This window comes from Argentina anserina, unplaced genomic scaffold (genome assembly GCF_933775445.1).
Source record: "Argentina anserina unplaced genomic scaffold, drPotAnse1.1, whole genome shotgun sequence".
In the NCBI taxonomy this organism is placed as follows: Eukaryota; Viridiplantae; Streptophyta; class Magnoliopsida; order Rosales; family Rosaceae; genus Argentina; species Argentina anserina.
In genome coordinates, this window is record NW_026089493.1 from 291014 (window position 1) to 363102 (window position 72089).

The 72089-nt window shown below is 34.7% G+C and overlaps 1 non-coding gene across 1 annotated transcript; it reads left to right on the forward strand.

Annotated features, from left to right (window-relative positions):
• The first annotated feature begins 20959 nt into the window (after positions 1 to 20959).
• On the forward strand, positions 20960 to 21066 carry LOC126804769 (small nucleolar RNA R71). The gene has a single exon (XR_007673630.1). It is a non-coding gene; the product is annotated as a small nucleolar RNA R71 (small nucleolar RNA).
• The last annotated feature ends 51023 nt before the right edge of the window (positions 21067 to 72089 follow it).

Sequence of the window (72089 nt, forward strand, 5' to 3'; positions counted from 1 at the left end):
ATCGTTTGCGTATCTTTACTATTCCAATTGTGTATCTTTACATCGTTTGCGTATCATTACAATTCCAATTGAGTATCTTTTCATTTCTCGTTTGAGTATCTTTCTGTAAGGCTTTCTGATGCGAGTTTCTATTGTATTTGAGAGTTTTGCAAGTGTGGGAGTGTGTTTCTTTCAAACTGAGTATCTTTACATCGTTTGCGTATGTTTACTATTCCAATTGTGTTTCTTTACATCGTTTGCGTATCTTTACTATTCCAATTGTGTATCTTTTCATTTCTCGTTTGAGTATCTTTCTGTAAGGCTTCTGATGAGAGTTTCTATTGTATTTGAGAGTTGTGCAAGTGTGGGAGCGTGTTTCTTTCAAACTAAGTAACTTTACATCGTTTGCGTATCTTTACTATTCCAATTGTGTATCTTTACATCGTTTGCGTATCATTACAATTCCAATTGAATATCTTTTTATTTCTCGTTTGAGTATCTTTCTGTAAGGCTTTCTGATGCGAGTTTCTATTGAATTTGAGAGTTTTGCAAGTGTGGGAGCGTGTTTCTTTCAAACTGAGTATCTTTACATCGTTTGCGTATCTTTACTATTCCAATTGTGTATCTTTACATCGTTTGCGTATCATTACAATTCCAATTGAGTATCTTTTCATTTCTCGTTTGAGTATCTTTCTGTAAGGCTTTCTGATGCGAGTTTCTATTGAATTTCAGAGTTTTGCAAGTGTGGGAGTGTGTTTCGTTCAAACTGAGTATCTTTACATCGTTTGCGTATGTTTACTATTCCAATTGTGTATCTTTACATCGTTTGCGTATCTTTACTATTCCAAATGTGTATCTTTTCATTTCTCGTTTGAGTATCTTTCTGTAAGGCTTCTGATGCGAGTTTCTATTGTATTTGAGAGTTTTGCAAGTGTGGGAGTGTGTTTCTTTCAAACTAAGTATCTTTACATCGTTTGCGTATCTTTACTATTCCAATTGTGTATCTTTACATCGTTTGCGTATCTTTACTATTCCAAATGTGTATCTTTACATCGTTTGCGTATCTTTACTATTCCAATTGTGTATCTTTACATCGTTTGCGTATCTTTACTATTCCAATTGTGTATCTTTACATCGTTTGCGTATGTTTACTATTCCAATTGTGTATCTTTACATCGTTTGCGTATCTTTACTATTCCAATTGTGTATCTTTTCATTTCTCGTTTGAGTATCTTTCTGTAAGGCTTCTGATGCGAGTTTCTATTGTATTTGAGAGTTTTGCAAGTGTGGGAGTGTGTTTCTTTCAAACTGAGTATCTTTACATCGTTTGCGTATCTTTACTATTCCAATTGTGTATCTTTACATCGTTTGCGTATCATTACAATTCCAATTGAGTATCTTTTCATTTCTCGTTTGAGTATCTTTCTGTAAGGCTTTCTGATGCGAGTTTCTATTGAATTTGAGAGTTTTGCAAGTGTGGGAATGTGTTTCTTTCAAACTGAGTATCTTTACATCGTTTGCGTATGTTTACTATTCCAATTGTGTATCTTTACATCGTTTGCGTATCTTTACTATTCCAATTGTGTATCTTTTCATTTCTCGTTTGAGTATCTTTCTGTAAGGCTTCTGATGCGAGTTTCTATTGTAATTGAGAGTTTTGCAAGTGTGGGAGTGTGTTTCTTTCAATCTGAGTATCTTTACATCGTTTGCGTATCTTTACTATTCCAATTGTGTATCTTTTCATTTCTCGTTTGAGTATCTTTCTGTAAGGCTTCTGATGCGAGTTTTTATTGTATTTGAGAGTTTTGCAAGTGTGGGAGTGTGTTTCTTTCAAACTGAGTATCTTTACATCGTTTGGGTATCTTTACTATTCCAATTGTGTATCTTTTCATTTCTCGTTTGAGTATCTTTCTGTAAGGCTTCTGATGCGAGTTTCTATTGTATTTGAGAGTTTTTCAAGTGTGGGAGTGTGTTTCTTTCAAACTGAGTATCTTTACATCGTTTGCGTATCTTTACTATTCCAATTGTGTATCTTTACATCGTTTGCGTATCATTACAATTCCAATTGAGTATCTTTTCATTTCTCGTTTGAGTATCTTTCTGTAAGGCCTTCTGATGCGAGTTTCTATTGAATTTGAGAGTTTTGCAAGTGTGGGAGCGTGTTTCTTTCAAACTGAGTATCTTTACATCGTTTGCGTATGTTTACTATTCCAATTGTGTTTCTTTACATCGTTTGCGTATCTTTACTATTCCAATTGTGTATCTTTTCATTTCTCGTTTGAGTATCTTTCTGTAAGGCTTCTGATGAGAGTTTCTATTGTATTTGAGAGTTTTGCAAGTGTGGGAGCGTGTTTCTTTCAAACTAAGTAACTTTACATCGTTTGCGTATCTTTACTATTCCAATTGTGTATCTTTACATCGTTTGCGTATCATTACAATTCCAATTGAATATCTTTTCATTTCTCGTTTGAGTATCTTTCTGTAAGGCTTTCTGATGCGAGTTTCTATTGAATTTGAGAGTTTTGCAAGTGTGGGAGCGTGTTTCTTTCAAACTGAGTATCTTTACATCGTTTGCGTATGTTTACTATTCCAATTGTGTATCTTTACATCGTTTGCGTATCTTTACTATTCCAATTGTGTATCTTTTCATTTCTCGTTTGAGTATCTTTCTGTAAGGCTTCTGATGCGAGTTTCTATTGTATTTGAAAGTTTTGCAAGTGTGGAAGTGTGTTTCTTTCAAACTGAGTATCTTTACATCCTTTGCGTATCTTTACTATTCCAATTGTGTATCTTTACATCGTTTGCGTATCATTACAATTCCAATTGAGTATCTTTTCATTTCTCGTTTGAGTATCTTTCTGTAAGGCTTTCTGATGCGAGTTTCTATTGAATTTGAGAGTTTTGCAAGTGTGGGAGCGTGTTTCTTTCAAACTGAGTATCTTTACATCGTTTGCGTATGTTTACTATTCCAATTGTGTATCTTTACATCGTTTGCGTATCTTTACTATTCCAATTGTGTATCTTTTCATTTCTCGTTTGAGTATCTTTCTGTAAGGCTTCTGATGCGAGTTTCTATTGTAATTGAGAGTTTTGCAAATGTGGGAGTGTGTTTCTTTCAATCTGAGTATCTTTACATCGTTTGCGTATCTTTACTATTCCAATTGTGTATCTTTTCATTTCTCGTTTGACTATCTTTCTGTAAGGCTTCTGATGCGAGTTTCTATTGTATTTGAGAGTTTTGCAAGTGTGGGAGTGTGTTTCTTTCAAACTGAGTATCTTTACATCGTTTGCGTATCTTTACTATTCCAATTGTGTATCTTTACATCGTTTGCGTATCATTACAATTCCAATTGAGTATCTTTTCATTTCTCGTTTGAGTATCTTTCTGTAAGGCTTTCTGATGCGAGTTTCTATTGAATTTGAGAGTTTTGCAAGTGTGGGAGTGTGTTTCTTTCAAACTGAGTATCTTTACATCGTTTGCGTATCTTTACTATTCCAATTGTGTATCTTTACATCGTTTGCGTATCATTACAATTCCAATTGAGTATCTTTTCATTTCTCGTTTGAGTATCTTTCTGTAAGGCTTTCTGATGCGAGTTTCTATTGAATTTGAGAGTTTTGCAAGTGTGGGAGCGTGTTTCTTTCAAACTGAGTATCTTTACATCGTTTGCGTATGTTTACTATTCCAATTGTGTTTCTTTACATCGTTTGCGTATCTTTACTATTCCAATTGTGTATCTTTTCATTTCTCGTTTGAGTATCTTTCTGTAAGGCTTCTGATGAGAGTTTCTATTGTATTTGAGAGTTTTGCAAGTGTGGGAGCGTGTTTCTTTCAAACTAAGTAACTTTACATCGTTTGCGTATCTTTACTATTCCAATTGTGTATCTTTACATCGTTTGCGTATCATTACAATTCCAATTGAATATCTTTTCATTTCTCGTTTGAGTATTTTTCTGTAAGGCTTTCTGATGCGAGTTTCTATTGAATTTGAGAGTTTTGCAAGTGTGGGAGCGTGTTTGTTTCAAACTGAGTATCTTTACATCGTTTGCGTATCTTTACTATTCCAATTGTGTATCTTTACATCGTTTGCGTATCATTACAATTCCAATTGAGTATCTTTTCATTTCTCGTTTGAGTATCTTTCTGTAAGGCTTTCTGATGCGAGTTTCTATTGAATTTCAGAGTTTTGCAAGTGTGGGAGTGTGTTTCGTTCAAACTGAGTATCTTTACATCGTTTGCGTATGTTTACTATTCCAATTGTGTATCTTTACATCGTTTGCGTATCTTTACTATTCCAAATGTGTATCTTTTCATTTCTCGTTTGAGTATCTTTCTGTAAGGCTTCTGATGCGAGTTTCTATTGTATTTGAGAGTTTTGCAAGTGTGGGAGTGTGTTTCTTTCAAACTAATTATCTTTACATCGTTTGCGTATCTTTACTATTCCAATTGTGTATCTTTACATCGTTTGCGTATCTTTACTATTCCAAATGTGTATCTTTACATCGTTTGCGTATATTTACTATTCCAATTGTGTATCTTTACATCGTTTGCGTATCTTTACTATTCCAATTGTGTATCTTTACATCGTTTGCGTATGTTTACTATTCTAATTGTGTATCTTTACATCGTTTGCGTATCTTTACTATTCCAATTGTGTATATTTTCATTTCTCGTTTGAGTATCTTGCTGTAAGGCTTCTGATGCGAGTTTCTATTGTATTTGAGAGTTTTGCAAGTGTGGGAGTGTGTTTCTTTCAAACTGAGTATCTTTACATCGTTTGCGTATCTTTACTATTCCAATTGTGTATCTTTACATCGTTTGCGTATCATTACAATTCCAATTGAGTATCTTTTCATTTCTCGTTTGAGTATCTTTCTGTAAGGCTTTCTGATGCGAGTTTCTAATGAATTTGAGAGTTTTGCAAGTGTGGGAGTGTGTTTCTTTCAAACTGAGTATCTTTACATCGTTTGCGTATGTTTACTATTCCAATTGTGTATCTTTACATCGTTTGCGTATCTTTACTATTCCAATTGTGTATCTTTTCATTTCTCGTTTGAGTATCTTTCTGTAAGGCTTCTGATGCGAGTTTCTATTGTAATTGAGAGTTTTGCAAGTGTGGGAGTGTGTTTCTTTCAATCTGAGTATCTTTACATCGTTTGCGTATCTTTACTATTCCAATTGTGTATCTTTTCATTTCTCGTTTGAGTATCTTTCTGTAAGGCTTCTGATGCGAGTTTCTATTGTATTTGAGAGTTTTGCAAGTGTGGGAGTGTGTTTCTTTCAAACTGAGTATCTTTACATCGTTTGGGTATCTTTACTATTCCAATTGTGTATCTTTTCATTTCTCGTTTGAGTATCTTTCTGTAAGGCTTCTGATGCGAGTTTCTATTGTATTTGAGAGTTTTTCAAGTGTGGGAGTGTGTTTCTTTCAAACTGAGTATCTTTACATCGTTTGCGTATCTTTACTATTCCAATTGTGTATCTTTACATCGTTTGCGTATCATTACAATTCCAATTGAGTATCTTTTCATTTCTCGTTTGAGTATCTTTCTGTAAGGCTTTCTGATGCGAGTTTCTATTGAATTTGAGAGTTTTGCAAGTGTGGGAGCGTGTTTCTTTCAAACTGAGTATCTTTACATTGTTTGCGTATGTTTACTATTCCAATTGTGTTTCTTTACATCGTTTGCGTATCTTTACTATTCCAATTGTGTATCTTTTCATTTCTCTTTTGAGTATCTTTCTGTAAGGCTTCTGATGCGAGTTTCTATTGTATTTGAGTGTTTTGCAAGTGTGGGAGCGTGTTTCTTTCAAACTAAGTAACTTTACATCGTTTGCGTATCTTTACTATTCCAATTGTGTATCTTTACATCGTTTGCGTATCATTACAATTCCAATTGAATATCTTTTCATTTCTCGTTTGAGTATCTTTCTGTAAGGCTTTCTGATGCGAGTTTCTATTGAATTTGAGAATTTTGCAAGTGTGGGAGCGTGTTTCTTTCAAACTGAGTATCTTTACATCGTTTGCGTATCTTTATTATTCCAATTGTGTATCTTTACATCGTTTGCGTATCATTACAATTCCAATTGAGTATCTTTTCATTTCTCGTTTGAGTATCTTTCTGTAAGGCTTCTGATGCCAGTTTCTATTGTATTTCAGAGTTTTGCAAGTGTGGGAGCGTGTTTCTTTCAAACTGAGTATCTTTACATAGTTTGCGTATGTTTACTATTCCAATTGTGTTTCTTTACATCGTTTGCGTATCTTTACTATTCCAATTGTGTATCTTTTCATTTCTCGTTTGAGTATCTTTCTGTAAGGCTTCTGATGCGAGTTTCTATTGTATTTGAGAGTTTTGCAAGTGTGGGAGCGTGTTTCTTTCAAACTAAGTAACTTTACATCGTTTGCGTATCTTTACTATTCCAATTGTGTATCTTTACATCGTTTGCGTATCATTACAATTCCAATTGAATATCTTTTCATTTCTCGTTTGAGTATCTTTCTGTAAGGCTTTCTGATGCGAGTTTCTATTGAATTTGAGAGTTTTGCAAGTGTGGGAGCGTGTTTCTTTCAAACTGAGTATCTTTACATCGTTTGCGTATCTTTATTATTCCAATTGTGTATCTTTACATCGTTTGCGTATCATTACAATTCCAATTGAGTATCTTTTCATTTCTCGTTTGAGTATCTTTCTGTAAGGCTTTCTGATGCGAGTTTCTATTGAATTTCAGAGTTTTGCAAGTGTGGGAGTGTGTTTCGTTCAAACTGAGTATCTTTACATCGTTTGCGTATGTTTACTATTCCAATTGTGTATCTTTACATCGTTTGCGTATCTTTACTATTCGAAATGTGTATCTTTTCATTTCTCGTTTGAGTATCTTTCTGTAAGGCTTCTGATGCGAGTTTCTATTGTATTTGAGAGTTTTGCAAGTGTGGGAGTGTGTTTCTTTCAAACTAAGTATCTTTACATCGTTTGCGTATCTTTACTATTGCAAATGTGTATCTTTACATCGTTTGCGTATCTTTACTATTCCAATTGTGTATCTTTACATCGTTTGCGTATCTTTACTATTCCAATTGTGTATCTTTACATCGTTTGCGTATGTTTACTATTCCAATTGTGTATCTTTACATCGTTTGCGTATCTTTACTATTCCAATTGTGTATCTTTTCATTTCTCGTTTGAGTATCTTTCTGTAAGGCTTCTGATGCGAGTTTCTATTGTAATTGAGAGTTTTGCAAGTGTGGGAGTGTGTTTCTTTCAATCTGAGTATCTTTACATCGTTTGCGTATCTTTACTATTCCAATTGTGTATCTTTTCATTTCTCGTTTGAGTATCTTTCTGTAAGGCTTCTGATGCGAGTTTCTATTGTATTTGAGAGTTTTGCAAGTGTGGGAGTGTGTTTCTTTCAAACTGAGTATCTTTACATCGTTTGGATATCTTTACTATTCCAATTGTGTATCTTTTCATTTCTCGTTTGAGTATCTTTCTGTAAGGCTTTCTGATGCGAGTTTCTATTGAATTTGAGAGTTTTGCAAGTGTGGGAGCGTGTTTCTTTCAAACTGAGTATCTTTACATCGTTTGCGTATGTTTACTATTCCAATTGTGTATTTTTACATCGTTTGCCATTCTTTACTATTCCAATTGTGTATCTTTTCATTTCTCGTTTCAGTATCTTACTGTAAGGCTTCTGATGCGAGTTTCTATTGTATTTGAGAGTTTTGCAAGTGTGGGAGTGTGTTTCTTTCAATCTGAGTATCTTTACATCGTTTGCGTATCTTTACTATTCCAATTGTGTATCTTTTCATTTCTCGTTTGAGTATCTTTCTGTAAGGCTTCTGATGCGAGTTTCTATTGTATTTAAGAGTTTTGCAAGTGTGGGAGCGTGTTTCTTTCAAACTAAGTAACTTTACATCGTTTGCGTATCTTTACTATTCCAATTGTGTATCTTTACATCGTTTGCGTATCATTACAATTCCAATTGAATATCTTTTCATTTCTCGTTTGAGTATCTTTCTGTAAGGCTTTCTGATGCGAGTTTCTATTGAATTTGAGAGTTTTGCAAGTGTGGGAGCGTGTTTCTTTCAAACTGAGTATCTTTACATCGTTTGCGTATGTTTACTATTCCAATTGTGTATCTTTACATCGTTTGCGTATCTTTACTATTCCAATTGTGTATCTCTTCATTTCTCGTTTGAGTATCTTTCTGTAAGGCTTCTGATGCGAGTTTCTATTGTATTTGAAAGTTTTGCAAGTGTGGAAGTGTGTTTCTTTCAATCTGAGTATCTTTACATCCTTTGCGTATCTTTACTATTCCAATTGTGTATCTTTTCATTTCTCGTTTGAGTATCTTTCTGTAAGGCTTCTGATGCGAGTTTCTATTGTATTTGAGAGTTTTGCAAGTGTGGGAGTGTGTTTCTTTCAAACTGAGTATCTTTACATCGTTTGGGTATCTTTACTATTCCAATTGTGTATCTTTTCATTTCTCGTTTGAGTATCTTTCTGTAAGGCTTCTGATGCGAGTTTCTATTGTATTTGAGAGTTTTTCAAGTGTGGGAGTGTGTTTCTTTCAAACTGAGTATCTTTACATCGTTTGCGTATCTTTACTATTCCAATTGTGTATCTTTACATCGTTTGCGTATCATTACAATTCCAATTGAGTATCTTTTCATTTCTCGTTTGAGTATCTTTCTGTAAGGCTTTCTGATGCGAGTTTCTATTGAATTTGAGAGTTTTGCAAGTGTGGGAGCGTGTTTCTTTCAAACTGAGTATCTTTACATTGTTTGCGTATGTTTACTATTCCAATTGTGTTTCTTTACATCGTTTGCGTATCTTTACTATTCCAATTGTGTATCTTTTCATTTCTCTTTTGAGTATCTTTCTGTAAGGCTTCTGATGCGAGTTTCTATTGTATTTGAGTGTTTTGCAAGTGTGGGAGCGTGTTTCTTTCAAACTAAGTAACTTTACATCGTTTGCGTATCTTTACTATTCCAATTGTGTATCTTTACATCGTTTGCGTATCATTACAATTCCAATTGAATATCTTTTCATTTCTCGTTTGAGTATCTTTCTGTAAGGCTTTCTGATGCGAGTTTCTATTGAATTTGAGAATTTTGCAAGTGTGGGAGCGTGTTTCTTTCAAACTGAGTATCTTTACATCGTTTGCGTATCTTTACTATTCCAATTGTGTATCTTTACATCGTTTGCGTATCATTACAATTCCAATTGAGTATCTTTTCATTTCTCGTTTGAGTATCTTTCTGTAAGGCTTTCTGATGCGAGTTTCTATTGAATTTCAGAGTTTTGCAAGTGTGGGAGTGTGTTTCGTTCAAACTGAGTATCTTTACATCGTTTGCGTATGTTTACTATTCCAATTGTGTATCTTTACATCGTTTGCGTATCTTTACTATTCCAAATGTGTATCTTTTCATTTCTCGTTTGAGTATCTTTCTGTAAGGCTTCTGATGCGAGTTTCTATTGAATTTGAGAGTTTTGCAAGTGTGGGAGCGTGTTTCTTTCAAACTGAGTATCTTTACATCGTTTGCGTATGTTTACTATTCCAATTGTGTATTTTTACATCGTTTGCCTATCTTTACTATTCCAATTGTGTATCTTTTCATTTCTCGTTTCAGTATCTTACTGTAAGGCTTCTGATGCGAGTTTCTATTGTATTTGAGAGTTTTGCAAGTGTGGGAGTGTGTTTCTTTCAATCTGAGTATCTTTACATCGTTTGCGTATCTTTACTATTCCAATTGTGTATCTTTTCATTTCTCGTTTGAGTATCTTTCTGTAAGGCTTCTGATGCGAGTTTCTATTGTATTTAAGAGTTTTGCAAGTGTGGGAGCGTGTTTCTTTCAAACTAAGTAACTTTACATCGTTTGCGTATCTTTACTATTCCAATTGTGTATCTTTACATCGTTTGCGTATCATTACAATTCCAATTGAATATCTTTTCATTTCTCGTTTGAGTATCTTTCTGTAAGGCTTTCTGATGCGAGTTTCTATTGAATTTGAGAGTTTTGCAAGTGTGGGAGCGTGTTTCTTTCAAACTGAGTATCTTTACATCGTTTGCGTATGTTTACTATTCCAATTGTGTATCTTTACATCGTTTGCGTATCTTTACTATTCCAATTGTGTATCTTTTCATTTCTCGTTTGAGTATCTTTCTGTAAGGCTTCTGATGCGAGTTTCTATTGTATTTGAGAGTTTTGCAAGTGTGGGAGTGTGTTTCTTTCAAACTGAGTATCTTTACATCGTTTGGGTATCTTTACTATTCCAATTGTGTATCTTTTCATTTCTCGTTTGAGTATCTTTCTGTAAGGCTTCTGATGCGAGTTTCTATTGTATTTGAGAGTTTTTCAAGTGTGGGAGTGTGTTTCTTTCAAACTGAGTATCTTTACATCGTTTGCGTATCTTTACTATTCCAATTGTGTATCTTTACATCGTTTGCGTATCATTACAATTCCAATTGAGTATCTTTTCATTTCTCGTTTGAGTATCTTTCTGTAAGGCTTTATGATGCGAGTTTCTATTGAATTTGAGAGTTTTGCAAGTGTGGGAGTGTGTTTCTTTCAAACTGAGTATCTTTACATCGTTTGCGTATCTTTACTATTCCAATTGTGTATCTTTACATCGTTTGCGTATCTTTACTATTCCAATTGTGTATCTTTTCATTTCTCGTTTGAGTATCTTTCTATAAGGCTTTCTGATGCGAGTTTCTACTGACTTTGAGAGTTTTGCAAGTGTGGGAGTGTGTTTCGTTCAAACTCAGTATCTTTACATCGTTTGCATATCTTTACTATTCCAATTGTGTATCTTTACATCGTTTGCGTATCATTACAATTCCAATTGAGTATCTTTTCATTTCTCGTTTGAGTATCTTTCTATAAGGCTTTCTGATGCGAGTTTCTATTGACTTTGAGAGTTTTGCAAGTGTGGGAGTGTGTTTCGTTCAAACTCAGTATCTTTACATCGTTTGCATATGTTTACTATTCCAATTGTGTATCTTTACTATTCCAATTCTGTATCTTTTCAGTTCTCGTTTGAGTATCTTTCTGTAAGGCTTCTGATGCGAGTTTCTATTGTATTTGAAATTTTTTCAAGAATGGGAGTGTGTTTCTTTCAAACTGAGTATCTTTACATCGTTTGCGTATCTTTACTATTCCAATTGTGTATCTTTTCATTTCTCGTTTGAGTATCTTTCTGTAAGGCTTTCTGATGCGAGTTTCTATTGAATTTGAGAGTTTTGCTAGTGTGGGAGTGTGTTTCCTTCAAACTGAGTATCTTTACATCGTTTGCGTCTCTTTACTATTCCAATTGTGTATCTTTACATCGTTTACGTATCTTTACTATTCCAATTGTGTATCTTTTCATTTCTCGTTTGAGTATCTTTCTGTAAGGCTTTCTGATGCGAGTTTCTATTGAATTTGAGTGTTTTGCAAGTGTGGGAGTGTGTTTCTTAAAAACTGAGTATCTTTACATCGTTTGCGTATCTTTACTTTTCCAATTGTGTATCTTTACATCGTTTGCGTATCTTTACTATTCCAATTGTGTATCTTTACATCGTTTGCGTATCTTTACTATTCCAATTGTGTATCTTTACCTCGTTTGCGTATCTTTACTATTCCAATTGAGTATCTTTTCATTTCTCGTTTGAGTATCTTTCTGTAAGGCTTTCTGATGCGAGTTTCTATTGAATTTGAGAGTTTTGCAAGTGTGGGAGTGTGTTTCTTTCAAACTGAGTATCTTTACATCGTTTGCGTATGTTTACTATTCCAATTGTGTATCTTTACATCGTTTGCGTATCTTTACTATTCCAATTGTGTATCTTTTCTTTTCTCGTTTGAGTATCTTTCTGTAAGGCTTCTGATGCGAGTTTCTATTGTATTTGAGAGTTTTGCAAGTGTGGGAGTGTTTCTTTCAAACTGAGTATCTTTACATCGTTTGCGTATGTTTACTATTCCAATTGTGTATCTTTACATCGTTTGCGTATCTTTACTATTCCAATTGTGTATCTTTTCATTTCTCGGTTGAGTATCTTTCTGTAAGGCTTTCTGATGCGAGTTTCTATTGAATTTGTGAGTTTTGCAAGTGTGGGAGTGTGTTTCCTTCAAACTGAGTATCTTTACATCGTTTGCGTTTCTTTACTATTCCAATTGTGTATCTTTACATCGTTTGCGTATCTTTACTATTCCAATTGTGTATCTTTTCATTTCTCGTTTGAGTATCTTTCTGTAAGGCTTTCTGATGCGAGTTTCTATTGAATTTGAGTGTTTTGCAAGTGTGGGAGTGTGTTTCTTTCAAACTGAGTATCTTTACATCGTTTGCGTATCTTTACTTTTCCAATTGTGTATCATTACATCGTTTGCGTATCTTTACAATTCCAATTGAGTATCTTTTCATTTCTCGTTTGAGTATCTTTCTGTAAGGATTTCTGATGCCAGTTTCTATTGAATTTGAGTGTTTTGCAAGTGTGGGAGTGTGTTTCTTTCAAACTGAGTATCTTTACATCATTTGCGTATGTTTACTATTCCAATTGTGTATGTTTACATCGTTTGCGTATCTTTACTATTCCAATTGTGTATCTTTTCATTTCTCGTTTGAGTATCTTTCTGTAAGCTTCTGATGCGAGTTTCTATTGTATTTGAGAGTTTTGCAAGTGTGGGAGTGTGTTTCTTTCAAACTGAGTATCTTTACATCGTTTGCGTATGTTTACTATTCCAATTGTGTATCTTTACATCGTTTGCCTATTGATGATTGCTCGATTACTCGACATCAATATTTAACCCTGAACACATCATAGTAGTATAAAGCAAGAGGGTATCGTTCACAAACCGGGGATCCAGCCAGGGCTTAGGATCACTTCAATTAACACGAATTCATAAAGGTTTTAAAGTTTGATATAGATTTTGGATTGAGTCATAAAAACAGTAAATAAAACCTAAGCTAATATATACATGTGATCAACCAACCAACACATAAACAATCACCAAAACAATTCACATAGAGGGAATCGAACCAAGTTCTACAACTTCTTAGTATCATGCCGAGACATACATTGAACAACCAAGAATGGATCATGCAATTAGGTTTCTAAGCAGTAACCTAAACACATAGACACTTAACACATTCAATCACAACCAAGCAGCCATAATCGAAATTCTAACATGTTCATCTTAATCATGTAATCCCAAAGCCATGCACATTGAATTCATCAAGTATGTCACTTACTTAACCAACAACCATGCAATTCGAAAATCACATAAACAAGAATAACCATGCTCTTAGCATAAGTCTTTAATCCAACAACCTAAATATCATGCTACAAGCATAGTCATAACACCTAGGAATCGAAAATTGTTCAAGCACACATTCGGCAGAAAACCAAAACAGAAAATCATAAAACCAAAACATAATTTTCGAATCATCTATATAAATTGAATCAAGTAGCTATTTCATAGACAAAATTGATACAAGACTACTCTAACCAAATCGCAACTTCATCCATGATTCGAAATAAAACCTAAGCCCGAAATAGACAAGAGTGAGTCATGGTTACACTTTATAAATCAAGCAATCCACAAGTGTAGCCGAGTCTTCTATGGATGAAACCTCCTTCACAAGCGTGTTTGAAGGCTATTGATAGGTGAGGAATGATGGAATCGGTTTTAGGATTTCTTGGAATGGTGAAGGATGAATTCGGCAGAGCTATGGCTGTGTTTTTGTGTAGGGTTGATGATGTTGCTGAATGGAGAGGCCGGCCTCTATATATAGAGGTGTAGGAAGCCTTCTTGCGTGCCAAAAGGAAATAGAATCCAATTGGGAAACTGAAATCCTCTTTGTTATGGATTTGCTTTATGTACTCCATATCCAACTTGATGTAGGAAACCAAGTTCAATAGGGAGATCTCTTTAAGGGCTGCACGGCAATCTCTTAGTCCAACTAGGAGTAGCTAGGCCGGCCTCCTCTTCTCCTTCTTCAACTCGAATATGATTTCCTTGTTCAACTAGGAATGCAACTCGGCAACTCTCCTTTCTTTCCAAATATGATTTGTCGTTCCTGAAAAGAAATCGTCGATCAAGGAATAGGAAAGAATGAAAATAGGAAAGTAGAGTCCTAGTCGAGTAAGGAATCCTAGTTCAATCAGGAGTTCTAACACTTAGCACAATTTCATCATCAAATCATCTAAAATCGAAATAGCTTTACTTCAAACATACATATGACAAATATGAACCTAAAACAACTAAATAAGAAGTAACAAAGCATAAGAATAGGGCATATATACATTAAGAACGTCACACTTTGTGTTCCTATCAACAACCCCACACTTAGACTTTGCTAGTCCCTTAGCAAACACTAAAAACGAAAATCAAAACATAATACGAAATCAAAACAACATAACTAACGACACAACACTAATGCCTTCAACATTTTGTCTCAGAGATCTTCAAACTCATAGTATTAAGAATAGCACTCAATCGAAATAGATAGGATGAATTTAATGGTTAATAAACATGAAATTTCGTTTAACAAGTAAGACATGGCAGAAACAAAGGTGAAATTAAGCTCAACATGTTCAAAACAAGTTCAAATTCAACTCACATAGGATACGCACTCCAAATCTTTTCTCTCAAGAACATGGCATATGCTTAAAAGCTTTTCACACACAAGAGTTATGAACATAGTGAAAATCGAGAACCTCATGAAAGATACCAATCATATGCACAAATGAACCCAAACCATATGCTTACTTATGAAACAAACTCCACAAATCAAGGACTACTCATTTTAAGAATCATGCGGATCTTTAGAAAAGGGATAGGTTAGGCTCGGCATGGATATATTTTCAAGGTAAAGGAATCACAAAGGTCATCCTCAAGACTTAGCAGAGCAAAACATCCACCTTATGTCGCCATACTCCATAAAACAAGGGCCAAATATCATCATGTTGGACCCATTCTTCACTTTATACATTGTGAAAATGAACAAAGGCTAAAGTATAACATTATTGAGCCTTCAACAAATACATCAAAACTCCAAATTCACATGAACAAGTATGTATGCCGAGATCCTTGTATCATTCTGTCATCATTTTTTTTTCTTTTCTTGCCGTATACATGTCTTTTTCTTTCTTTCTTTCTCACGGCATCTTTCAATTTTTCTTTTCTTTTCATTCTCTTTTCACGGCATAACATACATACAATAGCGTAACCCCACACTTGAATCAAATCATCACTCCATATTACATCCAAGAATCGGCTTTGCCAAGCCTCAAAGACAAGGTAGAGATATAACTATACTAAGCAAGGATATAACATGTTGGTAATGAAAGAAAAGGCTTAACGTAGGCTCAAAGGGGTTAATACTAAGGTGTCCCAAGCTGGGCTCAAATAAGGATATACGGCTTTTTGGCTTAAGTGGTGGAAATCCTAAAAAGATCCAACAATCATTTTCAAAATCAGAGTATGTTATGACATAAAGCTTCGAAAGTTTCACAAAGTAAGTTCTAGCATTCTCTAGTTCATTGCAATTCTATGGCATACGAATTGATCAAAATAGATGTAATGAGGTTATAAAGCCAAGAAAACGATAGAATAAACTCTCCAAAGAAAGGCACATATATGGCTCGAATCTCACATAGGTTACATGAATTCAAACAAGTAAAGAACATGCTCATTCTGTACCTAAGTTTCAAAATCCTCATCTACTACATGTTCGTACAAAATCTACACATCGATTAACCATCAAATAATAATGAAATTCATTCCAATATCATGATCATCTATCAACCATAATTTCAAAGATCAACTCATCCTAGACAGTTAAAGGCATACCTAGGACTCAAAACAAAAACAAAACAAGTCAAAATCGAAAAACAGAACCAAAATGACACTAAAATTTCGAAAATCAAAACACAAAATTTAAACACATAAGCATCAAACACTAGAATACAACGAATGATGTATACCCCACCCCACACTTAAAATTTACATTGCCCTCAATGTACAATATGATAAGCAACGAAAATTAGAAAGAGTTAAGGGATAAGAAAATGCAAACACTCGTTGATGGCTCCTTCATTGGCTTAAGTTTAGAGTCTATAGCCTAGACTATCTCAAATCATTACTTGCTTGCCGTAGGATCAAGGAGAGACGTCTCCTCCACATTGTGTTCCACGAAATTGTCATAGTACGGCTTCAAGCGATGTCCATTGACCGTGAATTCCTTTCCATGCACCATGCTTTTGATCTGAATAGCACCAGAAGGAAAAACATTAGTAACAACAAACGGTCCAAGCCACCTAGAACGGAGCTTGCCCGGAAACAATCTAAGTCGAGAATTAAATAAAAGAACTTTCTGCCCAACGACAAAGTGTTTCTTCCTAATCATGCGGTCATGGAATGTTTTAGTCTTCTCCTTGTAAACCATCGCCGAATCATAGGCCTCATTCCGGATCTCTTCAAGCTCATGCAATTGCAACTTCCTATGTAATCCGGCCTCATCAATGTCCATGTTGAAATTCTTCACAGCCCACCATGCACGATGTTCAAGCTCCACGGGAAGATGGCACGCCTTGCCATAGACTAGTCGAAATGGTGACATGCCTAGGGGAGTCTTGTATGCCGTCCTATAGGCCCAAAGAGCATCATCCAATCGGTGAGACCAATCCTTGCGTGATGGTCCAACAGACTTCTCTAAAATTCTCTTGATCTCACGATTAGATAGCTCTACTTGTCCACTTGTTTGAGGGTGATAAGGCGTAGCAACCTTATGCTTGATTCCATACTTCTTCAACAACGCCTCAATGGTCCGGTTGCAAAAGTGAGATCCTCCATCACTAATGATAACTCTCGGCATACCAAACCTAGAGAAAATGTTAGAACGAAGGAAATCTGCAACAACTCGAGAATCATTAGTCCGGGTGGCCTTTGCTTCCACCCATTTCGAAACATAGTCCACACACACGAGTATGTATAAGTAACCATTTGAGCTAGGAAAAGGTCCCATGAAATCAATACCCCAACAATCAAAAATTTCGACATATATAATCGGTGTCATAGGCATTTGATCTCTAGATCCTAAGTTTCCCATGCGTTGGCACCTATCACAAGTCATGCAAAAATGATATGCATCTTTGAAAATCGTAGGCCAAAAGAAACCACATTCTAACACCTTAAGAGCAGTCCTACGTGAACCAAAATGTCCTCCACAAGATTCAGAATGGCAAAAAGTAAGTATAGAATGATGTTCATGTTCGGGAACACACCTCCTAATGATTTGATCAACACAATGTTTCCACAAGTATGGTTCATCCCAAACGTAATACTTAGCTAATGCCTTGAGTCTATTCTTTTGTGCATGCGATAAAGTATCCGGAAATTGCTTAGAAACAAGATAATTCACAATATCTGCATACCATGGCTCACTTACCTCAACTCGAAAGAGTTGCTCGTCCGGAAAGCTCTCTTGGATGGCCAAGGGCTCGGCATCTCTCACCAAACGACTCAAATGATCCGCCACAACATTGTCACTTCCCTTCTTGTCCTTGATCTCGAGATCAAACTCTTGGAGTAGAAGAATCCATCGAATCAATCTCGGTTTGGCATCCTTCTTTGTCATTAAATACTTCAAAGCTGCATGGTCAGTGTACACAATAACTTTAGATTGAAGTAAGTAAGAACGAAACTTATCTAGAGCAAAGATCACGGCAAGAAGTTCTTTTTCAGTTGTGGTGTAGTTTTGTTGCGCATCATTGAGTGTTCTTGAGGCATAGTAGATGGCGTAGGGCTGCTTGTCCTTCCTCTGCCCTAGCACGGCTCCAACTGCATAGTCGGAGGCGTCACACATCAACTCGAATGGCAAGGACCAATCCGGCGGTGCCATGATCGGTGCTGAAGTTAGGAGCTTCTTCAAAGTCTCGAATGCATGCTTGCAATCATCATCAAAGTTGAATGGGACGTCCTTTTGAAGTAATGAACTCAGTGGTCTCGCAATCTTGGAAAAATCCTTGATAAACCTACGATAGAAACCTGCATGTCCAAGAAACGATCGAACATCCCTCACACTTGTGGGGAGGGGTAAGTGACGCACAAGATCTATTTTAGACTTATCAACCTCAATTCCTCTAGATGAAACAATATGACCTAAGACAATGCCTTGCGTGACCATAAAGTGACATTTTTCCCAATTCAAAACCAAGTTAGTTTCTTCACAACGTTTAAGCACTAGTTCAACATTTTCAAGGCAAGTTTCGAAATCTTCACCATAGACAGAAAAATCATCCATGAAAACTTCAATTTTAGAACCAATATACTCAGAGAAAATGTGATACATACAACGTTGAAACGTACCTGGGGCGTTGCATAAACCAAAAGGCATGCGACGATAGGCAAACGTACCAAAAGGGCATGTGAACGTGGTCTTCTCTTGATCTTCTTCCGCAACACTTATCTGGTTGTATCCACTATATCCATCAAGGAAACAATAGAAGGAGTGACCAGCTAACCTTTCAAGCATTTGATCAATGAATGGCAATGGCATGTGATCCTTCCTTGTTGTCGCATTGAGCTTCCTATAGTCAATACATACTCTATGACCGGTCACTGTCCTTTGAGGTACCAACTCGTTGTCCTTGTTCTTCACCACCGTGATGCCTGACTTCTTTGGCACAACTTGGATGGGAGAGATCCACCTACTATCCGAGATGGGGTAGATCACGCCACAATCGTGCAACTTAGTGATTTCATCCTTTACAACTTGCATCATTGGTGGATGAAGGCGTCTCTGACCTTCCTTGGTTGGCTTGGCACCATCTTCTAGCAATATTCGATGCACACACATGGTAGGGCTGATCCCTTTGATGTCGGCTAAGGTCCATCCTATTGCCGTTTTGTGTCTTCTCAACACTTCAATCAATCTCTCTTCTTGCTCCTCGTTTAGTGCAGATGAAATGATCACGGGCAATGTATCCTCTTCTCCTAGAAACGCATACTTCAAGTGGTCCGGAAGAACCTTAAGATCAAGCTTCGGAGCTTGAACCACAGAAGGAAGATTCTTGTTAGTAGTTAAGAGAATTGGACTAGGAGAGACAAAGCTTACCTCACGTGCAACCTCAAGAGAGGTCACGGTTTCATGAATCAAGGATGGCACGGCCTTGTTTGTTTCTAACACCGAAATGTTTGAGCTATCACTTGTAAATCCGGCCCCTTGGGCAATAGTGAGTGCCAACTCGTCATTTGTCAAGGTATCAAGATAGTTATCTGCAAGGGAATCAAGTATGTCAACTGAAAAACAATCACTTAACTCCGAAAGAGGATACCTCATAGCTTCAAAGATGTTGAAGCTAATCACTTCACCATCGAACTCAAAGGTGAGTGATCCACTAAACACATCTATTTTGGTTCGTGCGGTCTTCATGAAGGGGCGGCCTAACAAGATAGGAACCTCCTTGTCATCTGCCTCCGTTGGCTCCATGTCAATGACATAGAAGTCGGCAGGGAAGATCAAGCTCGAAACCTGCACAAGAACATCTTCAACATAGCCCAAAGGGACTTTGTTGGAACAATCAGCCAATCGAATCACAACATTATCACGTTTCAAATCACCTAGACCTAGGTTCTCATAGATATAGTGCGGCATTACATTAATAGATGCACCTAAGTCTAACATTATCTTTTCAAACGTCATGTTTCCGATTGTACAAGGGATAGAAAAACTCCCTGGATCCTTAAGCTTTGGTGGTAGCTTCCTTTGGAGCACGGCAGAAACCGTCTCACTCATTGTAACAACCTCCTTCTCTCGAGTCATCCTCTTATTGGTGCACAATTCTTTCAAAAACTTAGCATACTTAGGATTTTGTTGTATGCATTCAATAAGAGGCATGTTTACTTCCACCTTCTTGAAAATGTCGAGCATGGCTTGATCAGAGTCATCCTTCTTTTGCTTTGCGAATCTACTAGGGAAGGGAACACGAGGAAGATCATTAGTTGAAACCAAACCACTAGAGTTAGGATCCTTACCTTTGTCATGCACGGCATGATCATCTTTTGGCACGGCATCATTGGCTTTAGAGGAGGCAGGGTCCTTCTCTAAGTCCTTAGCATTGAAACTCTCGGCCTCTAGTCCTTTAGAAGGCACGGCCTTCTTGTGTTGCTCCCTTGGAGCATCCAAGGTCCTCCCACTTCGTGTCACCATGGCCTTCACATTCGGATTAGGCTCAGTTTGGCTCGGCAACTTCCCTCCTTCATGGATCTTGCCCATGAAATCGATCACTTGTCCCATCTGCTTCTTAAGCTCGGTTATATCCTTAGAATGAGCTTGTTGACCTGTAACTAAAGCTTGAGTAGCAGAGTTTAGATTTTGTTGCCCTTGAGCAAGAGACTTCAAAAGTTCATCATAGTTAGGTGAAGATGCATTATTCGAACCATGAACATTAGAGTTAAAGGGAGCAGAACCTTGAGGTACCTGAGGCCTCACAAACAAACCTGAAGGACGAGGTCCATGACCTTGAGCATTGGATGGTTGAGCATTGTTGCTCCAACGAAAATTTGGATGATCTCTAAGTCCAGGGTTGTATGTGTTTGAATATGGATCGTACCTAGGCCTTTGTTGCCCCATGAAGTTCAACTCTTCTTCAGTCATTGCACCATTTGGACAATTGTCAGTAGTGTGATCCTTGAAAGAACAAATGCCGCATGCTTGAGGGGTGATGCTCGAACCATTGAATGCCTTGACTAGCACGTCAAGCTTTCTTTCTAAAGTAGCCATCTGATTCCTTGCATCAACATCATACACCCCACGGCTCTTGCTTCCTCTCTTCTCCTTGGAACTAAATTGGCGATTGTTGTCAGCCAAGTCATCAATCAAGGTGTAAGCTTCTTGACCGGTTTTGTTCATGAATGTGCAGCCACATGCCGAGTCCACCATGCTCTTATTGGTGGTGTCGAGTCCTTCATAGAAGAATTGTACCAAGTCATCCAACGAAATACCATGGTGAGGGCACTTCCTTTGTAGTTCCTGAAATTCCTCCCAAGCCTCATAGAGTGAATCACCATCTTTTTGAGTGAAGTTCTGAATCTCCCTCCTAAGTCTTTTCGTGAGTTGAGCAGGGAAGAATTGCTTCAAGAACCTCCTAGTCATTTCATCCCATGTAGTGATGATTCCTGCAGGCAAAGAATATAACCAACGTTTAGCATCATCCTTAAGGGTAAATGGGAACAAAAGCAACCTCAAGCCTTCTTGAGAAAGGTGATGAATCGATTGGAGCTTGCAAATGTCCAAGAACTCCCTAAGGTGAACATTAGGGTCTTCCATTGAAGAGCCAGAGTACTTAGGCAGCTGCCCAAGCAATTGAACAGGAATGGAGAAGTTAGCTTCATCAGGTGGAGTGAAAGCAATGCATGAGGGTGATTCCGGGGTGGTAGGAATGAATGCATTCTTGAGTGCCATTGGAGCACCAACAGGAATTATGTCACGGCCCGCAATTGTGTCTAAGTCTTCCTCTTCTTCTGATCTAGGTGAAGAGTTTAAGATTGAATTGCTTGGAGATGCTTCGAAATTTAAAGGTCTACTTATGAAAGAGTTGTTCAAATCTCTAAGTGCTTGAATTCGATCTTTGAGCTCTTGTGTCTTCTTAGAAAATTCGGACATGCATAGTACCTGTTTGTATGAAAGGTAACGAGTTAGCATAGAAGAATACATGATGGATACATAAAATTCGTGCCTTCCCTTAGTCATACACACGCACACTTAAGGGGGAAGGGCACGGCAACTATGTTGTTTACAAAGAGTTAGTTCTTTACGTTTTCACAAGTTCATACATTCACAAGTTCTTTTAGCTATTTCAATGCTTGAATGATCGATTGATTCTAAGTTGTAAATCAAGGTGGACGTGCGGCCTAAGTATGGATGTCTAGACATAAAATCAAGTCTTTGTTTCAGAAGGCCTTTAGCTCAATCAGAGATAGTGAACATGGTAGGACTCATTTGTTGAACTACGGAGAGCGAACTCCCTATCGACTCCATCACCGAGATGTATGTCAGTCAGTAGTTCTCTGAGATCCAATTTTGGTCCCATGCACCAGAGTAATAAAAGAGCGTGCCCCTTACTCAGCTGGACTTAACCTCATGTGTTAGACAAATCTCCAAGTGTTAATAAAAGCCGCCCTCGACCTCATGCAAACTCGAGAGCTAGCATGAAGGGTTAAGGCTAATATTAACAAAAGGGACTTTACCTATTCCGTTCGATTTACAACCTACAACAATCATTCACTCAAGCACCAAAACAACAACCTAAGTTACATTACTATATGTTACACGAAATAAGAATAAGAATAAGAATATACAAATGTACAATATTCACAATGAATTCGTAGTAAAAGTTAGGGATCCATCTCTAATGGATCCCCGGCAACGGCGCCATTTGATGATTGCTCGATTACTCGACATCAATATTTAACCCTGAACACATCATAGTAGTATAAAGCAAGAGGGTATCGTTCACAAACCGGGGATCCAGCCAGGGCTTAGGATCACTTCAATTAACACGAATTCATAAAGGTTTTAAAGTTTGATATAGATTTTGGATTGAGTCATAAAAACAGTAAATAAAACCTAAGCTAATATATACATGTGATCAACCAACCAACACATAAACAATCACCAAAACAATTCACATAGAGGGAATCGAACCAAGTTCTACAACTTCTTAGTATCATGCCGAGACATACATTGAACAACCAAGAATGGATCATGCAATTAGGTTTCTAAGCAGTAACCTAAACACATAGACACTTAACACATTCAATCACAACCAAGCAGCCATAATCGAAATTCTAACATGTTCATCTTAATCATGTAATCCCAAAGCCATGCACATTGAATTCATCAAGTATGTCACTTACTTAACCAACAACCATGCAATTCGAAAATCACATAAACAAGAATAACCATGCTCTTAGCATAAGTCTTTAATCCAACAACCTAAATATCATGCTACAAGCATAGTCATAACACCTAGGAATCGAAAATTGTTCAAGCACACATTCGGCAGAAAACCAAAACAGAAAATCATAAAACCAAAACATAATTTTCGAATCATCTATATAAATTGAATCAAGTAGCTATTTCATAGACAAAATTGATACAAGACTACTCTAACCAAATCGCAACTTCATCCATGATTCGAAATAAAACCTAAGCCCGAAATAGACAAGAGTGAGTCATGGTTACACTTTATAAATCAAGCAATCCACAAGTGTAGCCGAGTCTTCTATGGATGAAACCTCCTTCACAAGCGTGTTTGAAGGCTATTGATAGGTGAGGAATGATGGAATCGGTTTTAGGATTTCTTGGAATGGTGAAGGATGAATTCGGCAGAGCTATGGCTGTGTTTTTGTGTAGGGTTGATGATGTTGCTGAATGGAGAGGCCGGCCTCTATATATAGAGGTGTAGGAAGCCTTCTTGCGTGCCAAAAGGAAATAGAATCCAATTGGGAAACTGAAATCCTCTTTGTTATGGATTTGCTTTATGTACTCCATATCCAACTTGATGTAGGAAACCAAGTTCAATAGGGAGATCTCTTTAAGGGCTGCACGGCAATCTCTTAGTCCAACTAGGAGTAGCTAGGCCGGCCTCCTCTTCTCCTTCTTCAACTCGAATATGATTTCCTTGTTCAACTAGGAATGCAACTCGGCAACTCTCCTTTCTTTCCAAATATGATTTGTCGTTCCTGAAAAGAAATCGTCGATCAAGGAATAGGAAAGAATGAAAATAGGAAAGTAGAGTCCTAGTCGAGTAAGGAATCCTAGTTCAATCAGGAGTTCTAACACTTAGCACAATTTCATCATCAAATCATCTAAAATCGAAATAGCTTTACTTCAAACATACATATGACAAATATGAACCTAAAACAACTAAATAAGAAGTAACAAAGCATAAGAATAGGGCATATATACATTAAGAACGTCACACTTTGTGTTCCTATCACCTATCTTTACTATTCCAATTGTGTATCTTTTCATTTCTCGTTTGAGTATCTTTCTGTAAGGCTTCTGATGCGAGTTTCTATTGTATTTGAAAGTTTTGCAAGTGTGGGGGTGTGTTTCTTTCAAACTGAGTATCTTTACATCGTTTGCGTATCTTTACTATTCCAATTGTGTATCTTTACATCGTTTCCGTATCTTTACTATTCTAATTGTGCATCTTTACATCGTTTGCGTATCTTTACTATTCAAATTGTGTATCTTTACATCGTTTGCGTATCTTTACTATTCCAATTGTGTATCTTTACATCATTTGCGTATCTTTACTATTCCAATTGTGTATCTTTTCATTTCTCGTTTGAGTGTCTTTCTGTAAGGCTTCTGATGCGAGTTTCTATTGTATTTGAGAGTTTTGCAAGTGTGTGAGTGTGTTTCTTTCAAACTGAGTATCTTTACATCGTTTGCGTATCTTTACTATTCCAATTGTGTATCTTTACATCGTTTGCGTATCTTTACAATTCCAATTGAGTATCTTTTCATTTCTCGTTTGAGTATCTTTCTGTAAGGCTTTCTGATGCGAGTTTCTATTGAATTTGAGAGTTTTGCAAGTGTGGGAGTGTGTTTCTTTCAAACTCAGTATCTTTACATCGTTTGCGTATCTTTACTATTCCAATTGTGTATCTTTTCATTTCTCGTTTGAGTGTCTTTCTGTAAGGCTTCTGATGCGAGTTTCTATTGTATTTGAGAGTTTTGCAAGAGTGTGAGTGTGTTTCTTTCAAACTGAGTATCTTTACATCGTTTGCGTATCTTTACTATTCCAATTGTGTATCTTTTCATTTCTCGTTTGAGTATCTTTCTGTAAGGCTTTCTGATGCGAGTTTCTATTGAATTTGAGAGTTTTGCTAGTGTGGGAGTGTGTTTCCTTCAAACTGAGTATCTTTACATCGTTTGCGTCTCTTTACTATTCCAATTGTGTATCTTTACATCGTTTACGTATCTTTACTATTCCAATTGTGTATCTTTTCATTTCTCGTTTGAGTATCTTTCTGTAAGGCTTTCTGATGCGAGTTTCTATTGAATTTGAGTGTTTTGCAAGTGTGGGAGTGTGTTTCTTTCAAACTGAGTATCTTTACATCGTTTGCGTATCTTTACTTTTCCAATTGTGTATCTTTACATCGTTTGCGTATCTTTACTATTCCAATTGTGTATCTTTACATCGTTTGCGTATCTTTACTATTCCAATTGTGTATCTTTACCTCGTTTGCGTATCTTTACTATTCCAATTGAGTATCTTTTCATTTCTCGTTTGAGTATCTTTCTGTAAGGCTTTCTGATGCGAGTTTCTATTGAATTTGAGAGTTTTGCAAGTGTGGGAGTGTGTTTCTTTCAAACTGAGTATCTTTACATCGTTTGCGTATGTTTACTATTCCAATTGTGTATCTTTACATCGTTTGCGTATCTTTACTATTCCAATTGTGTATCTTTTCTTTTCTCGTTTGAGTATCTTTCTGTAAGGCTTCTGATGCGAGTTTCTATTGTATTTGAGAGTTTTGCAAGTGTGGGAGTGTTTCTTTCAAACTGAGTATCTTTACATCGTTTGCGTATGTTTACTATTCCAATTGTGTATCTTTACATCGTTTGCGTATCTTTACTATTCCAATTGTGTATCTTTTCATTTCTCGGTTGAGTATCTTTCTGTAAGGCTTTCTGATGCGAGTTTCTATTGAATTTGTGAGTTTTGCAAGTGTGGGAGTGTGTTTCCTTCAAACTGAGTATCTTTACATCGTTTGCGTTTCTTTACTATTCCAATTGTGTATCTTTACATCGTTTGCGTATCTTTACTATTCCAATTGTGTATCTTTTCATTTCTCGTTTGAGTATCTTTCTATAAGGCTTTCTGATGCGAGTTTCTATTGAATTTGAGTGTTTTGCAAGTGTGGGAGTGTGTTTCTTTCAAACTGAGTATCTTTACATCGTTTGCGTATCTTTACTATTCCAATTGTGTATCATTACATCGTTTGCGTATCTTTACAATTCCAATTGAGTATCTTTTCATTTCTCGTTTGAGTATCTTTCTGTAAGGATTTCTGATGCGAGTTTCTATTGAATTTGAGTGTTTTGCAAGTGTGGGAGTGTGTTTCTTTCAAACTGAGTATCTTTACATCATTTGCGTATGTTTACTATTCCAATTGTGTATGTTTACATCGTTTGCGTATCTTTACTATTCCAATTGTGTATCTTTTCATTTCTCGTTTGAGTATCTTTCTGTAAGCTTCTGATGCGAGTTTCTATTGTATTTGAGAGTTTTGCAAGTGTGGGAGTGTGTTTCTTTCAAACTGAGTATCTTTACATCGTTTGCGTATGTTTACTATTCCAATTGTGTATCTTTACATCGTTTGCCTATCTTTACTATTCCAATTGTGTATCTTTTCATTTCTCGTTTGAGTATCTTTCTGTAAGGCTTCTGATGCGAGTTTCTATTGTATTTGAAAGTTTTGCAAGTGTGGGGGTGTGTTTCTTTCAAACTGAGTATCTTTACATCGTTTGCGTATCTTTACTATTCCAATTGTGTATCTTTACATCGTTTCCGTATCTTTACTATTCTAATTGTGCATCTTTACATCGTTTGCGTATCTTTACTATTCAAATTGTGTATCTTTACATCGTTTGCGTATCTTTACTATTCCAATTGTGTATCTTTACATCATTTGCGTATCTTTACTATTCCAATTGTGTATCTTTTCATTTCTCGTTTGAGTGTCTTTCTGTAAGGCTTCTGATGCGAGTTTCTATTGTATTTGAGAGTTTTGCAAGTGTGTGAGTGTGTTTCTTTCAAACTGAGTATCTTTACATCGTTTGCGTATCTTTACTATTCCAATTGTGTATCTTTACATCGTTTGCGTATCTTTACAATTCCAATTGAGTATCTTTTCATTTCTCGTTTGAGTATCTTTCTGTAAGGCTTTCTGATGCGAGTTTCTATTGAATTTGAGAGTTTTGTAAGTGTGGGAGTGTGTTTCTTTCAAACTCAGTATCTTTACATCGTTTGCGTATCTTTACTATTCCAATTGTGTATCTTTTCATTTCTCGTTTGAGTGTCTTTCTGTAAGGCTTCTGATGCGAGTTTCTATTGTATTTGAGAGTTTTGCAAGTGTGTGAGTGTGTTTCTTTCAAACTGAGTATCTTTACATCGTTTGCGTATCTTTACTATTCCAATTGTGTATCTTTACATCGTTTGCGTATCTTTACAATTCCAATTGAGTATCTTTTCATTTCTCGTTTGAGTATCTTTCTGTAAGGCTTTCTGATGCGAGTTTCTATTGAATTTGAGAGTTTTGCAAGTGTAGGGGTGTGTTTCTTTCAAACTGAGTATCTTTACATCGTTTGCGTATCTTTACTATACCAATTGTGTATCTTTTCATTTCTCGTTTGAGTATATTTCTGTAAGACTTCTGATGCGAGTTTCTATTGTATTTGAGAGTTTTGCAAGTGTCGGAGTGTGTTTCTTTCAAACTGAGTATCTTTACATCGTTTGCGTATCTTTACAATTCCAATTGAGTATCTTTTAATTTCTCGTTTGAGTATCTTTCTGGAAGGCTTTCTGATGCCAGTTTCTATTGAATTTGAGAGTTTTGCAAGTGTGGGAGTATGTTTCTTTCAAAATGAATATCTTTACATCGTTTGCGTATGTTTACTATTTCAATTATGTATCTTTACATCGTTTGCGTATCTTTACTATTCCAATTGTGTATCTTTTCATTTCTCGTTTGAGTATCTTTCTGTAAGGCTTCTGATGCGAGTTTCTATTGAGTTTGAGAGTTTTGCAAGTGTGGGAGTGTGTTTCCTTCAAACTGAGTATCTTTACATCGTTTGCGTATCTTTACTATTCCAAATGTGTATCTTTTCATTTCTCGTTTGAGTATTTTTCTATAAGGCTTCTGATGCGAGTTTCTATTGAGTTTGAGAGTTTTGCAAGTGTGGGAGTGTGTTTCCTTCAAACTGAGTATCTTTACATCGTTTGCGTATCTTTACTATTCCAAATGTGTATCTTTTCATTTCTCGTTTGAGTATCTTTCTGTAAGGCTTTCTGATGCGAGTTTCTATTGAATTTGAGAGTTTTGCAAGTGTGGGAGTGTGTTTCTTTCAAACTGAGTATCTTTACATCGTTTGCGTATGTTTACTATTCCAATTGTGTATCTTTACATCGTTTGCGTATGTTTACTATTCCAATTGTGTATCTTTACATCGTTTGCGTATCTTTACTATTCCAATTGTGTATCTTTTCATTTCTCGTTTGAGTATCTTTCTGTAAGACTTTCTGATGCGAGTTTCTATTGAATTTGAGAGTTTTGCAAGTGTGGGAGTGTGTTTCTTTCAAACTGAGTATCTTTACATCGTTTGCGTATCTTTACTATTCTAATTGTGTATCTTTACATCGTTGCGTATCTTTACTATTCCAATTGTGTATCTATTCATTTCTCGTTTCAGTATCTTTCTGTAAGGCTTCTGATGCGAGTTTCTATTGAATTTGAGAGTTTTGCAAGTGTGGGAGTGTGTTTCTTTCAAACTGAGTATCTTTACATCGTTTGGGTATCTTTACTTTTCCAATTGTGTATCTTTACATCGTTTGCGTATCTTTACAATTCCAATTGAGTATCTTTTCATTTCTCGTTTGAGTATCTTTCTGTAAGGCTTTCTGATGTCAGTTTCTATTGAATTTGAGAGTTTTGCAAGTGTGGGAGTGTGTTTCTTTCAAACTGAGTATCTTTACATCGTTTGCGTATGTTTACTATTCCAATTGTGTATCTTTACATCGTTTGCGTATCTTTACTATTCCAATTGTGTATCTTTTCATTTCTCGTTTGAGTATCTTTCTGTAAGGCTTCTGATGCGAGTTTCTATTGAATTTGAGAGTTTTGCAAGTGTGGGAGTGTGTTTCTTTCAAACTGAGTATCTTTACATCGTTTGCGTATGTTTACTATTCCAATTGTGTATCTTTACATCGTTTGCGTATCTTTACTATTCCAATTGTGTATCTTTTCTTTTCTCGTTTGAGTATCTTTCTGTAAGGCTTCTGATGCGAGTTTCTATTGTATTTGAGAGTTTTGCAAGTGTGGGAGTGTTTCTTTCAAACTGAGTATCTTTACATCGTTTGCGTATGTTTACTATTCCAATTGTGTATCTTTACATCGTTTGCGTATCTTTACTATTCCAATTGTGTATCTTTTCATTTCTCGGTTGAGTATCTTTCTGTAAGGCTTTCTGATGCGAGTTTCTATTGAATTTGTGAGTTTTGCAAGTGTGGGAGTGTGTTTCCTTCAAACTGAGTATCTTTACATCGTTTGCGTTTCTTTACTATTCCAATTGTGTATCTTTACATCGTTTGCGTATCTTTACTATTCCAATTGTGTATCTTTTCATTTCTCGTTTGAGTATCTTTCTATAAGGCTTTCTGATGCGAGTTTCTATTGAATTTGAGTGTTTTGCAAGTGTGGGAGTGTGTTTCTTTCAAACTGAGTATCTTTACATCGTTTGCGTATCTTTACTTTTCCAATTGTGTATCATTACATCGTTTGCGTATCTTTACAATTCCAATTGAGTATCTTTTCATTTCTCGTTTGAGTATCTTTCTGTAAGGATTTCTGATGCGAGTTTCTATTGAATTTGAGTGTTTTGCAAGTGTGGGAGTGTGTTTCTTTCAAACTGAGTATCTTTACATCATTTGCGTATGTTTACTATTCCAATTGTGTATGTTTACATCGTTTGCGTATCTTTACTATTCCAATTGTGTATCTTTTCATTTCTCGTTTGAGTATCTTTCTGTAAGCTTCTGATGCGAGTTTCTATTGTATTTGAGAGTTTTGCAAGTGTGGGAGTGTGTTTCTTTCAAACTGAGTATCTTTACATCGTTTGCGTATGTTTACTATTCCAATTGTGTATCTTTACATCGTTTGCCTATCTTTACTATTCCAATTGTGTATCTTTTCATTTCTCGTTTGAGTATCTTTCTGTAAGGCTTCTGATGCGAGTTTCTATTGTATTTGAAAGTTTTGCAAGTGTGGGGGTGTGTTTCTTTCAAACTGAGTATCTTTACATCGTTTGCGTATCTTTACTATTCCAATTGTGTATCTTTACATCGTTTCCGTATCTTTACTATTCTAATTGTGCATCTTTACATCGTTTGCGTATCTTTACTATTCAAATTGTGTATCTTTACATCGTTTGCGTATCTTTACTATTCCAATTGTGTATCTTTACATCATTTGCGTATCTTTACTATTCCAATTGTGTATCTTTTCATTTCTCGTTTGAGTGTCTTTCTGTAAGGCTTCTGATGCGAGTTTCTATTGTATTTGAGAGTTTTGCAAGTGTGTGAGTGTGTTTCTTTCAAACTGAGTATCTTTACATCGTTTGCGTATCTTTACTATTCCAATTGTGTATCTTTACATCGTTTGCGTATCTTTACAATTCCAATTGAGTATCTTTTCATTTCTCGTTTGAGTATCTTTCTGTAAGGCTTTCTGATGCGAGTTTCTATTGAATTTGAGAGTTTTGTAAGTGTGGGAGTGTGTTTCTTTCAAACTCAGTATCTTTACATCGTTTGCGTATCTTTACTATTCCAATTGTGTATCTTTTCATTTCTCGTTTGAGTGTCTTTCTGTAAGGCTTCTGATGCGAGTTTCTATTGTATTTGAGAGTTTTGCAAGTGTGTGAGTGTGTTTCTTTCAAACTGAGTATCTTTACATCGTTTGCGTATCTTTACTATTCCAATTGTGTATCTTTACATCGTTTGCGTATCTTTACAATTCCAATTGAGTATCTTTTCATTTCTCGTTTGAGTATCTTTCTGTAAGGCTTTCTGATGCGAGTTTCTATTGAATTTGAGAGTTTTGCAAGTGTAGGGGTGTGTTTCTTTCAAACTGAGTATCTTTACATCGTTTGCGTATCTTTACTATACCAATTGTGTATCTTTTCATTTCTCGTTTGAGTATATTTCTGTAAGACTTCTGATGCGAGTTTCTATTGTATTTGAGAGTTTTGCAAGTGTCGGAGTGTGTTTCTTTCAAACTGAGTATCTTTACATCGTTTGCGTATCTTTACAATTCCAATTGAGTATCTTTTAATTTCTCGTTTGAGTATCTTTCTGGAAGGCTTTCTGATGCCAGTTTCTATTGAATTTGAGAGTTTTGCAAGTGTGGGAGTATGTTTCTTTCAAAATGAATATCTTTACATCGTTTGCGTATGTTTACTATTTCAATTATGTATCTTTACATCGTTTGCGTATCTTTACTATTCCAATTGTGTATCTTTTCATTTCTCGTTTGAGTATCTTTCTGTAAGGCTTCTGATGCGAGTTTCTATTGAGTTTGAGAGTTTTGCAAGTGTGGGAGTGTGTTTCCTTCAAACTGAGTATCTTTACATCGTTTGCGTATCTTTACTATTCCAAATGTGTATCTTTTCATTTCTCGTTTGAGTATTTTTCTATAAGGCTTCTGATGCGAGTTTCTATTGAGTTTGAGAGTTTTGCAAGTGTGGGAGTGTGTTTCCTTCAAACTGAGTATCTTTACATCGTTTGCGTATCTTTACTATTCCAAATGTGTATCTTTTCATTTCTCGTTTGAGTATCTTTCTGTAAGGCTTTCTGATGCGAGTTTCTATTGAATTTGAGAGTTTTGCAAGTGTGGGAGTGTGTTTCTTTCAAACTGAGTATCTTTACATCGTTTGCGTATGTTTACTATTCCAATTGTGTATCTTTACATCGTTTGCGTATGTTTACTATTCCAATTGTGTATCTTTACATCGTTTGCGTATCTTTACTATTCCAATTGTGTATCTTTTCATTTCTCGTTTGAGTATCTTTCTGTAAGACTTTCTGATGCGAGTTTCTATTGAATTTGAGAGTTTTGCAAGTGTGGGAGTGTGTTTCTTTCAAACTGAGTATCTTTACATCGTTTGCGTATCTTTACTATTCTAATTGTGTATCTTTACATCGTTGCGTATCTTTACTATTCCAATTGTGTATCTATTCATTTCTCGTTTCAGTATCTTTCTGTAAGGCTTCTGATGCGAGTTTCTATTGAATTTGAGAGTTTTGCAAGTGTGGGAGTGTGTTTCTTTCAAACTGAGTATCTTTACATCGTTTGGGTATCTTTACTTTTCCAATTGTGTATCTTTACATCGTTTGCGTATCTTTACAATTCCAATTGAGTATCTTTTCATTTCTCGTTTGAGTATCTTTCTGTAAGGCTTTCTGATGTCAGTTTCTATTGAATTTGAGAGTTTTGCAAGTGTGGGAGTGTGTTTCTTTCAAACTGAGTATCTTTACATCGTTTGCGTATATTTACTATTCCAATTGTGTATCTTTACATCGTTTGCGTATCTTTACTATTCCAATTGTGTATCTTTTCATTTCTCGTTTGAGTATCTTTCTGTAAGGCTTCTGATGCGAGTTTCTATTGAATTTGAGAGTTTTGCAAGTGTGGGAATGTGTTTCTTTCAAACTGAGTATCTTTACATCGTTTGCGTATCTTTACTATTCCAATTGTGTATCTTTACATCGTTTGCGTATCTTTACTATTCCAATTGGGTATCTTTACATCGTTTGCGTATCTTTACTATTCCAATTGTGTATCTTTACCTCGTTTGCGTATCTTTACTATTCCAATTGAGTATCTTTTCATTTCTCGTTTGAGTATCTTTCTGTAAGGCTTTCTGATGCGAGTTTCTATTGAATTTGAGAGTTTTGCAAGTGTGGGAGTGTGTTTCTTTCAAACTGAGTATCTTTATATCGTTTGCGTATGTTTACTATTCCAATTGTGTATCTTTACATCGTTTGCGTATCTTTACTATTCCAATTGTGTATCTTTTCATTTCTCGTTTGAGTATCTTTCTGTAAGGCTTTCTGATGCGAGTTTCTATTGAATTTGAGAGTTTTGCAAGTGTGGGAGTGTGTTTCCTTCAAACTCAGTATCTTTACATCGTTTGCGTCTCTTTACTATTCCAATTGTGTATCTTTACATCGTTTGCGTATCTTTACTATTCCAATTGTGTATCTTTTCATTTCTCGTTTGAGTATCTTTCTGTAAGGCTTCTGATGCGAGTTTCTATTGAATTTGAGAGTTTTGCAAGTGTGGGAGTGTGTTTCCTTCAAACTCAGTATCTTTACATCGTTTGCGTCTCTTTACTATTCCAATTGTGTATCTTTACATCGTTTGCGTATCTTTACTATTCCAATTGTGTATCTTTTCATTTCTCGTTTGAGTATCTTTCTGTATGGCTTCTGATGCGAGTTTCTATTGAATTTCAGAGTTTTGCAAGTGTGGGAGTGTGTTTCCTTCAAACTGAGTATCTTTACATCGTTCGCGTATCTTTACAATTCCAATTGTGTATCTTTACATCGTTTGCGTATCTTTACTATTCCAATTGTGTATCTTTTCATTTCTCGTTTGAGTATCTTTCTGTAAGGCTTCTGATGCGATTTTCTATTGTATTTGAGAGTTTTGCAAGTGTGGGAGTGTGTTTCTTTCTAAATGAGTATCTTTACATCGTTTGCGTATCTTTACTATTCCAATTGTGTATCGTTACATCGTTTGCGTATCTTTACTATTCCAATTGTGTATCTTTACATCGTTTGCGTATCTTTACTATTCCAATTCAGTATCTTTTCATTTCTCGTTTGAGTATCTTTCTGTAAGTCTTTCTGATGCGAGTTTCTATTGAATTTGAGAGTTTTGCAAGTGTGGGAGTGTGTTTCTTTCAAACTGAGTATCTTTACATCGTTTGGGTATCTTTACTTTTCCAATTGTGTATCTTTACATCGTTTGCGTATCTTTACAATTCCAATTGAGTATCTTTTCATTTCTCGTTTGAGTATCTTTCTGTAAGGCTTTCTGATGCCAGTTTCTATTGAATATGAGAGTTTTGCAAGTGTGGGAGTGTGTTTGTTTCAAACTGAGTATCTTTACATCGTTTGCGTATGTTTACTATTCCAATTGTGTATCTTTTCATTTCTCGTTTGAGTATATTTCTGTAAGGCTTCTGATGCGAGTTTCTATTGTATTTGAGAGTTTTGCAAGTGTGGGAGTGTGTTTCTTTCAAACTGAGTATCTTTACATCGTTTGCGTATCTTTACTATTCCAATTGTGTATCTTTTCATTTCTCGTTTGAGTATCTTTCTGTAAGGCTTTCTGATGCGAGTTTCTATTGAATTTGAGAGTTTTGCAAGTGTGGGGGTGTGTTTCTTCAAAACTGAGTATCTTTACATCGTTTGCGTATCTTTACTATACCAATTATGTATCTTTTCATTTCTCGTTTGAGTATATTTCTGTAAGGCTTCTGATGCGAGTTTCTATTGTATTTGAAAGTTTTTCAAGAATGGGAGTGTGTTTCTTTCAAACTGAGTATCTTTATATCATTTGCGTATCTTTACTATTCCAATTGTGTATCTTTTCATTTCTCGTTTGAGTATCTTTCTGTAAGGCTTTCTGATGCGAGTTTCTTTTGAATTTGAGAGTTTTGCAAGTGTGGGAGTGTGTTTCTTTCAAACTGAGTATCTTTACATCGTTTGGGTATCTTTACTTTTCCAATTGTGTATCTTTACATCGTTTGCGTATCTTTACAATTCCAATTGAGTATCTTTTCATTTCTCGTTTGAGTATCTTTCTGTAAGGCTTTCTGATGCCAGTTTCTATTGAATTTGAGAGTTTTGCAAGTGTGGGAGTGTGTTTGTTTCAAACTGAGTATCTTTACATCGTTTGCGTATGTTTACTATTCCAATTGTGTATCTTTACTATTCCAATTGTGTATCTTTTCATTTCTCGTTTGAGTATCTTTCTGTAAGGCTTCTGATGCGAGTTTCTATTGTATTTGAAAGTTTTTCAAGAATGGGAGTGTGTTTCTTTCAAACTGAGTATCTTTACATCGTTTGCGTATCTTTACTATTCCAATTGTGTATCTTTTCATTTCTCGTTTGAGTATCTTTCTGTAAGGCTTTCTGATGCGAGTTTCTATTGAATTTGAGAGTTTTGCAAGTGTGGGAGTGTGTTTCTTTCAAACTGAGTATCTTTACATCGTTTGGGTATCTTTACTTTTCCAATTGTGTATCTTTACATCGTTTGCATATCTTTACAATTCCAATTGAGTATCTTTTCATTTCTCGTTTGAGTATCTTTCTGTAAGGCTTTCTGATGCGAGTTTCTATTGAATTTGAGAGTTTTGCAAGTGTGGGAGTGTGTTTGTTTCAAACTAAGTATCTTTACATCGTTTGCGTATGTTTACTATTCCAATTGTGTATCTTTACTATTCCAATTGTGTATCTTTTCATTTCTCGTTTGAGTATCTTTCTGTAAGGCTTCTGATGCGAGTTTCTATTGTATTTGAAAGTTTTTCAAGAATGGGAGTGTGTTTCTTTCAAACTGAGTATCTTTACATCGTTTGCGTATCTTTACTATTCCAATTGTGTATCTTTTCATTTCTCGTTTGAGTATCTTTCTGTAAGGCTTTCTGATGCGAGTTTCTATTGAATTTGAGAGTTTTGCAAGTGTGGGGGTGTGTTTCTTCAAAACTGAGTATCTTTACATCGTTTGCGTATCTTTACTATACCAATTATGTATCTTTTCATTTCTCGTTTGAGTATATTTCTGTAAGGCTTCTGATGCGAGTTTCTATTGTATTTGAAAGTTTTTCAAGAATGGGAGTGTGTTTCTTTCAAACTGAGTATCTTTACATCGTTTGCATATCTTTACTATTCCAATTGTGTATCTTTTCATTTCTCGTTTGAGTATCTTTCTGTAAGGCTTTCTGATCCGAGTTTCTATTGAATTTGAGAGTTTTGCAAGTGTGGGAGTGTGTTTCTTTCAAACTGAGTATCTTTACATCGTTTGGGTATCTTTACTTTTCCAATTGTGTATCTTTACATCGTTTACGTATCTTTACAATTCCAATTGAGTATCTTTTCATTTCTCGTTTGAGTATCTTTCTGTAAGGCTTTCTGATGCGAGTTTCTATTGAATTTGAGAGTTTTGCAAGTGTGGGAGTGTGTTTGTTTCAAACTGAGTATCTTTACATCGTTTGCGTATGTTTACTATTCCAATTGTGTATCTTTACTATTCCAATTGTGTATCTTTTCATTTCTCGTTTGAGTATCTTTCTGTAAGGCTTCTGATGCGAGTTTCTATTGTATTTGAAAGTTTTTCAAGAATGGGAGTGTGTTTCTTTCAAACTGAGTATCTTTACATCGTTTGCGTATCTTTACTATTCCAATTGTGTATCTTTTCATTTCTCGTTTGAGTATCTTTCTATAAGGCTTTCTGATGCGAGTTTCTATTGAATTTGAGAGTTTTGCAAGTGTGGGGGTGTGTTTCTTCAAAACTGAGTATCTTTACATCGTTTGCGTATCTTTACAATTCCAATTGAGTATCTTTTCATTTCTCGTTTGAGTATCTTTCTGTAAGGCTTTCTGATGCGAGTTTCTATTGAATTTGAGAGTTTTGCAAGTGTGGCAGTGTGTTTGTTTCAAACTAAGTATCTTTACATCGTTTGCGTATCTTTACTATTCCAATTGTGTATCTTTTCATTTCTCGTTTGAGTATCTTTCTGTAAGGCTTTCTGATGCGAGTTTCTATTGAATTTGAGAGTTTTGCAAGTGTGGGAGTGTGTTTCTTTCAAACTGAGTATCTTTACATCGTTTGGGTATCTTTACTTTTCCAATTGTGTATCTTTACATCGTTTGCATATCTTTACAATTCCAATTGAGTATCTTTTCATTTCTCGTTTGAGTATCTTTCTGTAAGGCTTTCTGATGCGAGTTTCTATTGAATTTGAGAGTTTTGCAAGTGTGGGAGTGTGTTTGTTTCAAACTAAGTATCTTTACATCGTTTGCGTATGTTTACTATTCCAATTGTGTATCTTTACTATTCCAATTGTGTATCTTTTCATTTCTCGTTTGAGTATCTTTCTGTAAGGCTTCTGATGCGAGTTTCTATTGTATTTGAAAGTTTTTCAAGAATGGGAGTGTGTTTCTTTCAAACTGAGTATCTTTACATCGTTTGCGTATCTTTACTATTCCAATTGTGTATCTTTTCATTTCTCGTTTGAGTATCTTTCTGTAAGGCTTTCTGATGCGAGTTTCTATTGAATTTGAGAGTTTTGCAAGTGTGGGGTCGTGTTTCTTCAAAACTGAGTATCTTTACATCGTTTGCGTATCTTTACTATACCAATTATGTATCTTTTCATTTCTCGTTTGAGTATATTTCTGTAAGGCTTCTGATGCGAGTTTCTATTGTATTTGAAAGTTTTTCAAGAATGGGAGTGTGTTTCTTTCAAACTGAGTATCTTTACATCGTTTGCATATCTTTACTATTCCAATTGTGTATCTTTTCATTTCTCGTTTGAGTATCTTTCTGTAAGGCTTTCTGATCCGAGTTTCTATTGAATTTGAGAGTTTTGCAAGTGTGGGAGTGTGTTTCTTTCAAACTGAGTATCTTTACATCGTTTGGGTATCTTTACTTTTCCAATTGTGTATCTTTACATCGTTTACGTATCTTTACAATTCCAATTGAGTATCTTTTCATTTCTCGTTTGAGTATCTTTCTGTAAGGCTTTCTGATGCGAGTTTCTATTGAATTTGAGAGTTTTGCAAGTGTGGGAGTGTGTTTGTTTCAAACTGAGTATCTTTACATCGTTTGCGTATGTTTACTATTCCAATTGTGTATCTTTACTATTCCAATTGTGTATCTTTTCATTTCTCGTTTGAGTATCTTTCTGTAAGGCTTCTGATGCGAGTTTCTATTGTATTTGAAAGTTTTTCAAGAATGGGAGTGTGTTTCTTTCAAACTGAGTATCTTTACATCGTTTGCGTATCTTTACTATTCCAATTGTGTATCTTTTCATTTCTCGTTTGAGTATCTTTCTATAAGGCTTTCTGATGCGAGTTTCTATTGAATTTGAGAGTTTTGCAAGTGTGGGGGTGTGTTTCTTCAAAACTGAGTATCTTTACATCGTTTGCGTATCTTTACAATTCCAATTGAGTATCTTTTCATTTCTCGTTTGAGTATCTTTCTGTAAGGCTTTCTGATGCGAGTTTCTATTGAATTTGAGAGTTTTGCAAGTGTGGCAGTGTGTTTGTTTCAAACTAAGTATCTTTACATCGTTTGCGTATCTTTACTATTCCAATTGTGTATCTTTTCATTTCTCGTTTGAGTATCTTTCTGTAAGGCTTTCTGATGCGAGTTTCTATTGAATTTGAGAGTTTTGCAAGTGTGGGAGTGTGTTTCTTTCAAACTGAGTATCTTTACATCGTTTGGGTATCTTTACTTTTCCAATTGTGTATCTTTACATCGTTTGCATATCTTTACAATTCCAATTGAGTATCTTTTCATTTCTCGTTTGAGTATCTTTCTGTAAGGCTTTCTGATGCGAGTTTCTATTGAATTTGAGAGTTTTGCAAGTGTGGGAGTGTGTTTGTTTCAAACTAAGTATCTTTACATCGTTTGCGTATGTTTACTATTCCAATTGTGTATCTTTACTATTCCAATTGTGTATCTTTTCATTTCTCGTTTGAGTATCTTTCTGTAAGGCTTCTGATGCGAGTTTCTATTGTATTTGAAAGTTTTTCAAGAATGGGAGTGTGTTTCTTTCAAACTGAGTATCTTTACATCGTTTGCGTATCTTTACTATTCCAATTGTGTATCTTTTCATTTCTCGTTTGAGTATCTTTCTGTAAGGCTTTCTGATGCGAGTTTCTATTGAATTTGAGAGTTTTGCAAGTGTGGGGGTGTGTTTCTTCAAAACTGAGTATCTTTACATCGTTTGCGTATCTTTACTATACCAATTATGTATCTTTTCATTTCTCGTTTGAGTATATTTCTGTAAGGCTTCTGATGCGAGTTTCTATTGTATTTGAAAGTTTTTCAAGAATGGGAGTGTGTTTCTTTCAAACTGAGTATCTTTACATCGTTTGCATATCTTTACTATTCCAATTGTGTATCTTTTCATTTCTCGTTTGAGTATCTTTCTGTAAGGCTTTCTGATCCGAGTTTCTATTGAATTTGAGAGTTTTGCAAGTGTGGGAGTGTGTTTCTTTCAAACTGAGTATCTTTACATCGTTTGGGTATCTTTACTTTTCCAATTGTGTATCTTTACATCGTTTACGTATCTTTACAATTCCAATTGAGTATCTTTTCATTTCTCGTTTGAGTATCTTTCTGTAAGGCTTTCTGATGCGAGTTTCTATTGAATTTGAGAGTTTTGCAAGTGTGGGAGTGTGTTTGTTTCAAACTGAGTATCTTTACATCGTTTGCGTATGTTTACTATTCCAATTGTGTATCTTTACTATTCCAATTGTGTATCTTTTCATTTCTCGTTTGAGTATCTTTCTGTAAGGCTTCTGATGCGAGTTTCTATTGTATTTGAAAGTTTTTCAAGAATGGGAGTGTGTTTCTTTCAAACTGAGTATCTTTACATCGTTTGCGTATCTTTACTATTCCAATTGTGTATCTTTTCATTTCTCGTTTGAGTATCTTTCTATAAGGCTTTCTGATGCGAGTTTCTATTGAATTTGAGAGTTTTGCAAGTGTGGGGGTGTGTTTCTTCAAAACTGAGTATCTTTACATCGTTTGCGTATCTTTACAATTCCAATTGAGTATCTTTTCATTTCTCGTTTGAGTATCTTTCTGTAAGGCTTTCTGATGCGAGTTTCTATTGAATTTGAGAGTTTTGCAAGTGTGGCAGTGTGTTTGTTTCAAACTAAGTATCTTTACATCGTTTGCGTATGTTTACTATTCCAATTGTGTATCTTTACTATTCCAATTGTGTATCTTTTCATTTCTCGTTTGAGTATCTTTCTGTAAGGCTTTCTGATGCGAGTTTCTATTGAATTTGAGAGTTTTGCAAGTGTGGGGGTGTGTTTCTTCAAAACTGAGTATCTTTACATCGTTTGCGTATCTTTACTATACCAATTATGTATCTTTTCATTTCTCGTTTGAGTATATTTCTGTAAGGCTTCTGATGCGAGTTTCTATTGTATTTGAAAGTTTTTCAAGAATGGGAGTGTGTTTCTTTCAAACTGAGTATCTTTACATCGTTTGCGTATCTTTACTATTCCAATTGTGTATCTTTTCATTTCTCGTTTGAGTATCTTTCTGTAAGGCTTTCTGATCCGAGTTTCTATTGAATTTGAGAGTTTTGCAAGTGTGGGAGTGTGTTTCTTTCAAACTGAGTATCTTTACATCGTTTGGGTATCTTTACTTTTCCAATTGTGTATCTTTACATCGTTTGCGTATCTTTACAATTCCAATTGAGTATCTTTTCATTTCTCGTTTGAGTATCTTTCTGTAAGGCTTTCTGATGCCAGTTTCTATTGAATTTGAGAGTTTTGCAAGTGTGGGAGTGTGTTTGTTTCAAACTGAGTATCTTTACATCGTTTGCGTATGTTTACTATTCCAATTGTGTATCTTTTCATTTCTCGTTTGAGTATCTTTCTGTAAGGCTTCTGATGCGAGTTTCTATTGTATTTGAAAGTTTTTCAAGAATGGGAGTGTGTTTCTTTCAAACTGAGTATCTTTACATCGTTTGCGTATCTTTACTATTCCAATTGTGTATCTTTTCATTTCTCGTTTGAGTATCTTTCTGTAAGGCTTTCTGATGCGAGTTTCTATTGAATTTGAGAGTTTTGCTAGTGTGGGAGTGTGTTTCCTTCAAACTGAGTATCTTTACATCGTTTGCGTCTCTTTACTATTCCAATTCTGTATCTTTACATCGTTTGCGTATCTTTACTATTCCAATTGTGTATCTTTACATCATTTGCGTATCTTTACTATTCCAATTGTGTATCTTTTCATTTCTCGTTTCAGTATCTTTCTGTAAGGCTTCTGATGCGAGTTTCTATTGAATTTGAGAGTTTTGCTAGTGTGGGAGTGTGTTTCCTTCAAACTGAGTATCTTTACATCGTTTGCGTCTCTTTACAATTCCAATTCTGTATCTTTACATCGTTTGCGTATCTTTACTATTCCAATTGTGTATCTTTTCATTTCTCGTTTCAGTATCTTTCTGTAAGACTTCTGATGCGAGTTTCTATTGTATTTGAGAGTTTTGCAAGTGTGGGACTGTGTTTCTTTCAAACTGAGTATCTTTACATCGTTTGCGTATCTTTACTATTCCAATTGTGTATCTTTTCATTTCTCGTTTGAGTATCTTTCTATAAGGCTTTCTGATGCGAGTTTCTATTGAATTTGAGAGTTTTGCTAGTGTGGGAGTGTGTTTCTTTCAAACTGAGTATCTTTACATCGTTTGTGTATGCTTACTATTCCAATTGTGTATCTTTACATCGTTTGCGTATCTTTACATTTGCGTATCTTTACTATTCCAATTGTGTATCTTTTCATTTCTCGTTTGAGTATCTTTCTGTAAGGCTTCTGATGCGAGTTTCTATTGTATTTGAAAGTTTTGCAAGTGTGGGAGTGTGTTTCTTTCAAACTGAGTATCTTTACATCGTTTGCGTATCTGTACAATTCCAATTGTGTATCTTTACATCGTTTGCGTATCTTTACTATTCCAATTGTGTATCTTTTCATTTCTCGTTTGAGTATCTTTCTGTAAGGCTTCTGATGCGAGTTTCTATTGTATTTGAGAGTTTTGCAAGTGTGGGAGTGTGTTTCCTTCAAACTGAGTATCTTTACATCGTTTGCGTATCTTTACTATTCCAATTGTGTATCTTTACATCGTTTGCGTATCTTTACTATTTCAATTGTGTATCTTTTCATTTCTCGTGTGAGTATCTTTCTGTAAGGCTTCTGATGCGAGTTTCTATTGTATTTGAGAGTTTTGCAAGTGTGGGAGTGTGTTTCTTTCAAACTGAGTATCTTTACATCGTTTGCGTATCTTTACTGTTCCGATTGTGTATCTTTACATCGTTTCAGTATCTTTACTATTCCAATTGTGTATCTTTACATCGTTTGCGTATCTTTACTATTCCAATTGTGTATCTTTACATCGTTTGCATATCTTTACTATTCCAATTGAGTATCTTTTCATTTCTCGTTTGACTATCTTTCTGTAAGGCTTTCTGATGCGAGTTTCTATTGTATTTGAGAGTTTTAAAAGTGTGGGAGTGTGTTTCTTTCAAACTGAGTATCTTTACATCGTTTGCGTATCTTTCCATTTTTCGTTTGAGTATCTTTTTGTAAGGCTTTCTGATGCGAGTTTCTTTTGAATTTGAGAGTTTTGCAAGTGTGGGAGTGTGTTTCTTTCAAACTGAGTATCTTTACATCGTTTGCATATCTTTACTATTCCAATTGTGTATCTTTACATCGTTTGCGTATCTTTACTATTCCAATTGTGTATCTTTTCATTTCTCGTTTGAGTATCTTTCTGTAAGGCTTCTGATGCGAGTTTCTATTGTATTTGAGAGTTTTGCAAGTGTGGGAGTGTGTTTCTTTCAAACTGAGTATCTTTACATCGTTTGCGTATCTTTACTATTCCAATTGTGTATCTTTACATCGTTTCCGTATCTTTACTATTCCAATTGTGTATCTTTAAATCGTTTGCGTATCTTTACTATTCCAATTGTGTATCTTTTCATTTCTTGTTTGAGTATCTTTCTGTAAGGCTTCTGATGCGAGTTTCTATTGTATTTGAAAGTTTTGCAAGTGTGGGAGTGTGTTTCTTTCAAACTGAGTATCTTTACATCGTTTGCGTATCTTTACTATTCCAATTGTGTATCTTTACATCGTTTCCGTATCTTTACTATTCCAATTGTGTATCTTTACATCGTTTCCGTATCTTTACTATTCCAATTGTGTATCTTTACATCGTTTGCGTATCTTTACTATTACAATAGTGTATCTTTTCATTTCTCGTTTGAGTATATTTCTGTAAGGCTTCTGATGCGAGTTTCTGTTGTATTTCAGAGTTTTGCAAGTGTGGGAGTGTGTTTCTTTCAAACTGAGTATCTTTACATCGTTTGCGTATCTTTACTATTCCAATTGTGTATCTTTTCATTTCTCGTTTGAGTATCTTTCTATAAGGCTTTCTGATGCGAGTTTCTATTGAATTTGAGAGTTTTGCTAGTGTGGGTGTGTGTTTCTTTCAAACTGAGTATCTTTACATCGTTTGCGTATCTTTACTATTCCAATTGCGTATCTTTACTATTCCAATTGTGTATCTTTACATCGTTTGCGTATCTTTACAATTCCAATTGAGTATCTTTTCATTTCTCGTTTGAGTATCTTTCTGTAAGGCTTTCTGATGCCAGTTTCTAACGAATTTTAGAATTTTGCAAGTGTGGGAGTGTGTTTCTTTCAAACTGAGTATCTTTACAACATTTGTGTATGCTTACTATTCCAATTGTGTATCTTTACATCGTTTGCGTATCTTTACTATTCCAATTGTGTATCTTTTCATTTCTCGTTTGAGTATCTTTCTGTAAGGCTTCTGATGCGAGTTTCTATTGTATTTGAAAGTTTTGCAAGTGTGGGAGTGTGTTTCTTTCAAACTGAGTATCTTTACATCGTTTGCGTATCTGTACAATTCCAATTGTGTATCTTTACATCGTTTGCGTATCTTTACTATTCCAATTGTGTATCTTTTCATTTCTCGTTTGAGTATCTTTCTGTAAGGCTTCTGATGCGAGTTTCTATTGTATTTGAGAGTTTTGCAAGTGTGGGAGTGTGTTTCCTTCAAACTGAGTATCTTTACATCGTTTGCGTATCTTTACTATTCCAATTGTGTATCTTTACATCGTTTGCGTATCTTTACTATTTCAATTGTGTATCTTTTCATTTCTCGTTTGAGTATCTTTCTGTAAGGCTTCTGATGCGAGTTTCTATTGTATTTGAGAGTTTTGCAAGTGTGGGAGTGTGTTTCTTTCAAACTGAGTATCTTTACATCGTTTGCGTATCTTTACTGTTCCGATTGTGTATCTTTACATCGTTTGCGTATGCTTACTATTCCAATTGTGTATCTTTACATCGTTTGCGTATCTTTACTATTCCAATTGTGTATCTTTACATCGTTTGCATATCTTTACTATTCCAATTGAGTATCTTTTCATTTCTCGTTTGACTATCTTTCTGTAAGGCTTTCTGATGCGAGTTTCTATTGTATTTGAGAGTTTTAAAAGTGTGGGAGTGTGTTTCTTTCAAACTGAGTATCTTTACATCGTTTGCGTATCTTTCCATTTTTCGTTTGAGTATCTTTTTGTAAGGCTTTCTGATGCGAGTTTCTTTTGAATTTGAGAGTTTTGCAAGTGTGGGAGTGTGTTTCTTTCAAACTGAGTATCTTTACATCGTTTGCATATCTTTACTATTCCAATTGTGTATCTTTACATCTTTTGCGTATCTTTACTATTCCAATTGTGTATCTTTTCATTTCTCGTTTGAGTATCTTTCTGTAAGGCTTCTGATGCGAGTTTCTATTGTATTTGAGAGTTTTGCAAGTGTGGGAGTGTGTTTCTTTCAAACTGAGTATCTTTACATCGTTTGCGTATCTTTACTATTCCAATTGTGTATCTTTAAATCGTTTGCGTATCTTTACTATTCCAATTGTGTATCTTTTCTTTTCTCGTTTGAGTATCTTTCTGTAAGGCTTCTGATGCGAGTTTCTATTGTATTTGAAAGTTTTGCAAGTGTGGGAGTGTGTTTCTTTCAAACTGAGTATCTTTACATCGTTTGCGTATCTTTACTATTCCAATTGTGTATCTTTACATCGTTTCCGTATCTTTACTATTCCAATTGTGTATCTTTACATCGTTTCCGTATCTTTACTATTACAATTGTGTATCTTTACATCGTTTGCGTATCTTTACTATTCCAATTGTGTATCTTTTCATTTCTCGTTTGAGTATCTTTCTGTAAGGCTTCTGATGGGAGTTTCTATTGTATTTGAGAGTTTTGCAAGTGTGGGAGTGTGTTTCTTTCAAACTGAGTATCTTTACATCGTTTGCGTATCTTTACTATTCCAATTGTGTATCTTTACATCGTTCGCGTATCTTTACTATTCCAATTGTGTATCTTTCCATTTTTCGTTTGAGTATCTTTCTGTAAGGCTTTCTGATGCGAGTTTCTTTTGAATTTGAGAGTTTTGCAAGTGTGGGAGTGTGTTTCTTTCAAACTGAGTATCTTTACATCGTTTGCATATCTTTACTATTCCAATTGTGTATCTTTACATCGTTTGCGTATCTTTACTATTCCAATTGTGTATCTTTTCATTTCTCGTTTGAGTATCTTTCTGTAAGGCTTCTGATGCGAGTTTCTATTGTATTTGAGAGTTTTGCAAGTGTGGGAGTGTGTTTCTTTCAAACTGAGTATCTTTACATCGTTTGCGTATCTTTACTATTCCAATTGTGTATCTTTACATCGTTTGCGTATCTTTACTATTTCAATTGTGTATGTTTTCATTTCTCGTTTGAGTATCTTTCTGTAAGGCTTCTGATGCGAGTTTCTATTGTATTTGAGAGTTTTGCAAGTGTGGGAGTGTGTTTCTTTCAAACTGAGTATCTTTACATCGTTTGCGTATCTTTACTATTCCAATAGTGTATCTTTTCATTTCTCGTTTGAGTATATTTCTGTAAGGCTTCTGATGCGAGTTTCTGTTGTATTTGAGAGTTTTGCAAGTGTGGGAGTGTGTTTCTTTCAAACTGAGTATCTTTACATCGTTTGCGTATCTTTACTATTCCAATTGTGTATCTTTTCATTTCTCGTTTGAGTATCTTTCTGTAAGGCTTTCTGATGCGAGTTTCTATTGAATTTGAGAGTTTTGCTAGTGTGGGAGTGTGTTTCTTTCGAACTGAGTATCTTTACATCGTTTGCGTATCTTTACTATTCCAATTGTGTATCTTTACATCGTTTGCGTATCTTTACAATTCCAATTGAGTATCTTTTCATTTCTCGTTTGAGTATCTTTCTGTAAGGCTTTCTGATGCCAGTTTCTATTGAATTTAAGAGTTTTGCAAGTGTGGGAGTGTGTTTCTTTCAAACTGAGTATCTTTACATCGTTTGCGTATGCTTACTATTCCAATTGTGTATCTTTACATCGTTTGCGTATCTTTACTATTCCAATTGTGTATCTTTTCATTTCTGGTTTAGTATCTTTCTGTAAGGCTTCTGATGCGAATTTCTATTGTATTTGAAAGTTTTGCAAGTGTGGGAGTGTGTTTCTTTCAAACTGAGTATCTTTACATCGTTTGCGTATCTTTACTATTCCAATTGTGTATGTTTACATCGTTTCCGTATCTTTACTATTCCAATTGTGTATCTTTACATCGTTTGCGTATCTTTACTATTCCAATTGTGTATCTTTACATCGTTTCCGTATCTTTCCTATTCCAATTGTGTATCTTTTCATTTCTCGTTTGAGTATCTTTCTGTAAGGCTTTCTGATGCCAGTTTCTATTGAATTTGAGAGTTTTGCAAGTGTGGGAGTGTGTTTCTTTCAAACTGAGTATCTTTACTTCGTTTGCGTATGCTTACTATTCCAATTGTGTATCTTTACATCGTTTGCGTATCTTTACTATTCCAATTGTGTATCTTTTCATTTCTCGTTTGAGTATCTTTCTGTAAGGCTTCTGATGCGAGTGTCTATTGTATTTGAGAGTTTTGCAAGTGTGGGAGTGTGTTTCTTTCAAACTGAGTATCTTTACATCGTTTGCGTATCTTTACTATTCCAATTGTGTATCTTTACATCGTTTCCGTGTCTTTACTATTCCAATTGTGTATCTTTACATCGTTTGCGTATCTTTACTATTCCAATTGTGTATCTTTACATCGTTTGCGTATCTTTACTATTCTAATTGTGTATCTTTTCATTTCTCGTTTGAGTATCTTTCTGTAAGGCTTCTGATGCGTGTCTATTGTATTTGAGAGTTTTGCAAGTGTGGGAGTGTGTTTCTTTCAAACTGAGTATCTTTACATCGTTTGCGTATCTTTACTATTCCAATTGTGTATCTTTACATCGTTTCCGTATCTTTACTATTCCAATTGTGTATCTTTACATCGTTTGCGTATCTTTACTATTCCAATTGTGTATCTTTACATCGTTTCCGTATCTTTACTATTCCAATTGTGTATCTTTTCATTTCTCGTTTGAGTACCTTTCTGTAAGGCTTATGATGCGAGTTTCTATTGTATTTGAGAGTTTTGCAAGTGTGGGAGTGTGTTTCTTTCAAACTGAGTATCTTTACATCTTTTGCATATCTTTACTATTCCAATTGTGTATCTTTACATCGTTTCCGTATCTTTACTATTCCAATTGTGTATCTTTACATCGTTTGCGTATCTTTACTATTCCAATTGTGTATCTTTACATCATTTGCGTATCTTTACTATTCCAATTGTGTATCTTTTCATTTCTCGTTTGAGTATCTTTCTGTAAGGCTTCTGATGCGAGTGTCTATTGTATTTGAGAGTTTTGCAAGTGTGGGAGTGTGTTTCTTTCAAACTGTGTATCTTTACATCGTTTGCGTATCTTTACTATTCCAATTGTGTATCTTTACATCGTTTCCGTATCTTTACTATTCCAATTGTGTATCTTTACATCGTTTGCGTATCTTTACTATTCCAATTGTGTATCTTTTCATTTCTCGTTTGAGTATCTTTCTGTAAGGCTTCTGATGCGAGTGTCTATTGTATTTGAGAGTTTTGCAAGTGTGGGAGTGTGTTTCTTTCAAACTGAGTATCTTTACATCGTTTGCGTATCTTTACTATTCCAATTGTGTATCTTTTCATTTCTCGTTTGAGTATATTTCTGTAAGACTTCTGATGCGAGTTTCTATTGTATTTGAGAGTTTTGCAAGTGTGGGAGTGTGTTTCTTTCAAACTGAGTATCTTTGCATCGTTTGCGTATCTTTACTATTCCAATTGTGTATCTTTACATCGTTTGCGTATCTTTACAATTCCAATTGAGTATCTTTTCATTTCTCGTTTGAGTATCTTTCTGTAAGGCTTTCTGATGCCAGTTTCTATTGAATTTGAGAGTTTTGCAAGTGTGGGAGTGTGTTTCTTTCAAACTTAGTATCTTTGCATCGTTTGCGTATGCTTACTATTCCAATTGTGTATCTTTACATCGTTTGCGTATCTTTACTATTCCAATTGTGTATCTTTTCATTTCTCGTTTGAGTATCTTTCTGTAAGGCTTCTGATGCGAATTTCTATTGTATTTGAAAGTTTTGCAAGTGTGGGAGTGTGTTTCTTTCAAACTGAGTATCTTTACATCGTTTGCGTATCTTTACTATTCCAATTGTGTATCTTTTCATTTCTCGTTTGAGTATATTTCTGTAAGACTTCTGATGCGAGTTTCTATTGTATTTGAGAGTTTTGCAAGTGTGGGAGTGTGTTTCTTTCAAACTGAGTATCTTTACATCGTTTGCGTATCTTTACTATTCCAATTGTGTATCTTTACATCGTTTGCGTATCTTTACAATTCCAATTGAGTATCTTTTCATTTCTCGTTTGAGTATCTTTCTGTAAGGTTTTCTGATGCGAGTTTCTATTGAATTTGAGAGTTTTGCAAGTGTGGGAGTGTGTTTCTTTCAAACTGAGTATCTTTACATCGTTTGCGTATCTTTACTATTCCAATTGTGTATCTTTACATCGTTTGCGTATCTTTACTATTCCAATTGTGTATCTTTTCATTTCTCGTTCGAGTATCTTTCTGTAAGGCTTTCTGATGCGAGTTTCTATTGAATTTGAGAGTTTTGCAAGTGTGGGAGTGTGTTTCCTTCAAACTGAGTATCTTTACATCGTTTGCGTATCTTTACTATTCCAATTGTGTATCTTTACATCGTTTGCGTATCTTTACTATTCCAATTGTATATCTTTCCATTTCTCGTTTGAGTATCTTTCTGTAAGGCTTCTGATGCAAGTTTCTATTGTATTTAAGAGTTTTGCAAGTGTGGGAGTGTGTTTCTTTCAAACTGAGTATCTTTACATCGTTTGCGTATCTTTACTATTCCAATTGTGTATCTTTACATCGTTTGCGTATCTTTACTATTCCAATTGTGTATCTTTTCATTTCTCGTTTGAGTATCTTTCTGTAAGGCTTCTGATGCGAGTGTCTATTGTATTTGAGAGTTTTGCAAGTGTGGGAGTGTGTTTCTTTCAAACTGAGTATCTTTACATCGTTTGCATATCTTTACTATTCCAATTGTGTATCTTTACATCGTTTCCGTATCTTTACTATTCCAATTGTGTATCTTTACATCGTTTCCGTATCTTTACTATTCCAATTGTGTATCTTTACATCGTTTGCGTATCTTTACTATTCCAATTGTGTATCTTTTCATTTCTCGTTTGAGTATCTTTCTGTAAGGCTTCTGATGCGAGTGTCTATTGTATTTGAGAGTTTTGCAAGTGTGGGAGTGTGTTTCTTTCAAACTGAGTATCTTTACATCGTTTGCGTATCTTTACTATTCCAATTGTGTATCTTTTCATTTCTCGTTTGAGTATATTTCTGTAAGACTTCTGATGCGAGTTTCTATTGTATTTGAGAGTTTTGCAAGTGTGGGAGTGTGTTTCTTTCAAACTGAGTATCTTTGCATCGTTTGCGTATCTTTACTATTCCAATTGTGTATCTTTACATCGTTTGCGTATCTTTACAATTCCAATTGAGTATCTTTTCATTTCTCGTTTGAGTATCTTTCTGTAAGGCTTTCTGATGCCAGTTTCTATTGAATTTGAGAGTTTTGCAAGTGTGGGAGTGTGTTTCTTTCAAACTTAGTATCTTTGCATCGTTTGCGTATGCTTACTATTCCAATTGTGTATCTTTACATCGTTTGCGTATCTTTACTATTCCAATTGTGTATCTTTTCATTTCTCGTTTGAGTATCTTTCTGTAAGGCTTCTGATGCGAATTTCTATTGTATTTGAAAGTTTTGCAAGTGTGGGAGTGTGTTTCTTTCAAACTGAGTATCTTTACATCGTTTGCGTATCTTTACTATTCCAATTGTGTATCTTTTCATTTCTCGTTTGAGTATATTTCTGTAAGACTTCTGATGCGAGTTTCTATTGTATTTGAGAGTTTTGCAAGTGTGGGAGTGTGTTTCTTTCAAACTGAGTATCTTTACATCGTTTGCGTATCTTTACTATTCCAATTGTGTATCTTTACATCGTTTGCGTATCTTTACAATTCCAATTGAGTATCTTTTCATTTCTCGTTTGAGTATCTTTCTGTAAGGTTTTCTGATGCGAGTTTCTATTGAATTTGAGAGTTTTGCAAGTGTGGGAGTGTGTTTCTTTCAAACTGAGTATCTTTACATCGTTTGCGTATCTTTACTATTCCAATTGTGTATCTTTACATCGTTTGCGTATCTTTACTATTCCAATTGTGTATCTTTTCATTTCTCGTTCGAGTATCTTTCTGTAAGGCTTTCTGATGCGAGTTTCTATTGAATTTGAGAGTTTTGCAAGTGTGGGAGTGTGTTTCCTTCAAACTGAGTATCTTTACATCGTTTGCGTATCTTTACTATTCCAATTGTGTATCTTTACATCGTTTGCGTATCTTTACTATTCCAATTGTATATCTTTCCATTTCTCGTTTGAGTATCTTTCTGTAAGGCTTCTGATGCAAGTTTCTATTGTATTTAAGAGTTTTGCAAGTGTGGGAGTGTGTTTCTTTCAAACTGAGTATCTTTACATCGTTTGCGTATCTTTACTATTCCAATTGTGTATCTTTACATCGTTTGCGTATCTTTACTATTCCAATTGTGTATCTTTTCATTTCTCGTTTGAGTATCTTTCTGTAAGGCTTCTGATGCGAGTGTCTATTGTATTTGAGAGTTTTGCAAGTGTGGGAGTGTGTTTCTTTCAAACTGAGTATCTTTACATCGTTTGCATATCTTTACTATTCCAATTGTGTATCTTTACATCGTTTCCGTATCTTTACTATTCCAATTGTGTATCTTTACATCGTTTGCGTATCTTTACTATTCCAATTGTGTATCTTTACATCATTTGCGTATCTTTACTATTCCAATTGTGTATCTTTTCATTTCTCGTTTGAGTATCTTTCTGTAAGGCTTCTGATGCGAGTGTCTATTGTATTTGAGAGTTTTGCAAGTGTGGGAGTGTGTTTCTTTCAAACTGAGTATCTTTACATCGTTTGCGTATCTTTACTATTCCAATTGTGTATCTTTACATCGTTTCCGTATCTTTACTATTCCAATTGTGTATCTTTACATCGTTTGCGTATCTTTACTATTCCAATTGTGTATCTTTTCATTTCTCGTTTGAGTATCTTTCTGTAAGTGTCTATTGTATTTGAGAGTTTTGCAAGTGTGGGAGTGTGTTTCTTTCAAACTGAGTATCTTTACATCGTTTGCGTATCTTTACTATTCCAATTGTGTATCTTTTCATTTCTCGTTTGAGTATATTTCTGTAAGACTTCTGATGCGAGTTTCTATTGTATTTGAGAGTTTTGCAAGTGTGGGAGTGTGTTTCTTTCAAACTGAGTATCTTTGCATCGTTTGCGTATCTTTACTATTCCAATTGTGTATCTTTACATCGTTTGCGTATCTTTACAATTCCAATTGAGTATCTTTTCATTTCTCGTTTGAGTATCTTTCTGTAAGGCTTTCTGATGCCAGTTTCTATTGAATTTGAGAGTTTTGCAAGTGTGGGAGTGTGTTTCTTTCAAACTGAGTATCTTTACATCGTTTGCGTATGCTTACTATTCCAATTGTGTATCTTTACATCGTTTGCGTATCTTTACTATTCCAATTGTGTATCTTTTCATTTCTCGTTTGAGTATCTTTCTGTAAGGCTTCTGATGCGAATTTCTATTGTATTTGAAACTTTTGCAAGTGTGGGAGTGTGTTTCTTTCAAACTGAGTATCTTTACATCGTTTGCGTATCTTTACTATTCCAATTGTGTATCTTTTCATTTCTCGTTTGAGTATATTTCTGTAAGACTTCTGATGCGAGTTTCTATTGTATTTGAGAGTTTTGCAAGTGTGGGAGTGTGTTTCTTTCAAACTGAGTATCTTTACATCGTTTGCGTATCTTTACTATTCCAATTGTGTATCTTTACATCGTTTGCGTATCTTTACAATTCCAATTGAGTATCTTTTCATTTCTCGTTTGAGTATCTTTCTTTAAGGCTTTCTGATGCGAGTTTCTATTGAATTTGAGAGTTTTGCAAGTGTGGGAGTGTGTTTCTTTCAAACTGAGTATCTTTACATCGTTTACGTATCTTTACTATTCCAATTGTGTATCTTTACATCGTTTGCGTATCTTTACAATTCCAATTGAGTATCTTTTCATTTCTCGTTTGAGTATCTTTCTGTAAGGTTTTTTGATGCGAGTTTCTATTGAATTTGAGAGTTTTGCAAGTGTGGGAGTGTGTTTCTTTCAAACTGAGTATCTTTACATCGTTTGCGTATCTTTACTATTCCAATTGTGTATCTTTACATCGTTTGCGTATCTTTACTATTCCAATTGTGTATCTTTTCATTTCTCGTTCGAGTATCTTTCTGTAAGGCTTTCTGATGCGAGTTTCTATTGAATTTGAGAGTTTTGCAAGTGTGGGAGTGTGTTTCCTTCAAACTGAGTATCTTTACATCGTTTGCGTATCTTTACTATTCCAATTGTGTATCTTTACATCGTTTGCGTATCTTTACTATTCCAATTGTATATCTTTCCATTTCTCGTTTGAGTATCTTTCTGTAAGGCTTCTGATGCAAGTTTCTATTGTATTTAAGAGTTTTGCAAGTGTGGGAGTGTGTTTCTTTCAAACTGAGTATCTTTACATCGTTTGCGTATCTTTACTATTCCAATTGTGTATCTTTACATCGTTTGCGTATCTTTACTATTCCAATTGTGTATCTTTTCATTTCTCGTTTGAGTATCTTTCTGTAAGGCTTCTGATGCGAGTGTCTATTGTATTTGAGAGTTTTGCAAGTGTGGGAGTGTGTTTCTTTCAAACTGAGTATCTTTACATCGTTTGCATATCTTTACTATTCCAATTGTGTATCTTTACATCGTTTCCGTATCTTTACTATTCCAATTGTGTATCTTTACATCGTTTGCGTATCTTTACTATTCCAATTGTGTATCTTTACATCATTTGCGTATCTTTACTATTCCAATTGTGTATCTTTTCATTTCTCGTTTGAGTATCTTTCTGTAAGGCTTCTGATGCGAGTGTCTATTGTATTTGAGAGTTTTGCAAGTGTGGGAGTGTGTTTCTTTCAAACTGAGTATCTTTACATCGTTTGCGTATCTTTACTATTCCAATTGTGTATCTTTACATCGTTTCCGTATCTTTACTATTCCAATTGTGTATCTTTACATCGTTTGCGTATCTTTACTATTCCAATTGTGTATCTTTTCATTTCTCGTTTGAGTATCTTTCTGTAAGTGTCTATTGTATTTGAGAGTTTTGCAAGTGTGGGAGTGTGTTTCTTTCAAACTGAGTATCTTTACATCGTTTGCGTATCTTTACTATTCCAATTGTGTATCTTTTCATTTCTCGTTTGAGTATATTTCTGTAAGACTTCTGATGCGAGTTTCTATTGTATTTGAGAGTTTTGCAAGTGTGGGAGTGTGTTTCTTTCAAACTGAGTATCTTTGCATCGTTTGCGTATCTTTACTATTCCAATTGTGTATCTTTACATCGTTTGCGTATCTTTACAATTCCAATTGAGTATCTTTTCATTTCTCGTTTGAGTATCTTTCTGTAAGGCTTTCTGATGCCAGTTTCTATTGAATTTGAGAGTTTTGCAAGTGTGGGAGTGTGTTTCTTTCAAACTGAGTATCTTTACATCGTTTGCGTATCTTTACTATTCCAATTGTGTATCTTTTCATTTCTCGTTTGAGTATATTTCTGTAAGACTTCTGATGCGAGTTTCTATTGTATTTGAGAGTTTTGCAAGTGTGGGAGTGTGTTTCTTTCAAACTGAGTATCTTTACATCGTTTGCGTATCTTTACTATTCCAATTGTGTATCTTTACATCGTTTGCGTATCTTTACAATTCCAATTGAGTATCTTTTCATTTCTCGTTTGAGTATCTTTCTTTAAGGCTTTCTGATGCGAGTTTCTATTGAATTTGAGAGTTTTGCAAGTGTGGGAGTGTGTTTCTTTCAAACTGAGTATCTTTACATCGTTTACGTATCTTTACTATTCCAATTGTGTATCTTTACATCGTTTGCGTATCTTTACAATTCCAATTGAGTATCTTTTCATTTCTCGTTTGAGTATCTTTCTGTAAGGTTTTTTGATGCGAGTTTCTATTGAATTTGAGAGTTTTGCAAGTGTGGGAGTGTGTTTCTTTCAAACTGAGTATCTTTACATCGTTTGCGTATCTTTACTATTCCAATTGTGTATCTTTACATCGTTTGCGTATCTTTACTATTCCAATTGTGTATCTTTTCATTTCTCGTTCGAGTATCTTTCTGTAAGGTTTTTTGATGCGAGTTTCTATTGAATTTGAGAGTTTTGCAAGTGTGGGAGTGTGTTTCTTTCAAACTGAGTATCTTTACATCGTTTGCGTATCTTTACTATTCCAATTGTGTATCTTTACATCGTTTGCGTATCTTTACTATTCCAATTGTGTATCTTTTCATTTCTCGTTCGAGTATCTTTCTGTAAGGCTTCTGATGCGAGTTTCTATTGTATTTGAAAGTTTTGCAAGTGTGGGAGTGTGTTTCTTTCAAACTGAGTATCTTTACATCGTTTGCGTATCTTTACTATTCCAATTGTGTATCTTTACATCCTTTGCGTATCTTTACTATTCCAATTGTGTATCTTTTCATTTCTCGTTTGAGTATCTTTCTGTATGGCTTCTGATGCGAGTTTCTATTGTATTTGAGAGTTTTGCAAGTGTGGGAGTGTGTTTCTTTCAAACAGAGTATCTTTACATCGTTTGCGTATCTTTACTATTCCAATTGTGTATCTTTACATCGTTTACGTATCTTTACTATTCTAATTGTGTATCTTTACATCGTTTGCGTATCTTTACTATTCCAATTGAGTATCTTTTCATTTCGCGTTTGAGTATCTTTCTGTAAGGCTTTCTGATGCGAGTTTCTATTGAATTTGAGAGTTTTGCAAGTGTGGGAGTGTGTTTCCTTCAAACTGAGTATCTTTACATCGTTTGCGTATCTTTACTATTCCAATTGTGTATCTTTACATCGTTTGCGTATCTTTACTATTCCAATTGTGTATCTTTTCATTTCTCGTTTAAGTATCTTTCTGTAAGGCTTCTGATGCGAGTTTCTATTGTATTTGAGAGTTTTGCAAGTGTGGGAGTGTGTTTCTTTCAAACTGAGTATCTTTACATCGTTTGCGTATCTTTACTATTCCAATTGTGTATCTTTACATCGTTTGCGTATCTTTACTATTCTAATTGTGTATCTTTACATCGTTTGCATATCTTTACTATTCCAATTGTATATCTTTTCATTTCTCGTTTGAGTATCTTTCTGTAAGGCTTCTGATGCGAGTTTCTATTGTATTTGAGAGTTTTGCAAGTGTGGGAGTGTGTTTCTTTCAAACTGAGTATCTTTACATCGTTTGCGTATCTTCACTATTCCAATTATGTATCTTTACATCGTTTCCGTATCTTTACTATTCTAATTGTGTATCTTTACATCGTTTGCGTATCTTTACTATTCCAATTGTGTATCTTTACATCCTTTGCGTATCTTTACTATTCCAATTGTGTATCTTTTCATTTCTCGTTTGAGTATCTTTCTGTAAGGCTTTCTGATGCGAGTTTCTATTGAATTTGAGAGTTTTGCAAGTGTGGGAGTGTGTTTCTTTCAAACTGAGTATCTTTACATCGTTTGCGTATCTTTACTATTCCAATTGTGTATCTTTACATCGTTCGCGTATCTTTACTATTCTAATTGTGTATCTTTTCATTTCTCGTTTGAGTATCCTTCTGTAAGGCTTTCTGATGCGAGTTTCTATTGAATTTGAGAGTTTTGCAAGTGTGGGAGTGTGTTTCCTTCAAACTGAGTATCTTTACATCGTTTGCGTATCTTTACTATTCCAATTGTGTATCTTTACATCGTTTGCGTATCTTTACTATTCCAATTGTGTATCTTTACATCGTTTGCGTATCTTTACTATTCCAATTGTGTATCTTTTCATTTCTCGTTTAAGTATCTTTCTGTAAGGCTTCTGATGCGAGTTTCTATTGTATTTGAGAGTTTTGCAAGTGTGGGAGTGTGTTTCTTTCAAACTGAGTATCTTTACATCGTTTGCGTATCTTTACTATTCCAATTGTGTATCTTTACATCATTTCCGTATCTTTACTATTCCAATTGTGTATATTTACATCGTTTGCGTATCTTTACTATTCTAATTGTGTATCTTTACATCGTTTGCGTATCTTTACTATTCCAATTGAGTATCTTTTCATTTCTCGTTTGAGTATCTTTTCATTTCTCGTTTGAGTATCTTTCTGTAAGACTTTCTGATGCGAGTTTCTATTGAATTTGAGTGTTTTGCAAGTGTGGGAGTGTGTTTCTTTCAAACTGAGTATCTTTACATCGTTTGCATATCTTTACTATTCCAATTGTGTATCTTTACATCGTTTGCGTATCTTTACTATTCTAATTGTGTATCTTTTCATTTCTCGTTTGAGTATCCTTCTGTAAGGCTTTCAGATGCGAGTTTCTATTGAATTTGAGAGTTTTGCAAGTGTGGGAGTGTGTTTCTTTCAAACAGAGTATCTTTACATCGTTTGCGTATCTTTACTATTCCAATTGTGTATCTTTACATCGTTTGCGTATCTTTACTATTCCAATTGTGTATCTTTACATCGTTTGCGTATCTTTACTATTCCAATTGTGTATCTTTTCATTTCTCGTTTAAGTATGTTTCTGTAAGGCTTCTGATGCGAGTTTCTATTGTATTTGAGAGTTTTGCAAGTGTGGGAGTGTGTTTCTTTCAAACTGAGTATCTTTACATCGTTTGCGTATCTTTACTATTCCAATTGTGTATCTTTACATCGTTTGCGTATCTTTACTATTCCAATTGTGTATCTTTACATCGTTTGCATATCTTTACTATTCCAATTGTATATCTTTTCATTTCTCGTTTGAGTATCTTTCTGTAAGGCTTCTGATGCGAGTTTCTATTGTATTTGAGAGTTTTGCAAGTGTGGGAGTGTGTTTCTTTCAAACTGAGTATCTTTACATCGTTTGCGTATCTTTACTATTCCAATTATGTATCTTTACATCGTTTCCGTATCTTTACTATTCTAATTGTGTATCTTTACATCGTTTGCGTATCTTTACTATTCCAATTGTGTATCTTTACATCCTTTGCGTATCTTTACTATTCCAATTGTGTATCTTTTCATTTCTCGTTTGAGTATCTTTCTGTATGGCTTCTGATGCGAGTTTCTATTGTATTTGAGAGTTTTGCAAGTGTGGGAGTGTGTTTCTTTCAAACAGAGTATCTTTACATCGTTTGCGTATCTTTACTATTCCAATTGTGTATCTTTACATCGTTTACGTATCTTTACTATTCCAATTGTGTATCTTTACATCGTTTGCGTATCTTTACTATTCCAATTGAGTATCTTTTCATTTCGCGTTTGAGTATCTTTCTGTAAGGCTTTCTGATGCGAGTTTCTATTGAATTTGAGAGTTTTGCAAGTGTGGGAGTGTGTTTCCTTCAAACTGAGTATCTTTACATCGTTTGCGTATCTTTACTATTCCAATTGTGTATCTTTACATCGTTTGCGTATCTTTACTATTCCAATTGTGTATCTTTTCATTTCTCGTTTGAGTATCTTTCTGTAAGACTTTCTGATGCGAGTTTCTATTGAATTTGAGTGTTTTGCAAGTGTGGGAGTGTGTTTCTTTCAAACTGAGTATCTTTACATCGTTTGCATATCTTTACTATTCCAATTGTGTATCTTTACATCGTTTGCGTATCTTTACTATTCTAATTGTGTATCTTTTCATTTCTCGTTTGAGTATCCTTCTGTAAGGCTTTCAGATGCGAGTTTCTATTGAATTTGAGAGTTTTGCAAGTGTGGGAGTGTGTTTCTTTCAAACAGAGTATCTTTACATCGTTTGCGTATCTTTACTATTCCAATTGTGTATCTTTACATCGTTTGCGTATCTTTACTATTCCAATTGTGTATCTTGACATCGTTTGCGTATCTTTACTATTCCAATTGTGTATCTTTTCATTTCTCGTTTAAGTATCTTTCTGTAAGGCTTCTGATGCGAGTTTCTATTGTATTTGAGAGTTTTGCAAGTGTGGGAGTGTGTTTCTTTCAAACTGAGTATCTTTACATCGTTTGCGTATCTTTACTATTCCAATTGTGTATCTTTACATCGTTTGCGTATCTTTACTATTCCAATTGTGTATCTTTACATCGTTTGCATATCTTTACTATTCCAATTGTATATCTTTTCATTTCTCGTTTGAGTATCTTTCTGTAAGGCTTCTGATGCGAGTTTCTATTGTATTTGAGAGTTTTGCAAGTGTGGGAGTGTGTTTCTTTCAAACTGAGTATCTTTACATCGTTTGCGTATCTTTACTATTCCAATTATGTATCTTTACATCGTTTCCGTATCTTTACTATTCTAATTGTGTATCTTTACATCGTTTGCGTATCTTTACTATTCCAATTGTGTATCTTTACATCCTTTGCGTATCTTTACTATTCCAATTGTGTATCTTTTCATTTCTCGTTTGAGTATCTTTCTGTATGGCTTCTGATGCGAGTTTCTATTGTATTTGAGAGTTTTGCAAGTGTGGGAGTGTGTTTCTTTCAAACTGAGTATCTTTACATCGTTTACGTATCTTTACTATTCCAATTGTGTATCTTTACATCGTTTACGTATCTTTACTATTCCAATTGTGTATCTTTACATCGTTTGCGTATCTTTACTATTCCAATTGAGTATCTTTTCATTTCGCGTTTGAGTATCTTTCTGTAAGGCTTTCTGATGCGAGTTTCTATTGAATTTGAGAGTTTTGCAAGTGTGGGAGTGTGTTTCTTTCAAACTGAGTATCTTTACATCGTTTGCGTATCTTTACTATTCCAATTGTGTATCTTTACATCGTTCGCGTATCTTTACTATTCTAATTGTGTATCTTTTCATTTCTCGTTTGAGTATCCTTCTGTAAGGCTTTCTGATGCGAGTTTCTATTGAATTTGAGAGTTTTGCAAGTGTGGGAGTGTGTTTCCTTCAAACTGAGTATCTTTACATCGTTTGCGTATCTTTACTATTCCAATTGTGTATCTTTACATCGTTTGCGTATCTTTACTATTCCAATTGTGTATCTTTACATCGTTTGCGTATCTTTACTATTCCAATTGTGTATCTTTTCATTTCTCGTTTAAGTATCTTTCTGTAAGGCTTCTGATGCGAGTTTCTATTGTATTTGAGAGTTTTGCAAGTGTGGGAGTGTGTTTCTTTCAAACTGAGTATCTTTACATCGTTTGCGTATCTTTACTATTCCAATTGTGTATCTTTACATCATTTCCGTATCTTTACTATTCCAATTGTGTATATTTACATCGTTTGCGTATCTTTACTATTCTAATTGTGTATCTTTACATCGTTTGCGTATCTTTACTATTCCAATTGAGTATCTTTTCATTTCTCGTTTGAGTATCTTTTCATTTCTCGTTTGAGTATCTTTCTGTAAGACTTTCTGATGCGAGTTTCTATTGAATTTGAGTGTTTTGCAAGTGTGGGAGTGTGTTTCTTTCAAACTGAGTATCTTTACATCGTTTGCATATCTTTACTATTCCAATTGTGTATCTTTACATCGTTTGCGTATCTTTACTATTCTAATTGTGTATCTTTTCATTTCTCGTTTGAGTATCCTTCTGTAAGGCTTTCAGATGCGAGTTTCTATTGAATTTGAGAGTTTTGCAAGTGTGGGAGTGTGTTTCTTTCAAACAGAGTATCTTTACATCGTTTGCGTATCTTTACTATTCCAATTGTGTATCTTTACATCGTTTGCGTATCTTTACTATTCCAATTGTGTATCTTTACATCGTTTGCGTATCTTTACTATTCCAATTGTGTATCTTTTCATTTCTCGTTTAAGTATCTTTCTGTAAGGCTTCTGATGCGAGTTTCTATTGTATTTGAGAGTTTTGCAAGTGTGGGAGTGTGTTTCTTTCAAACTGAGTATCTTTACATCGTTTGCGTATCTTTACTATTCCAATTGTGTATCTTTACATCGTTTGCGTATCTTTACTATTCCAATTGTGTATCTTTACATCGTTTGCATATCTTTACTATTCCAATTGTATATCTTTTCATTTCTCGTTTGAGTATCTTTCTGTAAGGCTTCTGATGCGAGTTTCTATTGTATTTGAGAGTTTTGCAAGTGTGGGAGTGTGTTTCTTTCAAACTGAGTATCTTTACATCGTTTGCGTATCTTTACTATTCCAATTATGTATCTTTACATCGTTTCCGTATCTTTACTATTCTAATTGTGTATCTTTACATCGTTTGCGTATCTTTACTATTCCAATTGTGTATCTTTACATCCTTTGCGTATCTTTACTATTCCAATTGTGTATCTTTTCATTTCTCGTTTGAGTATCTTTCTGTATGGCTTCTGATGCGAGTTTCTATTGTATTTGAGAGTTTTGCAAGTGTGGGAGTGTGTTTCTTTCAAACAGAGTATCTTTACATCGTTTGCGTATCTTTACTATTCCAATTGTGTATCTTTACATCGTTTACGTATCTTTACTATTCCAATTGTGTATCTTTACATCGTTTGCGTATCTTTACTATTCCAATTGAGTATCTTTTCATTTCGCGTTTGAGTATCTTTCTGTAAGGCTTTCTGATGCGAGTTTCTATTGAATTTGAGAGTTTTGCAAGTGTGGGAGTGTGTTTCCTTCAAACTGAGTATCTTTACATCGTTTGCGTATCTTTACTATTCCAATTGTGTATCTTTACATCGTTTGCGTATCTTTACTATTCCAATTGTGTATCTTTTCATTTCTCGTTTGAGTATCTTTCTGTAAGACTTTCTGATGCGAGTTTCTATTGAATTTGAGTGTTTTGCAAGTGTGGGAGTGTGTTTCTTTCAAACTGAGTATCTTTACATCGTTTGCATATCTTTACTATTCCAATTGTGTATCTTTACATCGTTTGCGTATCTTTACTATTCTAATTGTGTATCTTTTCATTTCTCGTTTGAGTATCCTTCTGTAAGGCTTTCAGATGCGAGTTTCTATTGAATTTGAGAGTTTTGCAAGTGTGGGAGTGTGTTTCTTTCAAACAGAGTATCTTTACATCGTTTGCGTATCTTTACTATTCCAATTGTGTATCTTTACATCGTTTGCGTATCTTTACTATTCCAATTGTGTATCTTGACATCGTTTGCGTATCTTTACTATTCCAATTGTGTATCTTTTCATTTCTCGTTTAAGTATCTTTCTGTAAGGCTTCTGATGCGAGTTTCTATTGTATTTGAGAGTTTTGCAAGTGTGGGAGTGTGTTTCTTTCAAACTGAGTATCTTTACATCGTTTGCGTATCTTTACTATTCCAATTGTGTATCTTTACATCGTTTGCGTATCTTTACTATTCCAATTGTGTATCTTTACATCGTTTGCATATCTTTACTATTCCAATTGTATATCTTTTCATTTCTCGTTTGAGTATCTTTCTGTAAGGCTTCTGATGCGAGTTTCTATTGTATTTGAGAGTTTTGCAAGTGTGGGAGTGTGTTTCTTTCAAACTGAGTATCTTTACATCGTTTGCGTATCTTTACTATTCCAATTATGTATCTTTACATCGTTTCCGTATCTTTACTATTCTAATTGTGTATCTTTACATCGTTTGCGTATCTTTACTATTCCAATTGTGTATCTTTACATCCTTTGCGTATCTTTACTATTCCAATTGTGTATCTTTTCATTTCTCGTTTGAGTATCTTTCTGTATGGCTTCTGATGCGAGTTTCTATTGTATTTGAGAGTTTTGCAAGTGTGGGAGTGTGTTTCTTTCAAACAGAGTATCTTTACATCGTTTGCGTATCTTTACTATTCCAATTGTGTATCTTTACATCGTTTACGTATCTTTACTATTCCAATTGTGTATCTTTACATCGTTTGCGTATCTTTACTATTCCAATTGAGTATCTTTTCATTTCGCGTTTGAGTATCTTTCTGTAAGGCTTTCTGATGCGAGTTTCTATTGAATTTGAGAGTTTTGCAAGTGTGGGAGTGTGTTTCCTTCAAACTGAGTATCTTTACATCGTTTGCGTATCTTTACTATTCCAATTGTGTATCTTTACATCGTTTGCGTATCTTTACTATTCCAATTGTGTATCTTTTCATTTCTCGTTTAAGTATCTTTCTGTAAGGCTTCTGATGCGAGTTTCTATTGTATTTGAGAGTTTTGCAAGTGTGGGAGTGTGTTTCTTTCAAACTGAGTATCTTTACATCGTTTGCGTATCTTTACTATTCCAATTGTGTATCTTTACATCGTTTGCGTATCTTTACTATTCTAATTGTGTATCTTTACATCGTTTGCATATCTTTACTATTCCAATTGTATATCTTTTCATTTCTCGTTTGAGTATCTTTCTGTAAGGCTTCTGATGCGAGTTTCTATTGTATTTGAGAGTTTTGCAAGTGTGGGAGTGTGTTTCTTTCAAACTGAGTATCTTTACATCGTTTGCGTATCTTTACTATTCCAATTATGTATCTTTACATCGTTTCCGTATCTTTACTATTCTAATTGTGTATCTTTACATCGTTTGCGTATCTTTACTATTCCAATTGTGTATCTTTACATCCTTTGCGTATCTTTACTATTCCAATTGTGTATCTTTTCATTTCTCGTTTGAGTATCTTTCTGTATGGCTTCTGATGCGAGTTTCTATTGTATTTGAGAGTTTTGCAAGTGTGGGAGTGTGTTTCTTTCAAACAGAGTATCTTTACATCGTTTGCGTATCTTTACTATTCCAATTGTGTATCTTTACATCGTTTGCGTATCTTTACTATTCCAATTGTGTATCTTTACATCGTTTGCGTATCTTTACTATTCCAATTGAGTATCTTTTCATTTCGCGTTTGAGTATCTTTCTGTAAGGCTTTCTGATGCGAGTTTCTATTGTATTTGAGAGTTTTGCAAGTGTGGGAGTGTGTTTCTTTCAAACTGAGTATCTTTACATCGTTTGCGTATCTTTACTATTCCAATTGTGTATCTTTACATCGTTTGCGTATCTTTACTATTCTAATTGTGTATCTTTTCATTTCTCGTTTGAGTATCCTTCTGTAAGGCTTTCTGATGCGAGTTTCTATTGAATTTGAGAGTTTTGCAAGTGTGGGAGTGTGTTTCCTTCAAACTGAGTATCTTTACATCGTTTGCGTATCTTTACTATTCCAATTGTGTATCTTTACATCGTTTGTGTATCTTTACTATTCCAATTGTGTATCTTTTCATTTCTCGTTTAAGTATCTTTCTGTAAGGCTTCTGATGCGAGTTTCTATTGTATTTGAGAGTTTTGCAAGTGTGGGAGTGTGTTTCTTTCAAACTGAGTATCTTTACATCGTTTGCGTATCTTTACTATTCCAATTGTGTATCTTTACATCGTTTGCGTATCTTTACTATTCCAATTGTGTATCTTTACATCGTTTGCATATCTTTACTATTCCAATTGTATATCTTTTCATTTCTCGTTTGAGTATCTTTCTGTAAGGCTTCTGATGCGAGTTTCTATTGTATTTGAGAGTTTTGCAAGTGTGGGAGTGTGTTTCTTTCAAACTGAGTATCTTTACATCGTTTGCGTATCTTTACTATTCCAATTATGTATCTTTACATCGTTTCCGTATCTTTACTATTCTAATTGTGTATCTTTACATCGTTTGCGTATCTTTACTATTCCAATTGTGTATCTTTACATCCTTTGCGTATCTTTACTATTCCAATTGTGTATCTTTTCATTTCTCGTTTGAGTATCTTTCTGTATGGCTTCTGATGCGAGTTTCTATTGTATTTGAGAGTTTTGCAAGTGTGGGAGTGTGTTTCTTTCAAACAGAGTATCTTTACATCGTTTGCGTATCTTTACTATTCCAATTGTGTATCTTTACATCGTTTGCGTATCTTTACTATTCCAATTGTGTATCTTTACATCGTTTGCGTATCTTTACTATTCCAATTGTGTATCTTTACATCGTTTGCGTATCTTTACTATTCCAATTGAGTATCTTTTCATTTCGCGTTTGAGTATCTTTCTGTAAGGCTTTCTGATGCGAGTTTCTATTGTATTTGAGAGTTTTGCAAGTGTGGGAGTGTGTTTCTTTCAAACTGAGTATCTTTACATCGTTTGCGTATCTTTACTATTCCAATTGTGTATCTTTACATCGTTTGCGTATCTTTACTATTCTAATTGTGTATCTTTTCATTTCTCGTTTGAGTATCCTTCTGTAAGGCTTTCTGATGCGAGTTTCTATTGAATTTGAGAGTTTTGCAAGTGTGGGAGTGTGTTTCCTTCAAACTGAGTATCTTTACATCGTTTGCGTATCTTTACTATTCCAATTGTGTATCTTTACATCGTTTGCGTATCTTTACTATTCCAATTGTGTATCTTTTCATTTCTCGTTTAAGTATCTTTCTGTAAGGCTTCTGATGCGAGTTTCTATTGTATTTGAGAGTTTTGCAAGTGTGGGAGTGTGTTTCTTTCAAACTGAGTATCTTTACATCGTTTGCGTATCTTTACTATTCCAATTGTGTATCTTTACATCGTTTCCGTATCTTTACTATTCTAATTGTGTATCTTTACATCGTTTGCGTATCTTTACTATTCCAATTGTGTATCTTTACATCGTTTGCATATCTTTACTATTCCAATTGTATATCTTTTCATTTCTCGTTTGAGTATCTTTCTGTAAGGCTTCTGATGCGAGTTTCTATTGTATTTGAGAGTTTTGCAAGTGTGGGAGTGTGTTTCTTTCAAACTGAGTATCTTTACATCGTTTGCGTATCTTTACTATTCCAATTATGTATCTTTACATCGTTTCCGTATCTTTACTATTCTAATTGTGTATCTTTACATCGTTTGCGTATCTTTACTATTCCAATTGTGTATCTTTACATCCTTTGCGTATCTTTACTATTTCAATTGTGTATCTTTTCATTTCTCGTTTGAGTATCTTTCTGTATGGCTTCTGATGCGAGTTTCTATTGTATTTGAGAGTTTTGCAAGTGTGGGAGTGTGTTTCTTTCAAACTGAGTATCTTTACATCGTTTGCGTATCTTTACTATTCCAATTGTGTATCTTTACATCGTTTCCGTATCTTTACTATTCCAATTGTGTATCTTTACATCGTTTGCGTATCTTTACTATTCCAATTGAGTATCTTTTCATTTCGCGTTTGAGTATCTTTCTGTAAGGCTTTCTGATGCGAGTTTCTATTGTATTTGAGAGTTTTGCAAGTGTGGGAGTGTGTTTCTTTCAAACTGAGTATCTTTACATCGTTTGCGTATCTTTACTATTCCAATTGTGTATCTTTACATCGTTTGCGTATCTTTACTATTCCAATTGTGTATCTTTTCATTTCTCGTTTGAGTATCTTTCTGTAAGGCTTTCTGATGCGAGTTTCTATTGAATTTGAGAGTTTTGCAAGTGTGGGAGTGTGTTTCTTTCAAACAGAGTATCTTTACATCGTTTGCGTATCTTTACTATTCCAATTGTGTATCTTTACATCGTTTGCGTATCTTTACTATTCCAATTGTGTATCTTTTCATTTCTCGTTTAAGTATCTTTCTGTAAGGCTTCTGATGCGAGTTTCTATTGTATTTTAGAGTTTTGCAAGTGTGGGAGTGTGTTTCTTTCAAACTGAGTATCTTTACATCGTTTGCGTATCTTTACTATTCCAATTGTGTATCTTTACATCGTTTGCGTATCTTTACTATTCCAATTGTGTATCTTTACATCGTTTGCATATCTTTACTATTCCAATTGTATATCTTTTCATTTCTCGTTTGAGTATCTTTCTGTAAGGCTTCTGATGCGAGTTTCTATTGTATTTGAGAGTTTTGCAAGTGTGGGAGTGTGTTTCTTTCAAACTGAGTATCTTTACATCGTTTGCGTATCTTTACTATTCCAATTATGTATCTTTACATCGTTTCCGTATCTTTACTATTCTAATTGTGTATCTTTACATCGTTTGCGTATCTTTACTATTCCAATTGTGTATCTTTACATCCTTTGCGTATCTTTACTATTCCAATTGTGTATCTTTTCATTTCTCGTTTGAGTATGTTTCTGTATGGCTTCTGATGCGAGTTTCTATTGTATTTGAGAGTTTTGCAAGTGTGGGAGTGTGTTTCTTTCAAACAGAGTATCTTTACATCGTTTGCGTATCTTTACTATTCCAATTGTGTATCTTTACATCGTTTGCGTATCTTTACTATTCCAATTGTGTATCTTTACATCGTTTGCGTATCTTTACTATTCCAATTGAGTATCTTTTCATTTCGCGTTTGAGTATCTTTCTGTAAGGCTTTCTGATTCGAGTTTCTATTGTATTTGAGAGTTTTGCAAGTGTGGGAGTGTGTTTCTTTCAAACTGAGTATCTTTACATCGTTTGCGTATCTTTACTATTCCAATTGTGTATCTTTACATCGTTTGCGTATCTTTACTATTCTAATTGTGTATCTTTTCATTTCTCGTTTGAGTATCCTTCTGTAAGGCTTTCTGATGCGAGTTTCTATTGAATTTGAGAGTTTTGCAAGTGTGGGAGTGTGTTTCCTTCAAACTGAGTATCTTTACATCGTTTGCGTATCTTTACTATTCCAATTGTGTATCTTTACATCGTTTGTGTATCTTTACTATTCCAATTGTGTATCTTTTCATTTCTCGTTTAAGTATCTTTCTGTAAGGCTTCTGATGCGAGTTTCTATTGTATTTGAGAGTTTTGCAAGTGTGGGAGTGTGTTTCTTTCAAACTGAGTATCTTTACATCGTTTGCGTATCTTTACTATTCCAATTGTGTATCTTTACATCGTTTGCGTATCTTTACTATTCCAATTTTGTATCTTTACATCGTTTGCATATCTTTACTATTCCAATTGTATATCTTTTCATTTCTCGTTTGAGTATCTTTCTGTAAGGCTTCTGATGCGAGTTTCTATTGTATTTGAGAGTTTTGCAAGTGTGGGAGTGTGTTTCTTTCAAACTGAGTATCTTTACATCGTTTGCGTATCTTTACTATTCCAATTATGTATCTTTACATCGTTTCCGTATCTTTACTATTCTAATTGTGTATCTTTACATCGTTTGCGTATCTTTACTATTCCAATTGTGTATCTTTACATCCTTTGCGTATCTTTACTATTCCAATTGTGTATCTTTTCATTTCTCGTTTGAGTATCTTTCTGTATGGCTTCTGATGCGAGTTTCTATTGTATTTGAGAGTTTTGCAAGTGTGGGAGTGTGTTTCTTTCAAACAGAGTATCTTTACATCGTTTGCGTATCTTTACTATTCCAATTGTGTATCTTTACATCGTTTGCGTATCTTTACTATTCCAATTGTGTATCTTTACATCGTTTGCGTATCTTTACTATTCCAATTGAGTATCTTTTCATTTCGCGTTTGAGTATCTTTCTGTAAGGCTTTCTGATGCGAGTTTCTATTGTATTTGAGAGTTTTGCAAGTGTGGGAGTGTGTTTCTTTCAAACTGAGTATCTTTACATCGTTTGCGTATCTTTACTATTCCAATTGTGTATCTTTACATCGTTTGCGTATCTTTACTATTCTAATTGTGTATCTTTTCATTTCTCGTTTGAGTATCCTTCTGTAAGGCTTTCTGATGCGAGTTTCTATTGAATTTGAGAGTTTTGCAAGTGTGGGAGTGTGTTTCCTTCAAACTGAGTATCTTTACATCGTTTGCGTATCTTTACTATTCCAATTGTGTATCTTTACATCGTTTGCGTATCTTTACTATTCCAATTGTGTATCTTTTCATTTCTCGTTTAAGTATCTTTCTGTAAGGCTTCTGATGCGAGTTTCTATTGTATTTGAGAGTTTTGCAAGTGTGGGAGTGTGTTTCTTTCAAACTGAGTATCTTTACATCGTTTGCGTATCTTTACTATTCCAATTGTGTATCTTTACATCGTTTCCGTATCTTTACTATTCTAATTGTGTATCTTTACATCGTTTGCGTATCTTTACTATTCCAATTGTGTATCTTTACATCGTTTGCATATCTTTACTATTCCAATTGTATATCTTTTCATTTCTCGTTTGAGTATCTTTCTGTAAGGCTTCTGATGCGAGTTTCTATTGTATTTGAGAGTTTTGCAAGTGTGGGAGTGTGTTTCTTTCAAACTGAGTATCTTTACATCGTTTGCGTATCTTTACTATTCCAATTATGTATCTTTACATCGTTTCCGTATCTTTACTATTCTAATTGTGTATCTTTACATCGTTTGCGTATCTTTACTATTCCAATTGTGTATCTTTACATCCTTTGCGTATCTTTACTATTTCAATTGTGTATCTTTTCATTTCTCGTTTGAGTATCTTTCTGTATGGCTTCTGATGCGAGTTTCTATTGTATTTGAGAGTTTTGCAAGTGTGGGAGTGTGTTTCTTTCAAACAGAGTATCTTTACATCGTTTGCGTATCTTTACTATTCCAATTGTGTATCTTTACATCGTTTCCGTATCTTTACTATTCCAATTGTGTATCTTTACATCGTTTGCGTATCTTTACTATTCCAATTGAGTATCTTTTCATTTCGCGTTTGAGTATCTTTCTGTAAGGCTTTCTGATGCGAGTTTCTATTGTATTTGAGAGTTTTGCAAGTGTGGGAGTGTGTTTCTTTCAAACTGAGTATCTTTACATCGTTTGCGTATCTTTACTATTCCAATTGTGTATCTTTACATCGTTTGCGTATCTTTACTATTCTAATTGTGTATCTTTTCATTTCTCGTTTGAGTATCCTTCTGTAAGGCTTTCTGATGCGAGTTTCTATTGAATTTGAGAGTTTTGCAAGTGTGGGAGTGTGTTTCTTTCAAACAGAGTATCTTTACATCGTTTGCGTATCTTTACTATTCCAATTGTGTATCTTTACATCGTTTGCGTATCTTTACTATTCCAATTGTGTATCTTTTCATTTCTCGTTTAAGTATCTTTCTGTAAGGCTTCTGATGCGAGTTTCTATTGTATTTTAGAGTTTTGCAAGTGTGGGAGTGTGTTTCTTTCAAACTGAGTATCTTTACATCGTTTGCGTATCTTTACTATTCCAATTGTGTATCTTTACATCGTTTGCGTATCTTTACTATTCCAATTGTGTATCTTTACATCGTTTGAATATCTTTACTATTCCAATTGTATATCTTTTCATTTCTCGTTTGAGTATCTTTCTGTAAGGCTTCTGATGCGAGTTTCTATTGAATTTGAGAGTTTTGCAAGTGTGGCTGTGTGTTTCTTTCAAACTGAGTATCTTTACATCGTTTGCGTATCTTTACTATTCCAATTATGTATCTTTACATCGTTTCCGTATCTTTACTATTCTAATTGTGTATCTTTACATCGTTTGCGTATCTTTACTATTCCAATTGTGTATCTTTACATCCTTTGCGTATCTTTACTATTCCAATTGTGTATCTTTTCATTTCTCGTTTGAGTATGTTTCTGTATGGCTTCTGATGCGAGTTTCTATTGTATTTGAGAGTTTTGCAAGTGTGGGAGTGTGTTTCTTTCAAACAGAGTATCTTTACATCGTTTGCGTATCTTTACTATTCCAATTGTGTATCTTTACATCGTTTGCGTATCTTTACTATTCCAATTGTGTATCTTTACATCGTTTGCGTATCTTTACTATTCCAATTGAGTATCTTTTCATTTCGCGTTTGAGTATCTTTCTGTAAGGCTTTCTGATGCGAGTTTCTATTGTATTTGAGAGTTTTGCAAGTGTGGGAGTGTGTTTCTTTCAAACTGAGTATCTTTACATCGTTTGCGTATCTTTACTATTCCAATTGTGTATCTTTACATCGTTTGCGTATCTTTACTATTCTAATTGTGTATCTTTTCATTTCTCGTTTGAGTATCCTTCTGTAAGGCTTTCTGATGCGAGTTTCTATTGAATTTGAGAGTTTTGCAAGTGTGGGAGTGTGTTTCCTTCAAACTGAGTATCTTTACATCGTTTGCGTATCTTTACTATTCCAATTGTGTATCTTTACATCGTTTGTGTATCTTTACTATTCCAATTGTGTATCTTTTCATTTCTCGTTTAAGTATCTTTCTGTAAGGCTTCTGATGCGAGTTTCTATTGTATTTGAGAGTTTTGCAAGTGTGGGAGTGTGTTTCTTTCAAACTGAGTATCTTTACATCGTTTGCGTATCTTTACTATTCCAATTGTGTATCTTTACATCGTTTGCGTATCTTTACTATTCCAATTGTGTATCTTTACATCGTTTTCCTATCTTTACTATTCCAATTGTATATCTTTTCATTTCTCGTTTGAGTATCTTTCTGTAAGGCTTCTGATGCGAGTTTCTATTGTATTTGAGAGTTTTGCAAGTGTGGGAGTGTGTTTCTTTCAAACTGAGTATCTTTACATCGTTTGCGTATCTTTACTATTCCAATTATGTATCTTTACATCGTTTCCGTATCTTTACTATTCTAATTGTGTATCTTTACATCGTTTGCGTATCTTTACTATTCCAATTGTGTATCTTTACATCCTTTGCGTATCTTTACTATTCCAATTGTGTATCTTTTCATTTCTCGTTTGAGTATCTTTCTGTATGGCTTCTGATGCGAGTTTCTATTGTATTTGAGAGTTTTGCAAGTGTGGGAGTGTGTTTCTTTCAAACTGAGTATCTTTACATCGTTTGCGTATCTTTACTATTCCAATTGTGTATCTTTACATCGTTTCCGTATCTTTACTATTCTAATTGTGTATCTTTACATCGTTTGCGTATCTTTACTATTCCAATTGTGTATCTTTACATCGTTTGCATATCTTTACTATTCCAATTGTATATCTTTTCATTTCTCGTTTGAGTATCTTTCTGTAAGGCTTCTGATGCGAGTTTCTATTGTATTTGAGAGTTTTGCAAGTGTGGGAGTGTGTTTCTTTCAAACTGAGTATCTTTACATCGTTTGCGTATCTTTACTATTCCAATTATGTATCTTTACATCGTTTCCGTATCTTTACTATTCTAATTGTGTATCTTTACATCGTTTGCGTATCTTTACTATTCCAATTGTGTATCTTTACATCCTTTGCGTATCTTTACTATTTCAATTGTGTATCTTTTCATTTCTCGTTTGAGTATCTTTCTGTATGGCTTCTGATGCGAGTTTCTATTGTATTTGAGAGTTTTGCAAGTGTGGGAGTGTGTTTCTTTCAAACAGAGTATCTTTACATCGTTTGCGTATCTTTACTATTCCAATTGTGTATCTTTACATCGTTTCCGTATCTTTACTATTCCAATTGTGTATCTTTACATCGTTTGCGTATCTTTACTATTCCAATTGAGTATCTTTTCATTTCGCGTTTGAGTATCTTTCTGTAAGGCTTTCTGATGCGAGTTTCTATTGTATTTGAGAGTTTTGCAAGTGTGGGAGTGTGTTTCTTTCAAACTGAGTATCTTTACATCGTTTGCGTATCTTTACTATTCCAATTGTGTATCTTTACATCGTTTGCGTATCTTTACTATTCTAATTGTGTATCTTTTCATTTCTCGTTTGAGTATCCTTCTGTAAGGCTTTCTGATGCGAGTTTCTATTGAATTTGAGAGTTTTGCAAGTGTGGGAGTGTGTTTCTTTCAAACAGAGTATCTTTACATCGTTTGCGTATCTTTACTATTCCAATTGTGTATCTTTACATCGTTTGCGTATCTTTACTATTCCAATTGTGTATCTTTTCATTTCTCGTTTAAGTATCTTTCTGTAAGGCTTCTGATGCGAGTTTCTATTGTATTTTAGAGTTTTGCAAGTGTGGGAGTGTGTTTCTTTCAAACTGAGTATCTTTACATCGTTTGCGTATCTTTACTATTCCAATTGTGTATCTTTACATCGTTTCCGTATCTTTACTATTCTAATTGTGTATCTTTACATCGTTTGCGTATCTTTACTATTCCAATTGTGTATCTTTACATCGTTTGCATATCTTTACTATTCCAATTGTATATCTTTTCATTTCTCGTTTGAGTATCTTTCTGTAAGGCTTCTGATGCGAGT